Genomic DNA, 67410 nt, shown 5'->3' on the forward strand with positions numbered 1-67410 from the left:
ACAATTCGTTGTACACTCTTTTACTTTTATATCTAAAGATATGTTGTATCATATTAAAGTTCAAAATCATTTAATCATTTTGATCTGTAAATGGGGGGGGGGGGTGTAGATACAGTTCGTGAACGTGAACTGCATTGAGTATGGACCAGCAGTTTTCCTTAAGGACCAGCAGTATTTGCTACATGTCGGTCCTTATGACCAGTAGTCATTTTCCCTTAAGTTCACACACTGATTGCAGCCATTAAAATAATCAAGTCCATGTGTAATGTTTTCATTAGGAGCCTGTTTTTACTGCACTGTGAAACAATAGCAATGCTTATCAGTGTTCAATGTCGTTGGGTAAAGGATCCTGCTGTGTTTACCGTGTCTCTGTTATTGTTAGTCTAGAAAGAGTTGAAATGTGTCTATCTTTGTTTCAAAAACGTAATGTCCCATGAGTGAAACACCAAACCAACATCATTTTAGCTGTAATGTCCCATGAGTGAAAGACCATGCCAACATCATTTTAGCTATAAAAAGCTTATCAATAAATTGCAGCTTATCAATAAATTGCCCAGTTGGCATAATACCAAGTGAAGTAATGATACTGACATAAAAGTTACTAACCTGCCGTAACCAAATACTGACTGTCAATGTACCTCCTGTCTCATCCTATAAAATATAAGAATACACACACGTGCGATGTTGTGTGTCATTATTGAATCACTGTCACATGTTCATTCCCTTCACATAATATAGTCCCCGCCTCCCTCTCTCTCTCTCTCTCTCTCTCTCTCTCTCTCTCTCTCTCTCTCTCTCTCTCTCTCTCTCTCTCTCTCTCTCTCTCTCTCTCTCTCTCTCTCTCTCTCCCTCCCTCCCCCCTCTCTCTCTCCCTCTCTCCCTCTCCCCCTCTCTCTCTGAGTCTCTCTCTCTCTCTCTCTCTCTCTCTCTCTCTCTCTCTCTCTCTCTCTCTCTCTCTCTCTCTCTCTCTCTCTCTCTCTCTCTCTCTCTCTCTCTGTACTGCCCAACAACTATTTTATAACCCAAGTTTTAATCCTAATAGAAAGTGGGGAATGTAATGTAAAAAGTTATATAATACGTAATACAGTCCCTATTATAAAGGTGGTAATACCATCGACAGTTACGTTAAGATATTATTTGTCGAATATTTTTCTTCGTTCAGCCAAGGAAATTGCGAGTGACCTAAGGGGTCCTTGTCACTACGAGTCGCTAGACTCGTAGTGACAACCCTTATATTGCTCACTAGTATATGATATAATTATACCAGTGTTAGTAATATAAAAAGAAATCCGGGAAAAGTAATGACAATTTTAGGCGTATTGACTCATATTTCGAACACAGCAGAACCAGTGACGTAGACACGCGTTGTTGTGACATAGACGCATGTTGTCGTGACGTAGAACGACAAGAGTATATATTCCATATTTTTTGTTGAACATGTCTCGTGCATGGTACAATATTAATACTAATGGAATGGGTAATATAACCGTGAGTATGAGACACTGGTCACGTGTGCATAGAACTAATTAACATATTGTTGTATGTGATTGTGGTGTACAGTGTGCTTGGTTCCTGCAATTAGTTCTCCACAAGTACAATTTGACATTGGAGGTAAAATGATACATGTGTTTATGTAAACACCACTCAAAAATTATTTATGGAAGTACATCTGATATTCCTTTACCATTATTTTTCTTTTTTCAGTCGATTTGATCATAAAGAGAGAAAAATGTAAAACTTACCACTTCAATGACTTGTCTCAATGCTATGTCATATTCCACAGTTGTTGTCATAGAAACGTTCACTACAGGGCGATCGTGTTTACTGTATCCATCCATCAGTCTATCAAACAATCGCACATGCGGTGTCTGTATGACCTTTGACATTACTGCATAACAGATGAATATATGAACAGACTATGAATTTAATGATGTTATTTCAAGTCGCCATATCAATGAATAAAGAAGTGTTTATCTTGTATTTTGGATTATCAAGAATCTTACTATGTGTTTTTTTTATTGAACAAGATAGATCAAACCCGTGTTTGTAACTCAAGAAATTGCAAAAAACATAACAATTGGGTAAAATGTTCGTGGTATGTACAGGAACACAATGGGTAAACATAATTACTCTATCTCACGTTCAATCTGTATACAGTATGCATCTGTATATCTGCTTCCCCATATTATTGAAACATCACCATGCATGCATAGTTTGATCATTTGTATTTCTTATGTACATGTCCCATGAACTTACTAATATCTACCCAGTTTGTTTACAAACAACTTCCTGTACGTGTAACAACTTGAAAACCATAGTATGTTTCTTTAAAAAACAAAAAATAAATCAATTTGTCATCGAATTTCTCAAGGACAATAGCAAAATAGTAATTATTTTACTATAATCAGCTTTTAGTAAAATGTGTAGACTGTCGACAGTCGCTCGCGCCTTTTTTTCCTACGTTTTATCTAAACTCCGATCCGGCTCAACACTAGTCTAATCGCAAACTGATATCGAGGGCGGCCCTCGACCATTCGGGCCTTCGGCCCTCAATATCAGTTTGCGATTATACTAGTGTTGCGCCGGTTCGGAGTTTAGATAAAACGTAGGAAAAAAAGGCGCGAGCGACTGTCGACAGTCTATAAAATGTGCGAAGATCCCTTGCTTTTTATTAGTCATTGTATCAATCTGTATTTTTAGTTGTCTTTCCTGCGAGTAAACATTGCGGGTACTAATATTTCAAGCAGTTTAACTATTTTTGAGATGGGATTACTAATAATGATACGCGTCTCATTAGGTATACAACAAGATAATGCAACAAAATTTCACAAAATTACAACTTGACCTAAAAATTAGAGGGGGGGGGGGGGTAATAATTTTGTTACTCAGAGTGCATGGTCTTAAATATTTCTCATGGACGTCATATCGCACAATGACAATACACCTTCTATCCCCAATACAGTAGGCGTTGTTTATCTGTCTATAAATAAATGAATAGTTTATGTGATGTTTACAAATGATCGTGACAGAAAATTGATAATATCGACATTACCGTGGCTAGATAGATGGATGGTTTTGAACACAAATTGTCGTATATTATTACGGCTTGTAACATTGTAGATCACTCTTTGAAAGGTGAGCCAACAATATCTGAATTTTATAATATAGCTTACGACTCGGTTACCAGAATTAGGGAGATACTATACGTTTATGTTACTTGTACAGTACATACCAGCATCGTTGATCGATGACAGAGTTATCAACACACACCACCATGTGTGCAACATGGCCATTGTATGTTGTAGAATATTGTTGTTATCACTTCTCATCGTGACATAAATTCACTGTCTCATGCCCGAGTCGATGAAGTAGGTGCGAATATGAATATTATAAATCCTGGCATTACGTAATCTTGATGGATGGTGTTGAGAAACAGATAAACCCACATCAATATTAGGTGCTTCCTCTTTCACAAGACAAAACTATAATGAAGATAACATTCCATTATCATAAATGCTGGTTGGAACGAAACCGTTCGATCACAGAGTGTGTCACATATTACATGTAATCCTCATCCGGGGATCAACGGAGGTATGTTCTATTATAGAAAGATGCCTGAAAAATCCAGCACAAGTGACAATAACGAATACGGTAACATCTCCTTTGACAATATAATGAATGAACAACACTGGTCATAATAAAGTCAAGCTTTACCAGAAATTAATATTTATTAGTGCAGTCGTTATGACGTAATCATAGACATCTATGACGTAATATAGATTTGCATATACTACACGTCATTGTGGTTAATGGGTCGTCACATTATCGAAACATAAGATATATTTCTTCTAAAAATTCATACACAGAGTTCATCACTGTCCTCACACCCTGTTTTGATAATATCGATTTTCATTAGATGAACATTATCGCGTATTTGCAAAGGCGAATTGTCTATTCATCTTTCCTGATAATCATTTACTAACTAGTACCCGTGTATTTAGTGAAGGTTATTGTAAAAGAACTAAAAATATTCGAACAAAATGAATTACCATACACTCAGACCACTAGAATAGCGTCTGGGTCTTTATTATCAGATCGAGGATACTGCAGTGAAATACGTGGACCGTGGTCACTGTGTCAATACGGGGATTAAACTGTTAATTAACTAACCTGTAATACAACCCATAACACCAAAGTAAAGCACTTTTCTGTATGTACCACAATCATTTATAGCATCCATATCAAGTACAACCCATAACACCAAAGTAAAGTGTTTTCTGTATGTACCACAATCATTTATAGCATCCATATCAAGTACAACCCATAACACCAAAGTAAAGTGTTTTCTGTATGTACCACAATCATTTATAGCATCCCACAGGCATTTGTTTCCCGAGTTCAGTGGCTCAGAATATTTCTATCAGAATACAATAAAATGACGATAATATTGTTAATATTGACATATTAAACCAACACTATATGAAAGGGGTAAAATTACACTTGTTTCTGTGATCGCGCAGTTTCACTAAATGCGAAGGAAGACACAAGGTATGAAAGGCAGCCACCATTACCGTACGTAAACATGAACGTTCAACCGGCCGTTGTACTTGGCAAACATTTCGAAGATTTTACCTTCCGTCACTTCCTGGTTCCTAAATTTAATAATCTTCCGATAAATCGTGTCGTTGTTACAATCGGACCACACTTACCAAAGATATCAACGGATTTCTGACGCCATGTAGGGGAATTGGAGCAGATAAATTTTTTCTAACTACCTTCCGAGAACGTGATTGGATATCGATGTTTACATGTTAAATGGAGAGCCGTTATCGGCCGTAACATGTGCTGCTGTTACATAAAGGGCTAGGACAATATGCAAAATAGGTAGTTAGAAAAAATTTATCTGCTCCAATTCCCCTACATGGCGTTAGAAATCCGTTGATATCTTTGGTAAGCGTGGTCCGATTGTAACAACGACGCGATTTATCGGAAGATTATTAAATTTGGGAAGCAGGAAGTGATAGAAGGTAAAATCTTCGAAATGTTTGCCCAGTACAACGGCCGGTTGAACGTTCATGTTTACGTACGGTAATGGTGGCTGCCTTTCATACCTTGTGTCTTCCTTCGCATTTAGTGAAACAGCGCGATCACAGAAACAAGTGTAATTTTACCCCTTTCATATAGTGTTGGTTTAATATGTCAATATTAACAATATTATCGTCATTTTATTGTATTCTGATAGAAATATTCTGAGCCATAACTCGGGAAACAAATGCCTGTGTAGCATCCATATCAAGTGTCAACCTATACTGTTTCATTTGCTAATTGACCACATTAGAAAGGCCACATATCATTGAGGCCATCCATGCGAGATATATGCAAATGCAATGGCGTGAAATTATTATACTGTAAAACGTTGTTATCACTGGATATGTGTGTTACACCCAATCCGTGAAACTGCCCAATTCATGAAATGTGCATGTAACTTTGCCCAGTTATGGAATGGTCAACATTATGCAAATGAGAGTATAGATTACGATAGAGGCGGAATTAAATGTTGAGTTTTGAACTGTGGTTTTGATTATCAAAGCTACACTGAATTATAATAAAATAAGAATTGTGAAGTGACGAGTTTGTAAATACGTGATAGTATAGATGTTTGATTGATATTTATTTTGTGTGTGTATGTCCTATGAAAAATGCTCATGTATTGGGCATCACTAGTAGAAAAAATAGTACAGTTTACGACACTTTCCGTACTATAGTTCAGATTGAGTTCAATTCTGTACTTTTATGCTGATGAGGTGGACGTTTCTGTACTTTCCCATTAGCGCCTGTCTAATCGGATTATACTCGATCTGAAAAATAGTTCAGATTGCGAGTCGGAAGTGATTTGAATACATTTGCATTTAGTTCAGAATATATTCATGAGTTCACCCCCATAACCGGGCAGTAAACAAATGAATATTCAAATCTATCTCGCCTGCATGTGATTCAAGGCGTGTACACTAATTGTTTGACCCACAGAAAACTAACAGTAACACTATTTAGTTAGTTAGTTGTCTGTGTTTGACCACATGAAGGCGGAGGGGGAGGGTGCAAAAGAAAAGGGTTACACACATGTACAGTGTATGATATGATGAGAGCTACATTTAATGTACATGTACATACGAACTGACATGTATACGTACATGTACAACTACGCTAGCATGTAAACGTTAGCAAAAACTCTTACTACTACCTCAGACCACTAAAATACTAGAGTGGTCTGAGCTACTACTACTTGCAAAAAGTATTTACAAGCATTTCCATGTAGGTCAATGAAATATCACCTATGTGGGTTATACTTCAATAGTCGGTCAAACAGCGTAAAGGTCTACATTCTACAATGACAGACATGATTGTTCAACTCGGTGCGATCTAAGATGAATTCACGGTGTATATTTGGTTACGTCGCCTTTGAATTGATGATGACGACTCGTCCGACCTAGACTGTTCTGGTCCAGTTTCAAGTGAAAGTCAGAATTATCACGGTGCCATTGATTATACTAACTGTGATGAAACTCGCCCACTCTAGTCTCTATGACTTCATTAGCCCCAAAATGCAAGAACTTAATAATGGTATTGTAAATCGAAGTTCATGCATGCTCTGACTGTCGCCTGTTTTTTGTTTTCTTACATTTTATACAATTTTGAATTGTTAGCTTTGTATTTCCTGCATTAATGTTGAAAACTGGTCTTTTTACTGTGCGTCTTCAATGCGCAGGTAAAATAGTGTGTTAATCTAGCATCGTGAGTACGCGCTCGCTTATGGTTTCGCATACCTTGGACTGCCTGTCATTCAGTATTGTTTTAGCCTATTTATTTCTAAAGAAAAATGGTCTGTAAAGGGACTGCTTTAGTTGTCACAGTGCCTTTGTGGATTTATAAATCGATTTATGACAAGTGAGTCTACCTATTTTTTTTCCGACCCACTCAGTCAAGGAGTGCGATACACCAATCACCGTGTATTTAGCTTTGTATACAGTGTATGGATAATAGCAAGTTTCGGGACTGAAAAATCATAAATTGTTTGTTAGACTTATTTTTTATTCAATGTAATCTGGGTTGATTGGGAATTTTCAGATATCAGGATTTAAACCTCGGATTTCAACTCAGAAAGGCTATATTTTTTGCCTCAGTCTGAATTATATTAGTAGAACTCTCACCAACGTTCCCAATGTGAAGTGATCTGAAAGTTGGTGAGAGGTCCTCACGTTGGATTGCAGCACTGCATGTTCTTGCCGAGAAGATAAAGAGGTGTAGTAATTATGGTTTAAAACTGACTTTTACAAACGCCAGTCGTGTAGGGTCTATGATTTTTTATGTTGTGGATGAATGCGGCACTTTGATCTGAACCTCAGACCACTATAATAGGAACAGACTAGAATCGCTTTTTGTTTTAGGTGTAAATGGGGCTCTAAACCCATCTTCTCTGTCGTGCATGGTTACCCTTCAAACCTGCTTCAAGCCGAACGTTGTGCAAAACGATACTTCGTGTCTTTACGGGGTTTTTTTGCAATTGTGTTTTAGTGGCCTGAGTCTGAACAAGTGTTCATACAGTACAGCAAAGTCCCACCAACAAAATCCATAGCAATAGATGCAGGAAAACCTCAGTATGGGCGACGGTGAAATCATGGTGTTAATTCTAAAACTTTTGAAAGCAAGAACATATGTTTGTGCAACTTTTGTATTAAAAGCATACCATTCCAATTCAAGGACAACGATTTTGTTCAGAAATGGTGGTAGGACTATAATCCTTCCTACCTCCTTCCTTCCTACCTCCATAGTTCAAAACCGCTGATCGTAACTGCATGGTACAGCGCATCTACATTTATTTCTGAGTTCCGGAGGGCATTATTTGATAAGTACCCCATTCGTCCCTGTATTAGATCTTGTATAGTCATAACATTACAAAGATATGTGATTGTTGTGATCATTTCATTTGCTCATTATGTATTCAAGTGCAGTCAAATTTTCTTAGGTGTATGAGCAACTTTACTTCACCAATAAATTCTACTTTCTCACGAGTATTGTAAAATAACATGGCTATAATATGATACTACACAGCACGTTTTAGACGTATTTGCATATCAATGTCATCTTCAAATTTTCTTGAAGAATTCTTCATCCAGATACTCTAACATACCTGCACACCAAATGTCAGCCCATTCAATCGATTAGTTTTGCGGCTGTCATTCATTTTTACTTTGAATTCTTTTATTTACAAAACAAATGACAGTTTTTGACCCCAAAAATGACCAAAAACAGAAAATTGAAAATATCTTGCTGTCATAAACAAATATGAATAGACTTCTCGATAAAATTCCATTTACTCATTGGGAACATCGAACGTACAATGTCAAAAAGTCGCACTGGCGCAAAGTATCATGGGAAAACTTTCTTTGGCACACCTCACTTAGGAAATATAGCCGCAACAAAAAAGTTAATACTGGGATCATGTCTTTTTAAATTTAGCCTTTACCTTATAGAATAGAAGTATCAAAAGTGTATGCACTAACAAGTATCTGTGGTTTGTGCAAACATGCCAAATCGCTGATGATTGTTAAACAACAAAACTTTGCATACCATTGTCATTAATAATTCTACGTTTTACTTCTGAATCAGTTCTAAACACTTACGATTGAAATGATCGTCAACGATACGCTGATTTGTAGTTGAGGGTAATTAAAAATATTTTACAATGACGATTTCGACCATTAGCCGATGGAGGTGACCCCAACCAAACCTGTCACAAGATGTAAACTTGCACACTTTTTGTGTGTCAATATGTCTGTTCTGGTCAGTCTGTTTTGGGAATTTATGGTACACTCACTGTCGCAGTTTTCAGCCAGGGTCACGTTATTCGACGATTACTATTTGGATAAACACTGCAAAAAAGTAACACCCGTCATTGTTGCTTAGACATTTTCCTAGGGTCTTTTTCAACATGATTTATAGTAAGAAGTAACTTTGTTGATGGTGTAGTCACTGAATTTATAACCCTACATCGATGACTTAGTAATTGAACACGCAAATGAATTATCATGAACACTGATCTACAACCGATCCGACCCTGGGATTCGATCACAATTCATGGCGTCGCTTGCCAGTCTATGTCTATGTCTTGGTCACGCAAACGTGAACACTCTGATATCTGAAACACTTCTTTGCTCCAGATACGCACCTTTTTTTCATGGAAAATGTCATATAGTTTGAAGTAAGCTGGGAGAAAATATTAATGAGATATTTGTAGATTTAAATAAGAGTGAAATGATAGTCAAGTGATTTTGAACCATCTCCGTGTATTTTGCTTTAGCGAAAACACTGACAACTACTAGTATGTGATCGCCCGGTCGTCAAATTGCAAAGAACAATGAAGAACAGCTGAACACCTTCCTGTGGTCATCTGTTCCTTTCCGTACCGACTCTCAATTGTTTTGCTGCGTTTACTTGTATATCTTTAATAACAATAGTTTTTTAACTAACACCAATGTTCTTCCACTTTCTTTGCTTTCAAAATCAGTCACTTACTGTTGTAGCCAGTCAAAGACAGCCATCCTCAACTGGAAACACACCATGACAACAAAGATATACCAGAAAGTCATGACGTTTTGAATCATATCATTCGGCCCCCAGCCCTGTTTTTGACAATTAAAAAATGCTCTACTACCCATCACAGCCAGTATCAATCAGACTTTTTCCATATATTATATTCCACCCTAACTTAACCCATATGACCGCCCCATTTATAACTCGTATGTCCGGACATGAACATGATTGGCTTTTCGCTGACCAAGGGGTATGAGACCATATGTGGAAGTGGGGGATAAGCTTATCAAATATGACCGTAGTTCCATGTAAATTAAAACTTATAGTTATGCTTATAGTCGTTACGTTTTCAGTTTATTGTGGTACCCGCTTGATGCTTTCTCTGAAGATGCCGACGGGATCAGTCTAAAATTCAGTTCTGGTGTATAAACTACAATGTATCACACATATCATGACTCTCACTATCCAATCCATCGGCTATACACTGGAGAACACAAGGACTATACTGACTGTTTTCTATCCAGCACGAAATAAATTGAGAATACGTGGAACTTATATGTACATGAACAGTAGCTCCGACAACTCTGACAAGTCTCTATATACCCCACCAGGCCTCTTTGCTGGAGTTCGCGGAGCGTGTGTTGTCAGTGCTAATCTCGTCTAGTTCCTATCACCGTGTTCCTAAACAGTATCGTTACCATTTACACCTCCACTCACTAAACTTGGTTTAGTCATAGAAAATAGAGAGGACCCTCTCTATTGTCTATGGTTTAGTTAGATACCAATTGGCATCTGGACTAGAGCTAATCACGAGTCCATCACAACGTGCATGCATCATTTTCTGATGTCCGCATTTGATTTGGACATTGAAGTAAATGATTTTACATTTCTGAGTCTCATTCGGTATTTTTCCACTGTTCTATATGTGGTAGCTACTACTTTTGGCACAATAAAAAAAAAGATGTTACGAAGACGAAAAAAAATATAATCGAGATGCACGATAAACATTTTTGGAAAAAAAGTCACATAAATGACTGCAGTATCCATATTTTTAATTGGCATGATTGAAGACTTTAAAAAATGAATGATGATAAAAGTGAGATTTTGCCTCAGTGATGGTTTTTCTATACAAGCGATAACATCACGATACCGGGTACTTCACAAACATTATCTCACTGACTTCAAAACCATAGTGACTAAATCGTTTCGTACAATTAGACGGCATGATGTTTTTTACGTCTCGCACAAGCATATACAATGGTACACTTTACCAAATTGTAATAGACCATGTAAATATTACATTGACCGATGCAGATCTTGCTCGCGCAGGTTGGGTAGATTTATATGCTACGTTATGCCTTAGGCCTAAAAAATAACTGTTTGGTTTCTGTTACCCGACCCACCTAGTTTTTCACTGCCGACCCTTAACTTTTTTTTACGTGTTCTTGAAAAACTAACAAAATCGCAACAATTGTGAAGTCTCACGAGACATAGTGGATGCAGAAACTGACATCAACTTAAAAAGACAATATAAAACTGTTCCTCCAATCTGTAATGGTTGTACATCTAATGGAAAGAAGCCAATAACACAGAGATCATTTGGAAAAAATGGAAAACCAGAATTAGACACTCGCACATGAATAAAAATAAATCTACCTACCCCACCTATTTATTTATTTTGCCTAATCGGAACAACACAATTTTTTTAATAGGCCTATTTCCTAACTCAAGCTTAAATTATTGGACCCTTGTGAACCAAAAATGTGCGAAAATACAACGCCAAAATAGTAACGCTTTGCACGGTTTTCACACTGAGCAATACGATTAGATCATAGACAGTGAAGTTCTCCAGTGTCTCTGGTTAGACCGACAACAATGAAACCGTTAGCGGGATCTCAGAGTCATACTCATTCACATACAATTTTTTATGGCTGTTCACGTTGGTTAGCAACATCTCTGTCTTTGAGTTTGAATGAAATCGCTGCCATTCCCTACAGGAAACTGTTCTATGGAATTACATGCCAGGAGCGCTTTCAATATCATAGAATGTTTTGTTGATCTTTTTTTTTCTTTTTTTCTTTTTTTTTCTTCTTTTTTTTTTGGGGGGGGGGGTCGACAACTTTTACCAAGACAACCATTATATTAATCATTATAGTAACTACCTAGCATGGCTAATAGCCATACTGAGGTAGAACTGTAGATTGCTAAAATGTTATGGGTTGCTGGTTGTACACAACCTCAGCATATGCCACTTGACTTTCAGGCATTAATAGGTGGCAGAAATAGTCCGCACCAGGGCCGCTCTGTAGTCCGCATAAAAGGGTGACTAAGCCCAGACAATATTGTCCAGACCAGATTTGGAGGTGTGAACGCATTTAAAGCTGACTCGGTTCTAAATCTTGGTGCATATTCATGAGGTCGACACCTAGAAAATGAACCATGTGTACATTTCTTTTGTCTTTTGTTAGTTAATTTATGCGGGTAAACTGTGTCTTCACTAACATTTTCCACTAAAAGTTTCAAAATTGTCTTGTTTTTTGAAGGACTACTATAATAATATTTCACCGCCCTTGCTTTATTGTCATATCAGGAAAGTCAAGAACTTGACAAAAGCTATTCAAAACAAAGTAATCAAAGTTGTAAAACCAAAATGGTGCCGTGGAGAGTTGTGTCTGGTCATGTTCTGATCATGGAAGTATAACCCACGGTCTGATCTAGTAGCAGTATATCAACGACGAATCTACATTACAAACAAACAAACAAACAACACACACACACACACACACGGTGATATTAAAAAGCACGCAACACAAAGGTTGGTTCACATCCCTCGCATCAGTACCGGTACCCATTCTACTGAGTTATAAATATAAATCACATTCTCAGCTACAACATTGAACTTGTATGATACAAAAATCTTCAGAATGTGCGGGCCATATTTTCACTACCGGCATTGGCAGTCACCATCACTGCCTTTAAAAAAAATTAATACAGATAAATGGAAGCAAAAACAATCCTCTTGACGGTAGTTTAGTAGTCAGTTATGAATTATGTAACGTTAAATAACGATATTCAAATATTTCCCTCTATGCCTCCCATATACCGATAGTAAATCTTCAAACATCCATACAGACATGCGGACTTTGCTCCCTACTAGATACATCCATGTTTTACGTTACTTTCGTATTGCAAATTTAGCTGATGATGTCATGTCAAAGCCACGTGGTCTAAAAACCTGAATCTCCGTACATACATTTCGATATGAAATTATTTATCCGTGATGTTTAGAATTTTGGTCGGTCAATATAGTTTCAATGACCAAGTGTGACCCCCACTGATGTCTAAAGTACTAATATCAGTACCTGACCGGCCATGGCCATGGCCTTGTTTTTGTTTTTGATTTTCTTCAATATTCAAATCTACGTAATGTCTGGTTTGTTAGGCCATAAATTCCAAGCATATTTACCATGATATCACAAATATAGACCAGTTACAGAAAGTAATAAGTGTCAGCAAAATACTGTAATATCGACACTGTTTCACGGATTTTAGGGACGCTGGTGCTTGGATTATTTTACGGTTGACATTACCTAGCCAGTAATATAAGGAGTAGTACATGGGTATTTTATCCCTGGACTCTCTGTCTGTTTATATCGAAATGGAATAAGCTGAAACAGTTCTTCTTTGAGCAGGAAATATGTTGTGATTATGGATATTATATATATACATGTATATAATTGCCAACACATCGGCAACGAGAGTAATGACATTGACTATACGTAATATGTAAAGATGTAGTGTAAAATTGGAATACGGTCGTCAGGAACTAGATTAGGGTAGGGGGAGGCTCAGGAGAAAAATTGTTGTCACGGGAAAAAAACGAATTGGGACGTGCGTGAAAATTCGGATTGTCTGAAAGGGGCCCGGAGTCACGTACAAATATTTTGCTCATGAGTTGAACCAAATTTAACTCCAGGAGCAGACGTTTAACAAGCGTATTTTTAAAAGGGTGACTGGCAGAGAATGTGTGTCTCTTGAAGGGTAGACAATATACTCGCGATAGACTATGGGTTTCAGGCCACTGTGTCAGACGTGGTCTTGGAGGAGTCAGTACAATTCCTCCAAGAGTGGTAAGAGGCCAAGCCTGAAATAGACGGGTTGTGCGGCAAGTAGAAGTTTACATGCCTTGTCTGTGGTTTACATTGTGCACGCAAAACATCCCACAAAACCGGCCATAACTAAAGCGGCATATCAGTAAATATGAAAAACGTGATCTTGGTAATTTGGATACCAGTTCTGAAAATATTCTCCGGGAAAATAGGTTAAAATGAACATCAAGATAGCTGCCTATTTCCCATTGTTTATAAATCGTCAAGAGGTTAAGCTATCCACTCAGATGAACCACTCTTTGTCACTTTATAATCTGGCATTATACATGGGATAATTTCCAAAATGTACATGTTTTATCGTTTCATTTTGGACTTTATAGAAGTTGATGACTAAAATTACCTTACCCTCGATGAAAGTTATGAATGCGACTAGGTTTTACCATAGACAGGGTGGAGGGTCTATGGTTTTACCTACTAGAATTAGTTGCGACAAGATTGTAAATACACATGGGCGAGTTTTGCCAGATTGCTTTATTTCAAGTGATTTGAAAATTGTGAATGGCGGACTTGGCCGTGGTCCATCGAATTGTCGAGTACTACCGTGGTGGCACTAGTCGTTCCTCACTGGAACGGCAAGTGCCACCTTATGGCGATATTTATTGTCTTTGAACCTTTCTCAACAAATAAATCACACATAACTCCCCAAACGCTTCCATTCTAGAAATCCGGTGCCGACCCTAAACCTTTTTAATAAAGAAGAAAAATCAGTAAAATCGAGAAAATTGTGAGTGAAGTCTTGCCAGAAATGGTCATCAACTTAAAAAAGACAATAAAAAAACGCGGTTCTTCCAATCTGGAATGCAGAGCAGATGTCTTTGAAATAGAATTATTTAGTTTGGTTTAAAATTTAGTTGAAGTGGGCACAAAACTTGATTTGGTTCTGACTGTTCTGAATTTAGGGACACGAAATCGTCTCCCTGATGGCAGGAGTTCAAAGTGTTGGGACATAATGTGGCCTTTGTCATTTACCATTTTCCCAGCTTTGTTTTGTACACGAGATGTAAACATTTCATTCAAATTAGTCTACTTTTCTTTACTAAACACATTTACAATTTTGTTCAAGACACTCTTGTAGCTAGTCCCTAGACTACCAAACCAGCACAAAAAAGAAAATGTTAAACCGACTCAAAACTCCGATAGAATGTCTGTAATACCTTGGCATTTACAAAATTTTAGGCCCCTCAATTGTTGTAGACAGTAAACTCTAGATTGACATTTCTTGTTAATGAAATCTGTGTTGGCCTTAACATTTGATTTATTATCCAAGACTGTTCCTATATATATATATATATATATATATATATATATATATATATATATATATATATATATATATATATATATATATTAGTCACCTGTTCAACTTTAACATTGTCAATAAAAAGGTCGGGCACTACTTTAGGGTTCTTCCTAAAGTCGACCTTTCGTCCAAGTAGTTTTCTTTACACCAAGTAACAAACCTATCAACTTCATCGAAATAAGTACGGTCAGAATTTGACAGGTCAACTAATGCAGAGTTATCAGAATATTTGATAAGTGGATTTGTATCGGTACCTGATGAGCAGTCATTTGTGTAAAGTGTAAATAGTTTGTGTGAGAGTATCGTGCTCTGTGAGGCACCCCTAAATGTTGAATGGAAGGCTGAACTTAATTTTTGGTAGCGAACAAACTGGGAAAGGTTGACAAGAAAATCCATTATCCAGAGGATGAGTTTGGGGTTAACGTTTAAATAACTAAGTTTATGAGCCATCATGTTTGGTTGACTTCTGTTAACGACTGATGAAAAATCAATAACCAATAGTCTTACAAATGAACTTGGTTTTTCAAGATGTGTATACGCATCGTGAAGTAATGTGAGAGTTGCATTATCAGTACCTCTATTACTTTAATATGTAAATTGGTATGGGTCAAGGTGTGAATGTTTTTGTGGGTTTTGACAAAGTAAAATACGCTCGAAGCATTTCATCACAATGGAAGTCAGTGCTACAGGACGATGCCTTGGAAGTTTTTAGGGACCGGACAGATGGTAGATGTTTTCCAAATGGTTGATATCGTATGATCATTGTACGACCAATTGAACAATCTACTGGAAACACTAGCTAACTGCGATGCATAGACATTCAGTAACCTACCACATATGTTATCAGGACCCATAGCTTTCCTTATATTTAGTTTCTTAAAAATAGACAACTCGTTTATCACTGATTTCAAATTAACTCTTCTTTTCTTCTTATTTACTCTCAAGATCTAACCCGATGTTATCTATTTCCTTTCCAAAATCGTGAATATCAAAGCGACAGTACATTACAACTTCGCCTCGCCACCACCCTGTGTTGCTTGGCAAGGTGGTAAATAAAACAAGTTTGCCTTTGGGATTATATTAACTGGGATTGTCGACACTGAATAATCCGGTCAATCATGGCACTGCGCTCATTGTATGTCACGGCGTACAAGTATAAACGACGTTCATACTTCCATGACCATAGTTTCTGCGACCTGTCATTTGTTTGACCATAGACACTCCACCTTTGTGGAGGGTCCATGGTTTGATGGGATGCGTTAATTCTGGCAAACTTGTTTGGCAAATCGATCTGACGCAATATAGCTTGTGACCGTGGCATGCATAGCTTGGGTCAAAATCTATAACACCATTAAAGTATAAATAATGTTTAAACTTCCACGATAACACATACCTTTGAGAAATTATACTGACAGTATAATTACTCCAAGCACAGACTATTCTCGTGTCAAACTCCGACACGAACTTGTTTTTCCTTGAAGAGTATATCTCGTGAGACCTATGGAAATTATCAAAATCTATATTGTAGTTGAAAAGAGCAAGAATGAAAAGAGGGGAAATTTAAGGGACATCATTTCTATATACACGTGTATTGTGCAAAGAACCCGATATCTTTGACCGCGTTGCCGTCAACCGAGCAATGGTAATATATATATATATATATATATATATATATATATATATATATATATATATATATATATATATATATATATATATATATATATCAGATCAGTATATATATATATATAAGAGGTAAGTCATAAACTGAAGGAAAAGTGCTCAATACTGAGAAGTAGAGCTGTATTTACACAAAGTACACAAGTTATGGTACGGAGGCCGTTACGATCTTCAGACGACTAAATAACGGAAATTCAAGTGATAGAATTCGATGCGCGTTGTTGAGTGACATGGTGGAATGATAGAATGTATTTGTTTTCGTGGACGATTTAGTGGACGATCTAGTGGAATTAATCTCTAAAAAAAAAACATGAATCATGGTCTGAGTACTTCACAAATGTATTCAATGCTCAAGTCCAAAGTGATGAAAGTTTCTCGATTTCCATGATCTTATCAGATCCACCTTGATAGACATAAATTCAGGCATTAATGGTGAGATTAATATCCGACTGTAGTCTTTTGGACAAGGTAATTACTTTGATAGTCTAGTTCCTATACTGTATCATTACCATTTATACCTCCACTCAAAGTATAGTCAGAGTCGTTACTCTAGAAGTCTTGAAATGCATGAGATGCAATTTAAAATTCATTTACAGCCACCCACACAGTCATTAACATCATGTCTTTGTTAATAAATCACAAAACTCTAACCAATAACACAGTCCCTCATAAAGTTAGTGTTTATTGGGACAGTAATGTTCAAATGTGGTATATTTGTCAGCCCATGATGCTACTTATATACTGTTTACATCACCAAAACATTTAGGTTTCACTGATTGGGTGAACAACTTTTTGTGCTATTTGAGGGGCTTTTGGCTAGACGTGGTTTAGTTAGAAACCATATTGGCATCCAGACTATTACTTTGAAGGAGATCATTGAAGAACAATAAAAATAAAACTCAAGGTGTGGATATGGGATCAGTGTGGCATTCTACATAGACATTCTCCAACAATTCTTGTAGACATGTTATGTAACCATTTTTTCTTCACGAAAGGCATGTTCCCACAGGAATCAATGGGGTAGGGGTTTCTAACATTGTCTTTTGAAAGTAAATTACATGTATGTCAAAACTAAAATTATTGTATTTACTAAGAGATGAAATTCTTAAGAAAATTGAAAAGTGGTTATTGGTGGTCATAAACTCGACGTTGTTCGCTTTTTATGAATATCTAGGCGTGATTATGTCAAGCAGTGGTCTATGGTATTTAGCGCTTGCAGCTCAAGCGAGTAAAGCAATGATTGCGGTCATGAGTCAACTTGCAAAACTTGGGGACCTCCTAGTCAAAACTAAATTTAAAAGTTTTTGACTGTAAACTATTACCGATATTAAATTATACAGTGGAGATTTTGGGTTTTAATAGGTCTACTGAAACTGAACGTGTTCAAAGTAAATTTCAGTGTTATATTTTGAGTCGTATATAAACATATATGTAGTCTTTGAGTATGGGAGCTACAAAAATGCTTGACAAGTGTTCATTACGGGAAGTAGGCTGAAATGTTTTGAGATTGCTGAACGAGAGCTGCAAAACTTTAACCTCAGACCACTTCTCCTCAGCCCTGGTTCAAGTTCTTAGGTCATAGTGGTGTAAACTACATCTCAGACCACAATGTAGTGACCTGAGACTACATGCACATGTAGGCCCTACCTACTGGTATATTATGTAACTGCACTTGACGCCAGTGTGATTTCTAACTAAACTGTGTTATTGAAAGAACCGATGTGACGTCATCTGTTTTCTTTGTACCTGACACAATCCTAGCTGCTGTATTTTGGGCATGTTCAAGAGGGACAATGTTTTTAGCTGGCAGCCCATACAGAAGGGCCATTCAGTAGTCGGGTATCGATGATATAAGTGCATGACCAAGGTTCTGACAAACTCCGTTTGTAAGATACTGGCGTATGCGACCATAGACAGTGGAGGGGCCCCCTCCACTGTCAATGATGCGACCTATTGTTCGGGGGTGAAAAAGAACTGATCTACATGTCAACGAGATGTGCTTCTTGAGGTTATAACGGTCATCAATTGTTACACAAATGGTACATGCTGAATCCACTAACTGCACAGAAGACGATCCCATGTTGATGTGGTTCATGAGACGAGGAAGCCTGTTGAACTGAGACGTGATAAGGAGGACCTCGGTTTTGCCATCATTAAACTAGCTTATTTTGGGTCGTTTAATATCATGTGCAACAGTTTCCATCTCAGTTAGTTACTGTAGTTGACGTATGTGATTGGGGAAATATATTGGTAAATCTGGTTGTCGTCTGCATGTTGTTGCATATTGAGATTTTGATGTCGGATTAGCTTTCCAAGTGGTGATGTGTATAGACAGCATACGCGTGTAAGAGTGGACCAAGCACAGGGTTTTGTGACACTCCACACTGCAAATGTTTGGTTTCTGATATGCCTTGTACAGAAATGGACTGTTGTATATCTTTGAGGTATAAAGACTCTAGTCGAATGCCTGTAATACCGAGCTCGGAATAAACTTGAAATTATGCTGGAGTCAGAATTTACGGGGGGGGGCATGAACAAAATTGAGGTTCAAAGGGAGGGGGGCATGACAATTGTGATGGTCTGAAAGGGCCCCCGAATATTCTGCTCATGATTTGAACCAAAATTAAACCTCAGGAGCAGTTGTTTACCAAGTAAATTTACATTTGTATAAGTGTATGCCTCTCTCTCTCTCTCTCTCTCTCTCTCTCTCTCTCTCTCTCTCTCTCTCTCTCTCTCTCTCTCTCTCTCTCTCTCTCTCTCTCTCTCTCTCTCTCTCTCTCTCTCTCTCTCTCTCTCTCTCTCGTCGCCGTATGTCTCCTTCTCTCTTGCTCTATCTCTCTGTGTGGAGACTTTGTTGAACATTCAAACCACAGGAGCAATCGTTTACCTTGTACTTTGCAAAATTGTTCACTTCATTTACCTACCACACATTTAATTATTAGGCAGCCAATGGCCAAACGAATGTGTGTGTCTGCCAAAATATCTATGTATTAGTTAAAGCGTAGGTAATACAGTTGTAAAATAATTTAATGAGAGTACAATTTGGGTATTGAAGACAATTTTCAAGTACTTTATGGCTTCCAATAATGTGTATGGTTTGAAATATTATGCCGCTAAATGGCCTCCTACATGTCCTTATTTTTCAAACAATTGCCTACTGTGGGAGGGGGACACACCCTCCCCACTAGTTATCGAAGGGGGGTGCCGTTTCTGTCAAGACATAGGATTCAAAAAGAAAACTCTGCTGGTTAAGTTTTTCCAAGTACAGGTTACAGCCCAATGAGCCCACATCCATTTGTAAAGAAATCTCTATGTCTGATATGTATGGACACTGAAGTTGATTTCCACTGTTAGCTTACAGTGTGTCATATAGTGTACCATACTGTACTTCTCTGACGTGTATGGGGAGGGGGTAATGTATAATTGCATATTAAAATATGTGCAGCCGGGGGGGGGGGTATGGACGTCGCCATCTTTCAAGCGCTAAATTACCTGTTAATCGAGATTTGTTTCAAAACATTAGCATGGTTGATAATATATGTGAAAGGGGTAAACTAAGAATGGTTTCTGGGATCGCCTAAGTCAACACGACATATATTGTGGATGGTCTGAGATATTCGATTACGATTCACATCGTCCGATTTCCAATCGTCCCAATATCCATATTAACATTCTTTATCGTTTCAAAATCACAAAAATGCATATGTCGTGGTGGGGTGAGTACCGACTCTAGTTTGGTCTCCGCTCTCTCTCTCTCTCTCTCTCTCTCTCTCTCTCTCTCTCTCTCTCTCTCTCTCTCTCTCTCTCTCTCTCTCTCTCTCTCTCTCTCTCTCTCTCTCTCTCTCTCTCTCTCCCGTCTCCCCCTCTCTCTCGTCTCCGTATCGAAACTTATTCAGTCATAAAATCATCAGGTTTCTGACAATTTCCAATACCTGTTACAAGAAAGACTGCAGTACAAGAATATTTGGTTAGCTACATGTATTACATCTGATGCCTTATACGTGACACGCACGATAATTGTCCAGTTTGCATCAGAGGGTGTGCCTCGCCTTCTGTACATGTGCCGTACGTCTGGCTTGTCTGTCAGTGTCACATTTTGCTTCCCCTCTTCAGTTTTCTCAGATGTTTTAAGAATTTAAACATAGTCAGTGTCTGATCGACAAAAATTCTTTCCACTGAAGTTTAGAAAACATTTAGTGCAACTCTACGTAAACGTCATGTTGATGCATCATACATCATCATGAGACGTCACATTGACCTCACACTTCGCTTCGCGCTTCCTTCAACGTCCGGTCGTTATGAAACTAGTTCGAAGGCTTTCGCTAGCGATAGCGTGGCCAGTCTTGTTTTACTGCGTAATCGTCTAATGTTTTCCAAATAATTATGAATTAATTTATCTTTTTGTTTACACTTTGGGTATTTTACTTGCTATTAGAACTCCCGGGCAACTCATATTTAATTTTCCAACCTTAGAATTTGTTCAATGATCGTCAGGTTTGAGTACTTTCCTAAGCCGGTCCCACAACTGTTATACTTATAAGTTATAGCTGGGCGTTGTGACCGGTAACCGGCTATTATCTACATCACTGCCTACTAGGTACGTCAAAAACACACCGTTCGCACATGTGAGCCTGATTTTAGGCAAAATATCGGGCTATTAGAGTGCATACAGGCCCTTTTGTTCGCTTGTATTGTTTGCATTTGGTATTTGGCATTTCGCACGTTGTTTATTTGCACCATTCACAGTGTCTTATCATGCTTTGTGTAACTTGTAAGCCTAATCGACAACTGGGCCAACGGTTTTTACTAGACAAATTTGAAACAAATTTTGCGTCAGTTTGATGGTAAACCTGCTATATTGACTACCAAACTTAGTTAACCCCAGTTATTTTTACTCATGTTGCATCACCATATATTTAGAAAGAGTATATATGAAATATGAGAGCCATGTGAAACTTCTTCAGTGCAAAATGGGATGAAGATATGAGGGCAAAGTCAGTGCTCCTTATAGTCTCGCTGCCAGACTCGAGACTATCGTCCCTAATCTGTTTACCGAGCGGCGCAGCCGCGAGAAGAGCGGGACCAGTCCCCCTCTATTCTCGCGGCTGCGCCGCTCGGTAAACAGATTAGGGACGATAGTCTCGAGTCTGGCAGCGAGACTATGCTCCTTACAGCAGTTTGTTTTTCCCGCATATGCATACATTACCCATAATCCTTTTAAGTATTCTGCAGATATCTGTGCAATGTGCACTCATGACTCATGAAAATCTGGAATGCACTGATCGAAGCCAATTGTACAGTTATACTATAAAAACAGGAGTTATGAGTATAATTGAAATAAAACAAGAGAATAAGAGATGAGGGCCCTCAGAATCGTCACGTAGAGTGATATAACAGTTACATGGATGCCGGGCATGTACCCATAGGTACGGGCCCGGGGGGGGGGGTTTCTGCATGCCGAACGTCATTAAGTATTTCCTTTACTTTGGTGCTCATGATCGTAATTTGGATGATGCCCAAGATATTTGAGGCGTGAATACCTGTTGTTCTTCTAAAGGCTTGTTTATTACTGTGAAGATCACACCCTAACACTTAATTGTTCTATAAACGACACATGGACAAGAATACTATTCCCATAGAGGTTAGTCTAGTTAATTCCTGATGGACCGTATTTCGTTCAGCGTTACGTTGTACATAACACGGTCAGTCAGAAACTATAGACGACATGGACGACATGGATGCCATATAATATTCCCAATAGTCACTCAATTTTACTTAGCTAGAAATAATGTCCACAGACTCAAATCTGTCAGCACGTCTCTACTGTGAGTTTGTTGACGCTATTGGCCGGTCAGGTTTGTTAAGAAGCTCCATACACTAGCAATATTTGTGGCCCAATTTTAAACTATTATTGGAAACGATTGTCATGTCATCTAAATCTGTATTACTATGCATCAAACGCGTAGAAATGTGAAACACGTTTAGTGGTGGCGGTATGTAGTGCATAATGAAAAGGCGTACTACGAACATTTATTTCAAAATGAGCCCTGTGATATTACAATCTACGTACGTCCTAACCATGTAGTTCATATCATAAGCCTGCTTATATACATACATATGTATCGAATACACTAGCTACACGTATAGCGTTTATGTACGTATTGATTGCAAGCACGGTAGATTTGAATATTCATTTGTTTACTGCCCGGTTATGGGGGTGAACTCATGAATATATTCTGAACTAAATGCAAATGTATTCAAATCACTTCCGACTCGCAATCTGAACTATTTTTCAGATCGAGTATAATCCGATTAGACAGGCGCTAATGGGAAAGTACAGAAACGTCCACCTCATCAGCATAAAAGTACAGAATTGAACTCAATCTGAACTATAGTACGGAAAGTGTCGTAAACTGTACTATTTTTTCTACTAGTGCATATCTTACCATACCCACTTCATAACCTGGGCAACACGCGTACGATTGCCTATCATGAACAGGGTATCTACCCATTTCATGAATTGGGCAATTTAACAGATTGGGTGTAACACACACACATATATGTGTGTGTGTGTGTGTGTGTGTGTCAAGTTTTCTTTTCTGTGCCCTACCCCGCCGTAAACACATATTTACATAAACAACGTACATAGCCCACGTGATTATCTGTATCATACAACTATTCACTAGTCGTGCAGCATGACCTTGGGCTGCGCTTCGGAAGGAGGTTGCCGAACGAAGCCGAAAGATGGCAGTGTCAATGTCCTAGCACCCTCGGAGTGCCTGCTTGTATAAACGCGAGTTATTTTTAAGAACCTTTCAGACAATTAATTCATAGATAATATTACAAAAGCGATTAGTGTTGTAGTTAAACTGTATTCGATTCTCTATGAAAGGACAACTACTTCAACAACATGACATGTCTTGCCAGTGGCCACCTTAGTAACCTTTCCTTAACTGCTGTAACTATAGTAACCATTTACATGTACTATACCGATGTAGTCAACAATCACCATGATGGATATCATCACTCACTGCTATGAAGGGACCATTGATCATTGAGAAAGGCAGTAATTTATCAGTTGCTGTAAGGAATTTGTTGTACAAGTAAAAACATTTGGCAATAAACTAGATATGTAATTTTAAATTACTGGCATGGAAGCAAGCATAGTTTATTTTAATGTATGTATGTATGTATGTATGTATGTATGTATGTATGTATGTATGTATGCATGTATGCATGTATGCATGTATGTATGTATGTATGTATGTATGTATGTATGTATGTATGTATGTATGTTTGTGTGTGTGTGTGTGTGTGTGTGTCACATTCTCTGGCAAGTCACCCACTTCATGATAATTCAAGTTTAATAGTGCGTCGAAGCCGCATCATCCACCCCCACCTCAGATCATCAGAAATTTCAAGCCCGCCCTCACACTCTGAATTTTAGTATAGTATAGTATAGTATAGTATAGTATAGTATAGTATAGTATAGTATAGTATAGTATAGTATAGTATAGTATAGTATAGTATAGTATAGTATAGTATAGTATAGTACAGTACAGTACAGTATAGTATAGTATAGTATAATATATTTTATTTTATTTGACATGAATATAAGAAATACATCCATAGTCAAAAACATACAAAAACAAATAAAAATATAAATAAATATAAATAAAACACTAAACTACAGCATTGAATACAAAGATAATAATGAATTAGAGAATTTTCCAAAACTATTTTATATTATGTCTCACCCCCCCCCCCCCTCCCAACATTTTCTCTACAATACCCCCCCCCCCCCCAAGTAAATTATGTTTGGTCATTATTTTGTATTATCATCATCCTAGAATAGAATATTGATATTCTGAAATATAATATTTAGCTCACAAGTGACTGTGGGTATGCATGATACCACAGTGATGATACGATGCAAACCGGAGGACGCCATATTTTAATGTGTCTATTGTGACTGGAAATCTCTGTCAAACGGGAGTTCGAGTGTACATGGGTAGATGTTTTCAATTTGGACCGCACACCCTCATACGAAAATATTGGGAGTACCCCTACCACCGTCACCCCACCCCCGAGTAAACGCACACTTACAAGTGACAAGAAACGATAAACGTAATTTCGTTTTACGGACTGTCCGGCCTACGTTTTATTTGTCTCTTTACAAATTACATTCAGTCAGTGCATAAACCTCACTCAGTCGAGTGATGGCGGTAGACTACAAAACCATGCAACCATGCGACTTGTATGATGCTTGTCGCTGATTGGCAGATGGTGTTTTTGACCTCTGTGACCCCGACCATGATTGGTCTATTCAAAACTGGCGGATTTTACGAACGATTGGAACGCCAGGAGTTTTAAACGAAGAGTGAAGCAAGGTCAGTATTATGTCCGTCTTGTTCATGCATTATATCAACTATTTTAAAATATTTTTAGCATCATTTAAGGTCCAGTCATGAAATTAACCACTTTTCTTCTCTACTGGTTGATGATGTCAGTGTTTTGACCAGTCTTTTCGTTCGCCAAATGCATGCTATAACTTGACCTTTAGTTCTCTACGGCATTGAGTCCTGTTCTCGTTGAGACAGTTTTATTTATATTGCTGTCGAATGAGACATCAAAAAGTACACGGCCCCACATCGTATTCCGAGAACTTTATTGCTAGCGAAAAGGCGATTTTAAATGGAACTGTATTGGAAACTTGTTGAATGTGGTCAGCAAGATTGTCTTGGTGTATGCAAGCGATCGGTTGTGAGTGTCCACACGTAAACAAAGACATTCAAAATACCACACTGGTCAGTTTAGTTTTGTTTATTATCGACAAGGTGATGATACTGTAGAAAAACGCAGGATACATATTATTTTTAGGCAAAACACAACAATACTCAAAAATAATTAAACCATCGTTGTAGTAGATCTTTTCTCAATTTTTTGACACAAAAGTGACACGAGATTCAAATTTATACAATGATACACTAGGCCACACTGTACTGACAAAGCCTTCTCGCTAGCTGAAAATCGTATTTACTAAACTATGTAGTTACTACTGTTGCTAGTAGTAAATGCAACATCCGACCGATGTGTCTACATGAAATGGTGTGCCTCCAGTATTAAATCAACGTTTTGTCGTTTCTTCTGACTGTTACAAAATGGCTTGATAAGAGGTCTTGATATTCAGCCAAAAAAACAAACTGCAAATATTAATGACTTAGTTAATTTGTGACGTCACTAATTATTTTCAGTTACTATGGAGTCTGAGACCATGGTTTACATTTACTAAAAACTAATATACATTTGTAATTTTGTTTGTATCTTTTAATTTTCATAGGTTGAAGTAAGAGGAGAATATCATCATGGAAGATTACGTGAAAATCGAGAAAATTGGAGAAGGTATGGTACAAAGTACAATTCACCTATTGCACACGGTGGGGTGGGTGTTTATATGTGGATCATATAACTGAAAAATCAACTGCTGTTGATTCCGAAGTCAAGAATCCATACCACTCTTTTTAGGGATCACGGTTATTGCAAATTGGTAGCCAACAAAATATGGCATGCCAACAAATCCTACCAGTAGTTTTCACAATTTGACCGAGCTTTTTAGCATTGCAGGTTTAGCTACATTTTTTGTAACATATAAATTTAATATGCACATGATTATTATTAGAGCATCAATAAATAAATGTAAATTTTATTCAGTACAATGCTGATATTGCATTGTTTTTTACCATGGTTGGGTAACAGTGGTGTGAAAGGCTGGATTGAATAAGGACGTTGGGGGCGCCATGTCGGTTCTTTCCGAGAAAGCGACTTCTAAATTTTACACCTATGTGTGGACCCCCAACTGTCATATCACTGCGAAATTAATTGCTGTTAATTCAGAATCCATACCACTGTCTTGTTAGGGATCATGGTAGTACAAGAAGCCAACAAAACACTGCGTGGCAACTAGTTTGAGAGGCAATTTGAGCTTTTCTGCGTTGCAGGTTTATGCACAATGTTCAACAGATTTAAATTTTATTTTGTACGATGCTAATTGGTTAACCTTGGAGTTAATTATACTGTCAGTATAATTACTCCAAGGATTAACATTGGTGAAAAAGTAGGAAATCTGATAAAACTAGTATACATTGATTTCCATATCTTTGATAATTGTTGTACCAGTCACTGGTATGGTGCATCATAAACAGCAGCAAGAAACAATGTGTGGTAATTTCTGTGAAGAACCCCAGTGAAATACCCAGGAACTCTGGTTGATTTTATCTCCTTACCACAGTAACAAAGTATTGATCTCATTCACACAGGTACATATGGAGTAGTATACAAGGGTAGAAACAAGAAAAGTGGAAAGCTTGTAGCACTCAAGAAAATTCGTCTAGAGAGTGAAGAAGAGGGTGTACCTAGTACAGCCATCAGAGAAATCTCTTTACTGAAGGAACTACAACATCCCAACATTGTCTGGTAAGTTTGTCAGTGATAAATTTGGTATATACATCCATGCAAACACTGAACACCCAGAAATACACGACATGGTTTTTCTGTGTTGTGCTAACAGCAGGATTATCACATTTCACTTTCTAAGACTAATTCAAACTAACCACAGTCTGTCTAAGTAATTAATAAACTGTGGAGTAACCATGCTAAGGGTTTGAGAGTCAAAAAAATGTATATGGATATGCTTTGACGAATGTGGACCAATATATTCTATGAATATGATCGTATATACATTGTATGTACAAGTTAAAACATCATCCATCCCCTTTATAATGGATTCGAAGATGCTTAGATGACAGAATGGGTCTTTGAAAAATTGTACAATTCTATGATGGGTTGATAACAAATAAATAGCAAACAATTTCCACATCACACACCATAATTGTGTTGTCTATTTGTAATTAACAAATTCATTTCCTAAATTTATGTTTCCCCCAAATATGTTTATGTTGTATTTTAAAAAGACTGCTAGTCAATAGTTTACAGTTTTGAATGTCACAGATAGACTACAGTGATCCACGTGTAAACCTTCACCTGAGGTGAGGCTGTGATTGACGTGTAGAGGTTTGTAGGAGGCTATGTACTACCAAACCAGAGTGACTATAGGATTTCATGTAGACACTACAATGTGTTTTTGTTAAGAATTACACAAACAATATACAGACTAATTATAGCATGTATGCACATGAAATGTTAAAGTTTATCTCAATGTGAAGTTGAACTCACAAAGTTTTGCTTGAATCTTGTTTCATCCAATGATTATGATGATAATTTGTGTTCACAGTGAGATAAAATGTATCATTTTATATGTTTGGGTATCAGTGTCTCAATAGTTTGTTTTACAAAAACCATGTGTCGCCTAATTGGAACTCTATAGTCACTCTTTTTTGGTAGTAACAATATAGAGGAAAGTTGTCAGATTTTAGCTTGATCTCATTCTTTGCCATTAATGGTCTACATTTTTCTTTTTTTAAACCAGTCTTCAAGATGTATTGATGCAAGAATCCAAACTCTACCTGGTCTTTGAATTTCTTACTATGGATCTGAAAAAATACTTTGATAGCATTCCCTCAGGCAAATACATGGATCGTGGACTTGTTAAGGTAGGCTTCTCCACTAGACCGTGGGTACCAGGGGGTGTCACAGTTCAGAATGTGATCAATGTTTATAGTCAAGTAATAAGTTTAGATAATTCATCCTGAGTGCTTCAATAATAGTCTTGTGTGAAAAATCAAATTAGTACATTTAGCCTCAATCTGACATAAAGACTAGCCGCTTTCACAACATCGGATTTTAATCAGATTGATGTAGCCTGTACACAATACATTATGATATGTCAAGCATTTTGTAATGGCCATTGTAATTGGTTTTCTGTAACTTGTTTGATGCATGACTTCAGGTGCTTGACACAGATTTTGTAAAGTGGTACATCTCATCTAATATATACTCAAGTAAGTGCACAAGTGTAATTCCATGTACACGAAATAATGGGAATGCAGTTATAACTTATATATGTCTTTACAAGATTTGCTGGGGGGGGGGGGGGGAGATCCCTGGAGAAACATATCATGTAACAGTGTTTTTTTAAAGGAAGTAGGTAAAATCTACTGTGTTCCCACCAAAATTATGATAGATTCTATGGGAAACACTGCCAGTTTTACCTCTTTCTCCCTGTCTGTTACCAGGGTTACCTTAGCAAAAACCACCCTTGCATGTTCAGTACAGCTACAGGGAGCACTGTCACAAGCACAGGTGCAAATACGGCAAGTACCGTACACCACACTGGCATTCGCATGCCATTGAATCCTGTTGTCATGGCACTTCAAGCCAGCAGTTTACTCACTTTTCACCAATTCATTATGTTGTATTGTCTGTTTATTTCAGAGCTATCTCTATCAAATTTGTCAAGGTATCGTATTTTGCCATTCAAGACGTGTTGTCCATAGAGATCTGAAACCACAGAATCTATTGATAGACAGTAAAGGTCTCATAAAGTTAGCAGACTTTGGTCTTGCTAGAGCCTTTGGTATCCCAGTCAGAGTTTATACACATGAGGTGGTTACCCTTTGGTACCGTGCTCCAGAAGTTCTTCTTGGTTCACCTCGTTACTCTACTCCTGTTGATGTCTGGAGTATTGGCTGTATCTATGCTGAAATGGCAACCAAAAGACCCCTCTTTCACGGAGACTCAGAAATTGACCAACTCTTCCGTATTTTCAGGTATGTTACATTACTGATTTGTCTGCCTTAAAGTGGCCATATGGATGAGGATTGGGTATTTAATTTTGGATTTTTAATTTATAAAACAATTTTATCATGGTTTCGTACTTGAAAAATCAACATGAAACAACATTATGCTAAGCCTTTTTGTGTACATGTAACTCAATAAATTGAAAAAGCATAATAAATGTGTAAAATGTTTGTTATTGTACATACAGCAACAAACTTTTTACACATTATTTAGCTTTTTGCAATGTATCGAGTTACAAACACAGACTTGGTTAATGTTGTTTCACATTAATTTTTCAACTAGGAAGCCATGGTGAAATTGTTTTATAAATGAAAAATCCAAAATAAATACCCAATCCTCATCCATATGGCCACTTTAAAGGCATGACTGCCTGTGCCTGACTGTATGTTTGGAGGTGGAGAACTTGTGATGACTCACTGGCAAGTAATCACCAAAATATAAACATTCCCTATTTGGTTTGTTCACATACGTAAATATCGCATATTTGAATAATCCTGAGTGACACACAATCTAAACAGCTGTTTGCTGGGGAATTTGTCTCATTTTGAAAGGTTTTTACATTCTATGAAACAAACAGATTAATTTTCAACTAATTTATGTATCAAGTTACCATCCTACGACATTCTAAAACAATGTGTACATGATTCATGACCTGTGTGTTTCTTGGAGTACAGAAAAAATGCTGAAAATAAGACCCAATAGCTAGTGCTCAGTACAGCATTTTGAATTTCCTGCATTTGCATAGATTAGCCATAATCCTCTTTATATACGACAATTTTGTGTTTAAAGGGAACTTCACTCCAGGAAATAGAAACATTTTCATAAACTATGGGTTCTTGAGAATCATTTCATGATTTTACATCACCTACAATTACTTGTGATTTCTATTTCTAACAGGACACTTGGAACACCAAATGAAACATCATGGCCCGGTGTGAGTTCACTACCTGACTATAAACCTACCTTCCCTTGCTGGAAAGTCAACCAACTACACACAGCAGTCAAGAACCTTGATGAAGATGGCATGGATCTCCTACAGGTCAGTCACAATCTTAATTTTTTAATTTTATCTCACTGTGAACACAGATTAACAGTTACATTTGAATCTTCCTTGTTTCATCTGACAGTGATGTTGATTTGTGTTCACACTGACATAAAATGTATTATTTTATATGCTTGCATGCCATCAGTGTCTGTTTTATGTCATCTATATAACAAAAACTTATCACATATCAGTATATCGGTAATACCCCTCCCTGTATTTGGCAGCTCTCTAAGCCTCCATAGTATACTCGCATATCAATATAGTACCCCTCCCAGTATTGAACTGCTCTCTAAGCCTCCGTAGTATACTTGCATATAAATATAGTACCCCTCCCAGTATTGGGCAGCTCTCTAAGACTCCGTAGTATACTTGCATATAAATATAGTACCCCTCCCAGTATTGGGCAGCTCTCTAAGCCTCCATAGTATACTTGCATATAAATATAGTACCCCTCCCAGTATTGGGCAACTCTCTAAACTATCAAACTACTGTTCATTGTCATTGTTCTGTACAGTGTAAGGTATAAAAACCCACATCTCGAGTATTACACAATTTTCCAGGAAAACTACTCACTACCCAACCCTTTTCGGCATCAAATTTGAACAAGTTGTAACATTCATGATATATTTATTCACCATTCAATTCATATACCAAAATAATTATCAACTCAAGAATGCAAGATCTAACAAAAGCCTGTTGAGGTGTGTACAATTGAAGAATCAAGCTGATTTTATACTCATTTACTGAGAAATTGACGAAACACTTCTTAAAAAGTCTGTTGAAGTGCACTCATTTACTGCCAAGATCTGTAACAAATCGTCTTGTATTTCTCTTTCAGAAAATGCTTATATATGACCCAGCACGTCGTTTATCAGCCAAGGCAGCACTCAAACATCCATACTTTGAAGATCTTGACAAAAGTGTCTTACCTGGTACGATTATAGAATAACATTTGACATGGTAATGTTTATATACAAATCACCGTACTCCAGTGTAACTGACGTCGACACAGCAATGTTTATATACAAATCACTGTCGTTTCTTTCATTTGGACTGGGATTCATCTAGTGCACAACGGAAGGCTAATTAGTATTCATAAATGCAAATTACTGTTCAGGTATCCAAATTTTGTAATATTGAATGAAGAATACTCATTAGCTTTGCATTGTGCACTGTATATTTGACACATGACAATAGGAGCAAAAACTCCCCAACATGTACAGGTTGATGTACAAATCGATTGGGTTGGATAACCATGTTGTAGTATAGTACAACTGTAGACATCAGACTGTGGACGAATGGAACCTGTTACAAACAGGGAAAGTAAACAAATAATTTGGATTAATAACACTTGGCACAGCATGTTGGAAGTACAGAGACTTGTATTACAGTCCATCATTTGATAAGAACAGTTTTATATGTACATGAAATGCCAGGGGGACTGGAAATTTGTCTGTGAATGTGACCTAATATGTAAAGAGGCCATAAAAATGTTCCTATCAAGTGATGGAATGTAATACAAGTCTCTGTACCTCCAACATGCTGTACCAAGTGTTATTAATCCAATTCAGTTGTTTACTTTCCTTGTTTGTAACAGGTTCTGTTTGTCTGATCTCTAAAGTTGTAATAACACGATAGTGAAGAAAAGTTTGTAATTTCAAATTTTTCAACATATTTATTTGGATAATTCATACTTCTATAACAATGTTTGAACCATGTATAAACACAATTAAAAGCTAGTAGTTATCGCAGGTAAATTAACCTGTCAATAATGTACCATCATCGTAAACCACAGTCTCTTGTACGACACCGTCCAAGATTCTGTCGTGAAAGAAATATCAGCTCTAGTTTGCGAGAATGTAATTTACAAGTTGATGAAAATTATGGTCAGACAAATGTCCAGGACTGTATGAAAGTTATTGATGACCACCACCACACCTTGGTTACATATATCATAACAAAATGATTGGTTGAGTTTGAAGCCAAAATGGTTTTTAAGACAACCAAACTGAGAAACTATAATCTGGTTTTGTACTGGTATAAATGACTCACTATAGAAATCGTTTATCTGTACCACTATAATGTATATAGTTTGAAGTCACTTAGATATTTCATTTGTACTTTTGTACTATGTCAACTTTTCATTTCTCTGATCTACACTTCTGTCCTCTTCCATTTGTTTGTTTTTTCTTCAAATAAATGATTATATGATTTATTTCTTTTGTGTTTGAAAGTCTGTTTGAATGTGAGTGAGGCTGTATGGTACAACATGATGGGGACTTCCATGTTGTTGTCTTTCTTCAATCAAATAATTGATTATATAGATTATGTCTTTTGTGTTTGATTGTATTTGAATGTGAGTGAGCCTGTATGGTATATGACATGATGGGACACCCTCACATAACAGTCAACCCCTTTTAGAACATGCCAGTGAGGGTGGTATGACACTAATTGGCAACCTAAGGTAATAGACTGCAAGGGTTGTCATTGTATTGTTCATGAGGGTAATCCCTATCCAGTCGCCACAAAACAATCAAAAAGGAGCATACACAGCATAGGTTAGACTAAGATATGTCGTGTTGCTTCAGCCTCCTTTCTTGACTGATGTGTGAGGGCACCCCGTCACAGCATACCTTACAGACTATAATAGGTAACAACCTAGCGAATGATAACCATGGGCCGGGGAGAGAGTACTTGCAAATCATTGATAAATATTTTGCTATGATGTGATAGTTTTTCAGATATCCCTTGTGTGTGGGTAGGAGCCTTTCTTTGTTATCATTTTACATGTGCAAAACGCTTGTACCATATGGTGAAGGCTGCAAGATCAACCTTTGTAATGTAGTCTTGGTTGCCCAGATTCCACTGTCGGCTCTGGCTTTACAGCCACCCAGAGACAGCAAGCAGTAGGAGTTTGCAGTGGAGTCCAAGTATCTGAGACAATTTTTATTAGCACTTTCTTAATTATTCGCAAGACATTTTTGTAATGAACTTTAAAAATAATGGGAATACATTGTAACAACAATGGCAAACCCTTCAGTATCACCATGGTGGACCAAGATGGGCAGCTAAAGAACAATATTAAGGTCTTAACCCTTACAACACCATGTCTGCATATATGCAGACAGTCCCTTCCGGGTTCCCAGACCTCATCTGTATATAAGCATACAAGTTAACTTGTTTGCTTATTAAGCCCAATTTTCACCTCTTCATTTCATATCAGGGTAAATTAATATTCATTTCACAATATATACGTAATGGGTGGATAAGGAAAAAATAGGATTGATTGTATGTTTTATTATTCTGTTCAAGTTAAAGTTGATAATTGTAGAGTAGGTAAGATCCTACTGTGTTGTGGGGAAAAAGTCCTTGGCCTAAGGAGTCTTTTGCATGAAAAGTCATTGGCCTAGGGAGTCTTTTACATGAAAGTCTACGGCATCTTAAAGGTTAATCGCAACTCCCTCAGCTTGACCATACATGAGTTATTATTTTATGTTTATGATCAGACTGCAGTTTTAGTTTTTGTCATTATTTTCATGGCAAGTGAGAGCTAAAATGAAATCTTAATTATCATATTCAACTAACCATTGCCTTTGAGCGAAGTCATCTCTTAGTGTCATTCAAGCAAACACACCAGTGTTTTTTCTCAAGTTGTATATTTCTCATCTATCAGGGCTTTGTCATTTTATTTTACCCAAAAATACCTTTTTAGTTCATATCAAAATATTTCTGGAGACCAATTGTAACAAACCAAGAAATCTGCTTTATTTCATAAATGTATTAAACTTTCAATACGAAAACTGAATTTCATATGGTGTCTTGCATATTGATGTAACATGCTTCGGGCCTTTTTTTACTTCACTTTTTGTTCAACTTTTGTGTTATTCTATTTTGAGTGAAGTGGTTGAATTGAAGGATATGATGCTCATAAACTAGCAAATACCATATAAAGAATATTTATTTTGTTGTGAGTATATGTGTGTACCTATAATACTGGGCTGGTTTCCGGTCCCATACCAGCTTTGGTAATAGGGACCGATATTAGCAAATTTATCCATGGTTGTGATTGGTTATAATTCTTTGCATTCTGATTGGTCTGTCAGTAAATAATTTCAAATGGTAGAGCACTGATCTCGGTCTCGTGGAGACAAATTTGATACATTGTGTCACGACATCAAAGTGGTTGGCTGATGCCTGAGGGCGCCCCGTCACAGAGAACCTTACAGACGAAGCCTTACACTATATCATCTTTGGGGAAAGAGTTATGGAACACATAATCAGAATATAAGTTGGGTAGCGTGAGGAGCCGCTTGCTAATAATAATATTCAAATCTCCACTTAAGTAGTGGAGTAGCAAGCATTGACGAGGGACAAACGTTGTTGGGGGTTGGTTTTTTTGTTTGTTTGTTTTGGTTTTTTTTTTGGGGGGGGGGGCAAATTTCAAAGATTATCACATTACACACGTACTTTCATGGTCAAGTAATGACACTAAATATGTTTTATCAAAGTTCAAGGCAGTTTTATTTCTTCTTATATATGACAAAGTGAACTCCAACTCTAAACAAATGGCATTATTAAACACCATGTACACACAGTATTTCATGATGGCAACCCATGATGTTTATAAGTGCCAGTGTGGCATACTCAGGAGTAATTTGCACGTGTTTGCAGCTAGCTGTGCACTTGTGAAAATACAACAGAACATGTTACAAGCAATCTGAGTACCTATACTCATGCACCATGTTATTACTGCATGTGTTAAAGTGGCCATATGGATGAGAATTTGGTATTTATTTTGGATTTTTATTTGATAAAACAGCTTCACTATGTTTTTCTACTTGAAAAAATAATGCAAAATAACATATACCAAGTCCATGTTCATAACTCAATACATTGCAAAAAGATGCAAAAAGTGTAAAAAGTTTGTTATTGTACGTACAATAACAAACATTTTACACATTGTTTAATGTTTTGCTGTTTATTGAGATGTGAACATGGACTTGGTATGTTATTTCACATTATTTTTTCAAGTAGGAAGCCATGATAAAATTGTTTTATGAATAAAAATCCAAAATAAATACCAAATTCTCATCCATATGGCCACTTTAACCAGTAATGTTGCGTACATGGAAGGCTTGTATGCTATCTTGCATACAGGTATGCAATATTTTCGTTACATACACTGCAATTCAAAATACCAACAGTATACATGTATGTTTTTACCAATGTAAGGAATCGCTGACGTTTTATGCAATAATACCAATCACACAATAGGAAAGTAAACAAAAAGGATGAACAATTTAAGTTTATATAAGATATTCGTAACATCAATGGCAGTTATCACATATTACATCTTAAAACGAAGTATAATATGCTTGATAATAAATCATAAAAGCCACACAGTCTGGTCACTCTGCAGGTAATCTCATAGTCAGTATGATGGAAACATTTTCACTAAAACTTTAAATTCACTAAGATGAGGGAAGAGTCTGCATGAAAGCTGAGCTGTCCAACATAATTTGAAAACCAGAGTTAAAGTTGAAAGGTCATTGTCATAATTAGTTCGGCTGAAAAATACAGTTTTTATGAAAGCAACAAAATCTTTACCTGTACTAAAATACTGGTTAATTTCTGTGTTGCTGACATCTGAATTTTGGCAGTTTGAAAGTACAAAACACAATGTAGTCTCGCACAAATCTTGTATCCTGGATGTCATACAGGTTTAATACTGGGTTCAGTTACTGTGTTTTCTTGTTTTTCTGTTTCACTGGTCAATCAACCAATGACAAATAAAGTGGTTGATCCATTCTGACCATTGGCACAAATGTCCTTTTCCGCTAACATGATTTCTGTAAACACAGATTGGTCCTATGTCAATGAGTCAGGTACAGGTTGATAATGTCAAAGTTCAAAATGATTGATCTTCTGTGGCTGCTACAACGATCACACCACTGAGGTCAAAGTTCAAAATAAGTGATCCTATGTCACTGACACAAAGGTCATGCCACTGAGGTCAAAGTTCAAAATCAGTCATCATCATCAAATCTGATATGACTTCCTGATCCCACACTGGCTGTTGACAGTCTTGATGCTTTGCTGAGAACCTGTCAAGAAAAATTCGATACAGTAAAAATCATTTACTATCATCACTATCTGGCATACTACTCAACAAATCCATATGATAAAACAGTTTAATTCATAATATTGTTAGTTTTTATAGCCCTTTCCCACTATATGCTCAAAGCATTTTACAATTATTACCCCTGGCTCGGATCTATAGCGGCACAACGAACCTTTATACTTCCTCAACCCCCTGGGGAGCATACGATCCATTGCAGCCTTTATAAGTGCATAGGATTAAAGAATTCACATAGCAAACTGTGTCCTCCTAGGTCCCCAATTATACAGCTGGGCTCACTGGGACACAAACAAGGACCAACTCTTACACATGTCTTAGTTATTCAGAAACGAACGGCAGTGGCAAGGCTCAAACCTGCAACCTGCAGATTCCAAGATTCCACTCTAACCATTCGACCATCATGACTCACAATTCATAAACCAATTCTCCTAGACAAACATTCCAATACTGCTGCAGCTTTTGGTGTGGCCATATGGATGAGGATTGGGTATTTATTTTGGAATTTTTTAAATTTATAAAACAATTTTATCATGTTGTCCTACTAAAAGAATAAGTGTGTGAAATACATAAACCAATGCTGTGTTTGGAACTCAATAAATTGCAAAATGCTAAAAAGAATGTCAAGACATCTACAAACATTTTACACATTTATCAATCTTTTGCAATTTATTGAGTTACAAACAAGGACTTGGCATTTGTTGGTTCACATTGATTTTACAAAGTATGAAGCCATGATAAAATTGTGTTATAAATTAAAATCCAAAATAAATACCCAATCCTCATCCATATGGCCACTTTAATTCTGTTATGCATCATTCTTGGTTTAGATCCACTTACTCCACAGGACAACCGTTATCATTTCAACATTCAATACAGACTTTCTTAGAAAATGAAGAACCACGACAATCGTCTTTCTCCTTGCAGCCTTCACACTCACCTTTTCAAGACCTTTCTTTTTAGCTCTTTTGTTATTTTTCCCAGAATTGAGTTTAGTATTTCTATCAGAGTTCATCTTCTGCCAGTACTGTTTTTCTTCTTCTCCTGCAAGCATAAAAGCTCTGTATAAACACTATACAACTACTCTAAATTATCTGTACTTTGCACAACTAACGTAGTAAAGTGATTGGCAAACAATACACATCTGTTAAAGGGGCACACACTGAGTTTATAAACCTTTTACTCATGTGAAAATACTTACATAAACCCTTGATTAAACTATTATAGTATAGTATTTATATCAATGCATGCCTTCTATGACAGTACAATTGCCTTCAAATTTTGCTAGACCAGTTGATTGCATGCCTAGTATGGATTCCTTGACATTTTTTGGTACATACCAAAATTGTATGTTATACATATATCTTAATACCATGTTTGAGTTCATTCAATTGCAAGTGATAGTTACGTTTGCTTCAGTAAGTAGAATACTAGGAGTGACTTGAATATGCAGCATAAATCTCACCCCAAAAATGTATAAACTCAGCTTGTGCCCCTTTAATGTAAATTGCAATGGACTGATGCATTGACCCATCCTTTACATCTTCAGTCTAGTTTAATTCTTACTTACTGCAAGATGTTACCTTAGTTAAAGGAGTGATCTCTTTATAAATTGTTTCATTGAGTGAGCCTTGAAAGTGAGCATTGCTTAGTACAAGTTTCAAGTCACATTCAAGTGGGTCAGTTGAGGTTACCATGGCAATGTCCATTACAGCCACTAGTGAAAGCAACCTGTCACCAAATCCTGAATTTGTTTATTCAACATTCAATATGGAATCAAGACTCAGTGTTGGCACAAATAATGAAGAACAACAAATAGTTGGTGTACCATTATGTAAGGGACGACCGCACAATGTCACACAAGCCCAATAAGCGAACTTCATGTGAGGGGATCTGGCATCAATGTGATTGCTGGAATTTCATTTTCACACTTCCAACCAAATTTTGACAGAAAATTTTTATTCCTTCAATGATAACATTTTTGTATTTACTACTGAGATGTTAAGTTGATAAAAATTTACTTAAACTGTGAGATACAGTCCTGGGTTTCCAGTAGTATTTTAATGTGTTTACCATCATGTTTTTATATTTAATACATCAATCATAGTGGTATAACCATTGCAGATTTCATCATAGTTTACTTCATATAAAACATGTGATTTCGCACTAAGGAACATTCGTTTATTATAATATCTATATTTCCTGGATTCTATTCCCATTAAAATTCAACTAAGGACAGTTACCTGTTAACAATGATGTGAAGAGTTTACTTTCTTGACCAGCTTCACAGAACTGTTGAACAACTTGCTCAGCGCCCTCTGGTGTTTGGAACCTGACATGTCCCTCTGCATCGCCATCCTTCATGTCAATGTATGCAATTGGTGCAATACTAGCCAACAGTTCCTGCAATGATGAAATGTATTTCACATACAAATGAAACATGTGATCTCACAGAGATGATAGTTGATAAAACTTCCCATACTGTAATAAAATTGGGCCAAATTAATTGAACTTCCGGGTTGGTACTGACGTTGGATTATATTGTATGTGTTTGAATCTTCAGTGGGTAGCGTGCGTTCTGAATCGTGTGTATAGAACACAGAATGTGCATTGTACATGCTGATTATTATATCACAAGTTATGGGTTATATATGTGTACATAATTAGTAATAAACAAGTAAATATTTTAGAAGGTTTTTTAGGAATACGACAAAATATGATCAGCATCTGAATACAGACTGAGTGCGCCTGGTTAGTAAGTTGGTAACTGTGTACCTACCCTAAGGATTCGTTTGGTGGCAAAGGCTTTGTTGCTGTTAAATTTGATGACAACCCCCTCTGTAAATGGTATTTCTGTGGGTCTGGCTTTGCTGTCTTTCATCTCTCCTCCCTCATCTTTGCTACCGTTGCTTGTAATGGCAGCCATATCTTTCTTTAGCTGAGCCATGTTTGCTTTCTGGAGTTGTAGGTACTCCTTCCTCAGTTCAAGCCATTCTCTCCTGCAAAGTAACAGAAATACAGAGATCAGTTCTTGTGTTTGACAAATAGTAACACACTTGTTACCATGACGACGGTGAATGCATAGGAACAACGTGTTTATACTCAGGAACACACTGTCACATGCATGATGATGATGTAAGACTTGTAACTAATTGCCTGATTATTCTCCAGGCTTAGTATTTTCTATGAATGTTTGGTTTATATTCGACTGACAAAAATAACGCATTACATTTGCACATTGCAGCTACAAGGTAACATGTACAGGTACATGTGATCTCTAGAATCACTTCCTGATTAGACTAGTTTGTATCAGGCTAGCTCAGGGTCAGCATGGTGTCTACCCTTCACCAGCATGACTAGTGTTAGGAACTAGAAGGGTTAATGTCTGCATCACTGTTACAATTCTATTTCAATAGCCAATTTGAAGTTATTTGTGTACAAGCAATACCCCCTGGTACAGTGGTAGAAAGAAGATTAATACCCAGCTAGCCCAATGCTAACACTTGGATGGCACTACCACTATACCAGCATGTGTTAGCAACTGGAATTCACATAGTTAATGTCTATATCAGTCATACATTAAAATCCTGTTTTTTCCCCAAGTTGTAGTATTTTGTGTACAACAGTACCCCCTGATAGAAAGGGAATTAATACTAGGGTAGCTTATAGCTAATTCTCGGCTGGCGCTAACACATAGCCAGCATATGTTAGCAACTGGAAGGGCCTATACAGATACAGGCTAGTTCTGTGCTAATTCTGGGCTGGCACTAATATCTACCCTAAACAGCATTGCTTAAAAGCAAATGGAAGGATTAATACGAATCAGTGTTGGCATATTGGCATCACACTTGCCCAGTGATAACCATACCACACTATATAGTGATAACATTAGGCTTACAAAGAAAGGAATAGCAAATAAGCAAGGAATTATTGCATTGACTAAAACCAAGTACTCAGAACTTTGACTAAAAACACAGACCCATTTCAAGGTCTAAAATTATTTACATTTATGAGTCACAGACAACATGCTAAATATTTAATTTATTGTCCACTTACTTTGGTAGGACTCTCAGTTTTGGCATTTCCATTTTATCTTTCAATTTCATTTTCTGTTTGTGTCTCTTCCTTTTTCTTTTAGATGACATATCTCTCTCCCCTTCATCTTTAAACTCTCTGTGTGTCCTCTTCAATTCATCTCTGTTGAGGTCGTCAGTATGTTTCCTTTTCCTTCCATGTTTTACATGATCATGGTCATCACCATGTTCATCATGTTTCCGTGTTCGTTTCTTTTCAGACGCTTCATCATGATCACTATCACCATGGTGATGATGTCTTTTATGTTTTTGATGTTTTTCAGCATGTGTTTCATGATGTCTCTCTTTCTCATGTCTACGTTCTTTATCATGTGACTGTTTACTCTCGTGTTTATCTCCTTTGCTTTCATGTTCAACATGAGATGTTCTATGTTCACTATGTTTAACATCTTTTTTATCAACTCCCTTCGGTTTGTCTGTTTCTTGACTCTCATGATGTTTATGACGTTCCTCTTTTTTTGCCTTCTTCTTTTCAAGACAAGAGTCACTGTCATATTCTCTTTTCTTTGTAGATTTCACGATGTCTTCTTGAGCTTCTCCTTCACTTTGTTGCCGTTTCCTTTTCTTTCCCTGTTTTTCCTCTTTCCTTGCATTAACTCCATCGTCATCACCATCTTCACCTCCTGTTCTTTTCTTATGATGTTCATCCTTTTCTTCGACACGTTTCTTGTGTTGTTTATCATCTTCGTCTTTACTTCTGAAGCTGTCCTGTCTGTCCCTATCTCTAATTTGTATATTCTGTACAATTTCACTTGTCGCATGGTGAGAACTGCTGATAATTTTCCCAGCCCTTGTTTTGGGAAATTTTCCTGGTCTACCCACGATGTCTTGAGGAGGATTATTCAACATCTATGTAGGAGAAAGGCGAAGTCAAATTTACGATATTTAAAAATATCTGTATGAAGACAAAAGGATTCAGAGTTTGTAGAGCTTACAAGACAATGAGCTGTCTTGAATAAAACTCGGCTATTTTCAGATACTGCTTGGTAACTCAACTTTCCCGATTACAACTTATTATCTGGATAGATAAAACTAACTCACCTGACATGCCCTGTCTGCTTCTCCTGGCGTCTCAAACTCAACAAAAGCAAACCCTTTGATATCGTTAGTGCTTTTATACTTGGGTATACTGACATAAGTTACTTTACCACAGCAACTAAACACAGACTTCAACCATTCATGAGTAGCATTTGGTGGAATACATTCCTGTGTAGAGAAAGAAATATCAGGACTTGAAATTAACAGTAGTCCCATGTCCACAGACTACCAATTCTTGTCATGGGGCTACCGTAATTTGCAGCTGGTAGCCCACTTAAGCTACTACTGATTATGTGATGATTTAAAGGATGAGAGATTTATGGACATGAAAGTACTCTACTAACAAACATATTTCCAATAGAGGAATTGTTTTCAGTTCAGGAATATAGGACTACAGGTCACAATCCATGGGCTACCAATTTCTGAAATTAGTAGCCCACTGGGACTACCAAAGAAAAAAGTTAATTTCAAGCCCTGTATATCTAACATTGTATGTACATGGAATGGAATGGAATTGAACATCGTTATAATATGAATCATCTTCCAACTACAAAGTGATGGACTTCAATATACATCTTTCTCCTACCATAGATGAAACAACTGGATTTCATCAAAGGAACAGGTAGGAATAGAAATGAATTACGACTCTGGTAAGCCAGTCTTCGGTTTACTAAGATAGATACAAACTAAATATATCGTTCTTCATTGTGGTGGATTGCACAAGTGGGTGATAGCAGTTCCTCTGTCGTATGATTTTAATCACCCAGTGATCAACATAGTGTAAACATTGGAAGTCTTAACACAACATTGCAAGTTCATGGAACTCTGTCAATAAATTTCTGTGATGCCTTAGACCTACTGAGACTATAATTAAACCAATGTCAATTCAATAGCTTATCACTGTTGTATCAACATGTTGTGACAATAGTTTTAGTTTGTGTCTATCTTAGAAAATCAAAGGCTCAACTACATGTACCAGGGTAATGTTTCTCAATGGATCATTATGGTCATGCATAAACTTGGCTGATAATAAGCAAAGGGAGGAAACAAGTACTAGTGTGGATTTAGAGCCGAGACTGTCTATCATGGCTTTACTCTAAGCCCAACATGGTGATTCTAGTGAATGACTTACCACATAAACAATGACATCGTCTATGGTGATTCTAGTAAATAACTTACCACATAAACTGTGACATCATCTATGGGGATTCTAGTGAATAACTTACCACATAAACTGTGACATCATCAATATCATACTTTGGAGGGGTCAAAGGTTGAATTCTTCCTATCTGTTTCTCATCACTGCTAACCTGGATGTATAAGTACATTTTGTAAGTACATTATCACTACATGAGACATACCCTATATTTCAATCTGCCCTTAGTGAGTTCTACTTAAAAACATGAGAGAATCAGTGTGCCATCTAATGATAGCCACATTTTTTCGTTGCAAGTCAAAATGATACAAACTGGCATTTCTTGTGAGTCACCACATGAATACAGTGTATTCAATAAAAGGAACAGCAACTGCCATAAATAGTAGATTGAGAATTAAAAAAAAAACAAAAAAAACTTGTAGGACCATTTTAGACAAACTGTCCTGACCAGAAACAATTCTTTTTGAGGGGCCTAATAATGGTGAAATTTGTTACGTCAATACTTGTGAACAAAAAATAATAACTATTAGGACTAGAGTAATTACCTTAAGTTTATTTGATGCTTTGGCAGCTCTGATGATAACTTTTTCATCGTCTGTCATCGACTTCAGTTTGTTAAAACTCAGAAGTATTGATATATCTACCAATCCATCTTTATTCTTTTCAATATACTGCTTCAAAAATCTATCTTTACGTAGATTGGCGTCACCAAAATAAAACTCTAACTGATCTCTGATTTGGGAGGTCAAAAACTTGATACGTTTCCTCTTGTTTCTTGCTTCTGTTTTAGATTCAGATACCACTTCAGAGTGTTCTTTCACCCTCCCAGATGATTTATCCTTGAACTTCAGCTCTTTCTCATTTCCCATGGTTAATGGCAGTGCTGAAAACAAATTGTAAAACAAGTCAACCACAGATTTAGTTTTGGTTGTGATGTGTGTAGTCAAAATTCAGAGAATGTGTTACTGTACAGTACTTTGTACATGTAGTGGCTGTGATGGTCTTAAAGATGAGTTCTACTTTCATTATTTTTTCAAAAGTGTAGTTATTTCCTGAGGCCAAGATACATACTGTATCGCCTGGACCCCACACTTGGTTGATTTCAACGATCTATCGAACTGCATTAGCACCCTCACTCATGGATGTCTTTTCAACACGGCTTGTTGAGAAGACATCCTGAGTGAAGCAAAGGTCCCGAATATTAGCCGAGACTAAACAAATTCCTTAAATTTAAATTCTGCAGAAAAGATAAACATAACAGGAAAACTTGATTTTTAAGGTATATGTTTCAAATATGAAAACAACAGATTTTTTGTATTAGTTTAAAGATAATTCATTTTTATAATACTTTTCTGTGTTATTTATACTAAATTTTGTAGGGTAAAAGTTTGTTAACCTTGTCATATCTCAGTAATGTAACCTTGTGCATGTGTATATAGCTTTGCTTTATCAAACTGTCTTCTCATTGGTCAATAGATCTAGGGCAATATACAAAATATTGACTGACAGCAGTGGTGCATCACTTTCAAAAATTGAATGCATAATTGCTGTTGTGTATTATACTTGGCAAGCCTGTCTCATATTATTATTGCAAACCCTTGGTAAATGGTAATGATACTGTATAGGAACTAGACTATGTGAGTGGAGGTGTAAATGGTAATGATACTGTATAGGAACTAGACTATGTGAGTGGAGGTGTAAATGGTAACGATACTGTATAGGAACTAGACTATGTGAGTGGAGGTGTAAATGGTAATCAGCGTGCGAAATTAACGCCGGTCCTTCGGCCCGAGACCAACAGATTTCCGTTCGGACCGACAGTTTTTCAGAATTACAACAACGTATCGGTCCTTATGACCGACTGAAATTTGGAGTAAATAATAACATTTATTCAAAGATATATCCAATTTCACCTACATGAATCTGATCTTGTGTTACCTATTTTACTCTCGACATCTCGTTCACTGAAGTCAAGCGACACAGAGCTAGCTCGCTACCTGTTGTTGTCAATGTTGATATCATGTCTACATATGACGTAGCGTACAGCATTTACTTTATGAAATTATGTTAGCAAACACATGATTGGCTGAATTTCTCTAATTATTTTTTGTCTTGTCTAATCAGAACGTCTTAGACATTCCGACTCATTTTACGCATTCAGCGCATGCGTCTTTTTCTGCCATGTTTCGTAATCATTTAATCATTGTTGTAAAGTTTACTGTTCGAAGTGTATGAAACTTTTAACGTGTTTGAGACAGTTCCACTCTGTATTTATAAAGTATGTTGCGATATTTAATGAGCTTCCGAAGAAGAAGACGAAACAGACACTGGGTTTTTTTGAAAGGCTGGTATTAAAGCCGGTAAATGTTAGCGGGTTTCCCGATCAATTTACCAGAGTTCCCCATGTGTGTGGCCATGATCAAAACAAACTGACGGAAAACATATAAACTACAAATGTACTCTGAAAATGGCGTTTTAACTAATAAAGAAGGCAGGTACACTTTGTAAAATATCTTCAGTACGATAGTTTTTTTTTTGTAAAACAGTAAAAAAAATGCGTAGTCTGATTGCCTTCAATTTGATGCATATGATAATGTACGTACTGTCATGTTGTAATCAACGTATAAACTTAGAAATGTTGCATTTTTGTTGCCGTTGTTGTATCTGGAAAATTACTGCATCATGCCAAACACGGGTACATAGTGGATGACACATTACAGTACAGTTACCATATCACGTTCCCACGTCAAAAAAACACTCGCACTGTAAGACATGTTTAGCCATAGTTCTCTTCATCATGGTCAAATTTCTTACACAAACAGTCAGAGACAATACTCAATACACCACGGTAGGGTATACGGGTAGGGCTTTATGGGGGGGAGGGCCTTCTGTACATATTTGTAAAGACTGAAGGAAGACGAAACCGCTCTGTGTCACTAGGTGGATGGAAATTGAAATAAAGCAAATACACAGTTTTCAAGAGGGATAGTTATGCGACAAAACCTGCTATGATGAATTTGTGGGTCTACGTTCGCTAAGAGTTGGAAAGCTACATCAGCTGTTGCCACATACGATGAATCTGACTTTGGATTATGTGATTCAGAATTTAGTTAATCGTACAGAGAGGAAGGAGAGGACTGTGATCTCTTAGAGATTGCAGATAATGTAGATTTATTGATTCATTCACCCATATTATCTACAATCTATGGATATGTATTTCTATGGTGGAATGAATACATTCAGTCTCAGACCACTATAGTCTATAGGAACAGATTATGCGAGAATGAATATTCATAGTCTCTGGGTTCATAGTTACAAATGAAAACCTCTACTCATAGAGTCAAAAAGTACTTGCTTGTGAATCCAAAATTTACTTCCAAGTTATTTTTTGATTCTGTGAGTGGAAATTTTATGAAATAATAGTGGATAGTGAACAATTCGTTGTACTCTCTTTTACTTTTATATCTAAAGATATGTTGTATAATATTAAAGTTCAAAATCATTTAATCTGTAAAGGGGGGGGGGGGTGTAGATACAGGTCGTGAACGTGAACTACAGTGAGTATGGACCAGCAGTTTTCCTTAAGGACCAGCAGTATTTGCTACATGTCGGTCCTTATGACCAGTAGTCATTTTCCCTTAAGTTCACACACTGATGGTAATGATACTGTATAGGAACTAGACTATGTGAGTGGAGGTGTAAATGGTAACGATACTGTATAGGAACTAGACTATGTGAATGGAGGTGTAAATGGTAACGATACTGTATAGGAACTAGACTATGTGAGTGGAGGTGTAAATGGTAACGATACTGTATAGGAACAAGACTATGTGAGTGGAGGTGTAAATGGTAATGATACTGTATAGGAACTAGACTATGTGAGTGGAGGTGTAAATGGTAATGATACTGTATAGGAACTAGACTATGTGAGTGGAGGTGTAAATGGTAATGATACTGTATAGGAACTAGACTATGTGAGTGGAGGTGTAAATGGTAACGATACTGTATAGGAACTAGACTATGTGAGTGGAGGTGTAAATGGTAACAATACTGTATAGGAACTAGACTATGTGAGTGGAGGAGTAAATGGTAATGATACTGTATAGGAACTAGACTATGTGAGTGGAGGTGTAAATGGTAATGATACAGTATAGGAACTAGACTATGTGAGTGGAGGTGTAAATGGTAATGATACTGTATAGGAACTAGACTATGTGAGTGGAGGTGTAAATGGTAGCGATACTGTATAGGAACTAGACTATGTGAGTGGAGGTGTAAATGGTAACGATACTGTATAGGAACTTAACTACAATGGAGGTGTAAATGGTAATGATACTGTATAGGAACTAGACTAGTGAGGTGATGGGTATGCCACAATTATGAGTTTTGGTACAAATTACTAGTTACTTGCAGGCAGAGTACACAAGCTTGCCAAGTTTAGGACTCAAATCTGTCCCATGCACAAACAGAGCACAGTCATCCGAAGAATAAGATTCAAATTGAAGGATGGTCCAAGTCCTGCTAGCTGCTTGCTGATGGAGTAAGTTAGGACTCGATTCTGACAATGTCAGGGTATACAACTTTTAACAAGACAACTTGGTCAGTTGTGAACTCAGCCAATATACATGCACTGTACATATGTACACATTGTTACTAGTATATATATATATATACACACAGTATATACACTAATATACACACAATACAAGTTTAAAGAGACTATACATGTACTATACAACAGGCCATAATAGAACCCAATTGCAAAGAACAATCAAAATTTACAAAATGATCTTGAAATGAATATTTCAAAAGAATGAGTGCGAATGGTGATCTTATTAGATTTTGGAAAATTTGCTAATTCATAACGATTATTATTTTTGTATATAATATAAATGATATGTACTGGAGGGTAAAATGGCAAAGTAACTGAGGTACATTGTATTATATTAAAGACCATATTAGTTTTATTACGTGTTATAATTTGATATTTTATGTCTAAATGGCCTCGTACATTCACGAGTCCCCTATCAATTTATTTTCAAAAAAGTTCTTGGCATGGGACCCCCTCCCCCCCCCCCGCACATAACATAACGGTCCCCTTCGAATTCGGCATGGCCAGTGACAGTACTTTCTGAACATTCCAAATTTCGTTAAAAAAACGAAAAACGCGAATGTTTATAATAAGACCATTTCCCATGCTCGAATCTTATTTCACGTCACATAGTTTTCCCGTCTGATTTCTGAGTAACACAATAACAACTAAGCTAAGGGAAGGTGGTACGATTACAGCTAGTAGATTAGAGCCCACAATATGATCCCGAAATATAAAACAAACTGAACGGCGTCAGTTCCATGCCAAAACTTACATGCATAAGAAGGTGAGTGTACGGTCGAAACGAAAACAGCTCACAGTCACTCACGCACGATAGTCACCGTCTTTAACAGCGCAGGCGAACAGTGCTGCGCAGAAATGTCATTCTTACAATTGTGAACGCCCCTTGTTCAAGAAGCTCTGTGAATGATTATCAATAGCCGCGCCTTCAGCGCTGAGCCAATAGTAGCTGCTTTTACAGTTACATATTTAGATCAGAGGTCGTTACGCAGGGTCAAAGAACTGAAACTTCAGCGTTGAAGTTTTGAACCTTGTCACGTGTGTATATCTGGTGCACGTCCAACTCGGCCCACTCTCTGCCAACTCGGCCCACCAACTCGGCCCATCCTCTGCCAACTCGGCCCACTCTGTTCAATTCGTCCCAGTTGAACTAGTCCAAGTTTCAACTCGCCTCAAGTTCAATACGATTGCGATTCCCGTCACAGCTTGCTATTACAAATGTAATAAACATATTTTTAAATAAATTGTGTTGTCTTTGATTACCTGATGTGTCGTCCACTTCAACATGACATGCAATCTAAAAACGTCTAGATCTTTTTTATTCATAATTGAGAATGAAACTCCTGCAATGTATGACATCAATTGAAATCATACATAGACTTGATACACTACAATTGCATTGTCTGAGGTATGTCGTAAGTAAAGTACGTACATGCATGTGTCAGCTGTCAGATTACAATACGCACATCATGCTGGAACGACGTTGGTATCACTTAATGGGCCGAGTTGGCAATCACGTGGGTCGAGTTGGTAATGGGCCGAGTTGACAATGGGCCGAGTTGGACCTACCCCGATCGTCGTTAAATGAAACCAAAATACGTTTGGTTGCAATGAAAAATGATCTAAAATTACCTCAGAACTATGAGTCTAATCGGTCGTGAAAATCCATCCACGTTGGTTGCCATTTTGTACACACACGGATGTAAATATAAATAACCTGTGTGTGACCTGAAGCAGCCTGCTTTCGATGTTTAGTAAGATGGAATATGATTGGTCTGTATTTTACAATTGGCCAATTGGCGGGAGTGTAATATACCGTCTCGTCTGTTTGTCGCGTACGCAGTCTGCTCACATAAATAGAACGTATCCTAGTAAACTCGCACTATTGGGCGTTTGCGGATGCTTGCTGATGCAAACCTCTTGCTTCCTTGCGTATAAATTTGTGTAAATAATCGTGTGGTATTGATCTAAAGTAAAGACACTACGACAGGACCCCATTTTGAAGGTATGTAAACATACTTGGTGTTTTGTACTCCGCATAAACGCACGTGTGTGAGTGGAAAGGTGATTTTAGTAAGTTGTATTTTAGTTACTCGCTGCTATTTTTGTAACCCAGGCTCCAGGAACTTTGGGGGTCGTTAGCAACGCAGTTGTTTCCGTGATCACGAAATTCAGAACAACAAAACAAGACAGGAAGGGCTTGACAATAGTGGTATAACATTACATAAGCAGATAGTCTGCACTGTTAATGTGTTATGTGAGGAGTGAGATGCAGGTAACTGATGTGATGCCGGTGATAAAAACATTTGTTTACGGACCGGACAACGATGGGATTCGAACGTCGTCTGCGTGTTGAAAAATTGAAGTCACATATTAAAATAAAAAAGCTGTATCCTTCGATGTGGTCGTGGCGTAAATGCACTGATAGTTCACACATAGTCACAGTTAGTAACATTTCAATATTATTTAATTTTTCAAAGATATAAAAGAAACAAATGGTTTAAAACCAATAATATTTAATAATGATAGCGGTGACAGCGCCATGGAAAATTACGTTCTCCCGACTGTCGAACACCATCATTTTTATCTCGGAATTATGATATCGACATTTTCTTGATTTTTACAAAGGTTAAACAAAGTTACAAATCTCAAAGTTTTTCAAAAACTATTTTTTTTTTATTAAAACTATTTCTTGTTTTGAAATTTCACTCGTGTCAAGTTTCACCTAGAGTTAGAGCTAAACTAAAGGAATATGTAAATCTTCAGTTCGAATGCTTTAATTCTTTTAAAATATTTGTAAGAAATTTCAGTGAGCAGTTAGTTTAGCAAAAGTCATGGAGATCATCATCATGTATATTAAAATAAAAATAAATAGTTTTATCATTTTCAAATTTCATACATCTTTCGTGTAGTTATTAATATTTGCTAACAATGTTTTTTTAAATTTCAACAGAAATTCAAAATGGTGTCCACAAAAGCCAGAGTGGCACTGGCACTTACGTTTAGCAGCATTGCCATATTTTTCTTTGCTGCTAACTACTTCAGTAGAAAATGGAATAGTGCCAAACGACCTGTCTCTAAACGTTTGAAGGAAGTCTTCCCACAGAGAGCTCTGCCATCCCTACCTGATGATAGTAATCTAAGATCCTATACCAAGGGACCTCCATCAAGTATGTAGCTTTATTATCTTCACACATCAACATTATTGTGACAATAAGTTTATAACATGTGCACACCCTCTTTACTCTAAGTTCTGATATTCATAGACAATTTTGATAATGAAGGAATATGCAACCAAGACTCATTGAAATGGGTGAAAACAGTACCCTGTAACCAGTGTGCCCACAATGGTAGCCAAATTTTGTTGTTGTGAGTCAAAATGATAAAAACTGACATTTCTTGTGAGTCACCATGTATCAAAAGATAGAGAACACCAAATTTGGAAGCACAAAATAGTGTGTCAGTAGCACGTCAAATTGGCTTAGAGGCTTGCTATTAAATGACATACAAATTATGCAGTTAGTCAATTCATACTTCAAATATGTATTTTGCAAGTATATTCTGTATGAATTAGGCTACAGTATATACTAAATTCTTTGTCAATACTAGATCATATTTTATACAACATATCTCTTCTCTTCTGCTTTGTTCACTCTGAATTTTAACTTTTTTACCAGCACCATTATTCTGTCCTCTTTTTTCTCCTAACTGTTCTCTGACTCTGTCATTCACATCTTCATGTTTTGTTTTATTTTACTCTTGTCTATGAATGAAAAGTTTTGATATCTATGTAACCACTAACCAGTCATTTCTTATTTATTCTGTTTTGTTTTCCATGTTCACATACATTATTATTGTATTATTATTATTTTCATCATTCAAGCTTTTAAATTTTGTGTTTATTTTATATCAAACTTTTCATGTAATTTTCATTTTATTTTATAGAGCTCCTGTCAGCTGACAATCCACTTTCATTACTTTAATTTTCTCATATTAAATAGTTTATTTGATTTTTAACTTTATTACTAGGAGTCTATTGTTTATTCATAACTGTTTACATAAAACATTTCTTACTCTGCAGGTTATGTCCTCATGATATCTCTATATAGTTGTACACAAACAATATTGTGTACATATAGATAGACTATATTGTGTACATATAGATAGACTATATTATGTACATATAGACTATATTATATACATATAGATAGACTATATTATGTACATATAGATAGACTATATTATGTACATATAGACAGACTATTGTGTACATATAGATAGACTATATCATGTACATATAGATAGACTATATTGTGTACATATAGATAGACTATATTATGTACATATAGATAGACTATTATGTACATATAGATAGACTATATTGTGTACATATAGATAGACTCTTGATAGACTATATTATGTACATATAGATAGACTATTTTGTACATATAGATAGACTATATTGTGTACATATAGATAGACTATATTATATACATATACATGTATATTATGTACATATAGATAGACTTTATTGTGTACATATAGATAGACTATATTACATGTATATAATGTGAAATATATTTAGAAGTGTGTGTAGAGTTAACAAGTGAATACTTGGCTACTGAACACTTTCCATATCAAACTTTGGCTGTATAATGAAAAGTTGAATTCTATAATGAAGTGGGATTTTATGAAATGTATATTTATTTGTTTATTTTCTTGTTATGCAATGTGCAGACATCATTAATATGATATATACTTTTAATTTTAAGCCCTGTGCTTAGTTCACATTGAAATGTACATTTTTTTCTCTTATATATTTTCCATCAATTGCAATTTTTGAAGGGGCATAACTTGAGTTTATACGTTTTGTGCTGCATGTTTAAAAAAATACTTGCAGTATTCTACTTTTCAATCATACTTACCATTACTTGAAATTGACTGAACTCAAACCTGGTACATGTATTGTGGTGTTACTTATAAACGATCCAATGACGTACATTTACATTTGTAATTGTACATCTAAAAAAAAATGTTAATTAATAATTCCTTAAAGTGTCCGTATGGATGATGATTGATTATTTATTTTGGATTTTTAATAATATTATGTAAAACGATTTTATGATGGCTTCCTACTTGAAAAATCATGTAATACCGGTACATTGCACAAAGTCAAAACATGTGTAAAGATGGTGGTTTTTGTACATACAATAACAAAAATATTACACATTTATAATGCTTTTGTAATTCATTGAACTACACACAAGGACTTGGCATATATGTTGTGTCACATTGATTTCTCGAGTAGGACACCATGATAAAATTGTTTTCTAAATTAAAAATCCAAAATAAATACCCAATCCTCATCCATATGCATGCAATCAACTATTCTAGCAATGCCTGAAGACAATTGTAAATTCATAGAAGGCATGTATCAAGTTGAACATAAACATTAAATACAATACAATGTGGTTTATTCAAGATTTATGGATAAGTATTTTCATTTGAGTAAAAAAGCTTATAAACTCAGCTTGTGCCACTTTACATTGATAGATGCTTGGCAGGGTCTTTTTGTGTCATATTTGTTCAAGCATTCATATATTTTATGTGTCATGTCATTTTGAAGTACATCCTTTGTAATGTACATCACCACTATAGTATCGTTTAGTTAGTAAAGTTACTAAAATATTGTTAGTTTTATTTACTATTTGAATGACACTTGTAGCAGATGTCAACAATATTTATATTATGTGTAGATAATATTGTACAGATAAATATTTAGGTAGTGTGCAACAGTTATGTGTTTTTTTGAATAGGATAAGCTGGAATCCATCACTGTAACAGTTGGTCACTATATGCGATGTTTCATTGTTAATTTAGAGCGTTTCTCTTTAGGCTTAGGAAGAACTGCTGGAATACACAACATGTTGATATAATATTTGATACCTATAATTCATAGTGAATGTAAAGTTTAAATAGTAATGGCACTTTTAGTTATGATTTTCTTTTCTTTTTTTAATTTTTCAAAACTAGTTTATGAATTGGCCCCAGTGAGGTATGCTACCGCACAGTATCGATTAGACAGGATAAGTAGGGCTATGTTTGAAGGCAAGCCTATGACTAGTGCTATCAAGTACATCTGGGACATTGATGATGAGTACCTCCTGGATAGATTAAATAGTAATTGGTTTCCAGACATGCCAGCTGTATGTCTCTGGAATTGGGGATCAGTTGTCCAGTTCTACCCCGGTGGCCAGAACAGTGACATTATCTTCCTAACAGACTCTTATTATGATTGGGAATTGAATCTGTTGTCATCAACATGCAGTGAGATTGAGATAACTGATGGTGAGGAACACCAGGAGGAAGAGAAAATCACAGTTGGAACACATTCCCTGTGGAAGGCATGCATGTTTGGATTCATGGCACTTGATTGCAACGTATCAACTGAAATCTTCTGGGAGAATAAACTGAGCTTGTATCATTTTATACAGAAGAATTTACAGCAGCACATGTCTCCTGTACAGAATATTGAATATGGACAATTTGATGAATTTGATGGCAGACCCCTGTATGTTGTAGCTGAGACCTTGAAGGTACCTCGTAAACCTGAGGAAAAACCACGAAAGAGGCACAAGTCTCTAGACCAACTATACATGAAGCGCTCAATGCAAAACCCAGGAAGAGGGTCTTCAGTCCATCGCTTACCAAGAGAATGGTTATGGGTCATTGACCCAGTACAAAAACTTGTCCTATTGAAGGATGACAATGACAATGACAGTATTGACAATGGCACTTGTGATAGCAACATGTCTTGCAAAGATGCCGAGAACAAGGAACCCATGTATATTGTGGCTGAGATACTACATGTACCGGACAGATCTGTCAAGGTATGTGTTGAAGAGGAAGAGAAATCTGAGAAGCCAGCACAGAAGCCAAGAAAGAGGCACAACTCAGTTGATGCAGTGTGTACTAAAACATCTGTACAGATCCCCAGAAAAGTAAGCTCACTGTATAATTTCTTTGCCAAAGGATGTGAGTTGATCGGAAGAATGGCCCAGTGGACTGATGTTGATTCCCAAAACAGTGACATTAAGTTTACTGAGATGGCCATTATGGATGAAGATGATAGCCAGTCTGAGACCAGCATGAATGACAATGCATCTGTAGGTCCAGTTGAAGAACCTCTGGATCAGAATCTGGCAATAAAGAATGACAATAGTGTACAGACAGTGTCTAGTGGCAAGGACAACCAAAAGGCTGACATTCTGAAAGAAAAAGCCAAATCAGAGCCTACTGTCATCATCAACAAAGCAGATGAGAAGATATTCAAGAAAACATACAACAGAGTGACAAGAAAGAAAGTGACCAAACTGACAAGATCAGTCACTGATGACCATGCAGACTCTGTACTGAAGAATAAAGATGTGGTCTTAGAAACAGCAAAGAAAGGAGCAGATAACAAAGAACAGTGCACAATGCCAAAGATGGGAATTGAGGATCATTATCCTATGTTTTATTCTAAATGGGAAGTAGATGAGGCTGTCAACCAACAAAGCCCAGGTCACCATATCACTATTCCTCCCATCAAATGTTTTCTTGAGGAAGATGAGTTCTTTGATGCTGTAGAATATCTAGAGCCAATGGATGATGATGAGAAGGAAGTGAGCTCCGTTGCTAATGAGTACCAAAGACAAGGACTTGTTGGTTTCCTAGACAGAATGGTCAAGAAAGTAGCCAGGGGATTCTTCAGCTGTAAGAAGCTGTTCAAGTAAATTGTTAATAACTGATGTTTACATGCTGAAACATCAATGGATGTCATCTCCATAAATGTGAATAACATCTTTCACTTTACTAAGGGGAATCTATGAAAGCTGCTGGACCATATCCATGAACAAACAAAGAAAAATTACCAAAAAGACAAAAAAAACCCTAAAAATGAAAAACACCAAAAAAATCTTTTTAGAAAAAATTCAAAAAGCATATATAATATGAACACCAAAAAAAAAGGGAAGAGGCCAGTGAAAATATTCACTGATACAGAGAACGGATCAGTGATTGGAAGTTTATGGGGGGAGGGGAAAAGGATAAAGTTGGTGAAAAATCATGTTCACTGATGCTGATAACGGATCGGTGATTGGAAGTTTATGGGGGAGGGGCAAATGAAAAAGTTGGTGAAAAATTCACTGATGCTAAGAATTGATCGGTGATTGTAAGTTTGTGGAAGCGGGGGTAAGGATAAAGTTGGTGAAAAATTCACTGATGCTAAGAAGTGATCGGTGATCGTAAATTAAGAGAATTGGTAGAAGATTGGCAAAATCCAGATCATGTCAATAATACTCATAGACAAACTCAGTTCATATAATGAAGTACTTCAGATAATCAAATTTATCATTATTAATTATCATTTGTTTAAAAGCCATAAAAAATAATATGTGGAATAATGACAACATTTTGATAACTGAGTCCTGTGAAAGGAATAGTCTTTACTAAGTAATTCAAAGAATACAAAACAGACAGTGATTAGACTTTATACATCTGAAATTAAAACCAGGTTACCAGAACTCAGAACAGTCTTATAGACACATACAACATTATGTATGTGGACAGTTTACCTAAAAAAAATGCAAAACAGGCAATCCAGTAATATCTGCAGAACACTTACATATTCATCAATTTATTATCAACTTCAGTGTATGCAGAATTATATATCTATTTATCCACTTAGCAGTCAGCCAATCTCAGGAGTATTGGCACACAGTGTGTGTAGATCGGTGAGTATTTAAAAGAAATGGGAAAAATATTTTTAAAAAATAAAAAAATAAAGAAATAAAAAAATTAAAAAATAAAGTAAAAAAGAACAAATTTAAACAAATATGTAAAACTGTCACTGTCAGACAATAGTGAATGATATCTGTTGATGTCAGCTGAATATGTTGTTCATTTTACTTGAAGTTGTCTACTCAGTCCTTCACAGTGGGACCAGTCAGTCTTGGATTGAAAGTCTTGAGATAACCAGGTAGTGTGATAAAAAATACTACCAAAATTGTAATGTGTATTTATTTATACTCATGAAATATACTGTCACAGTGGTATTGTCAGTATTGTGAGTACACCTTACAATGTGATGATGGTAATGTAAATAATGTATATATCACATTCTGTGGTGAAATAAAAGTATTGTATATAGCAAACTATGTCTCTTGTGATAAATAGTATGATTTGTATGCTAGTGTCCTGATACGATTATTCAGTTTCTGGTTATTACATTACAAAGTACTGATCTTTTGATGCATGTGTTAGGACTTTCTGTGGTGTCCATTTGCTAAATTGGAACTTGTCAAAATGTACACAAAGCAATGTTTAGAGGACCTTAGAAATCACTGATATCATGAAATGTACACAAAGCTATGTCCACAGGACCCCAGTAATCACAGTGTCTAAATACACATTTTACCATGAAATGGGACACCAGCATACCAGCTGTAGTAAAAATGGATGGATATACAATTGTTGTGTAATTTTTATTGTAATGTCAATTTTAGTTTTTTACAACTAAACACTTAATTCTGTTACCCTGAACCTCAGATCTAATGGTCTGAGCCTGAACTGAAAATTAAAACCTGGCTATCTGAACCAAATATTGATCAGATTTGGGGTGCTTTTCAAGTCCTTTGTTTCTTAGGTTTATTGGATCTATTTTATGCAAAGGATTAGTTTAGGAATATTTGTTAATATGTATTTTATACATTTCTTTGGATAGAAAGTATAACTTTTTATGTGTTTTTAACACAGATGAACAATTGCACATTTAAGTATGCCAATTTGAAAGTGGTAGTGTCATCATACAATCATGGTATTTAATAATACTCCCAGAGAAATGAATTTCACTCTGTGCTTTGGTTCAGAATTTAAAGTGGCCATATGTATGAGGATTGGGTAGTTATTTTGGATTTTTATTTTATAAAATAATTTTATCACGGCTTCCTACATGAAAAATCAATGTGACTCAACATAGACTAAGTCTATTTTTGTCACTCATTACATCGTAAAAAGCTAAAAAATGTATAAAAAGTTTGTTATTGTATGTACAATATCAAACATTTTACACATATACATATCTGAGAACCCCTGTGTGATATTGTGTCAGATATACGTATCACTGACTATCAGGTTCTCACAAAAAAAATAAAGAACAAATGACAATATAAGTAGGAGGTAAATAAAGAAATCACGGCAAGTTCACTACATCAGAATTTAATCAGATTGATCTTCACCTTTAAACTTATCCAAGAAGATCTCTGTTATTGACCTCTAACTTATGAAAACAAAGATGACTAGTACTTCTATACAATTCTTTCTGTTCTGCTTGCTAAATCCCTATTTTACCTTCCCAAATAGAACTCTGTATACAGCTTAAGGTTCAAGGTTAAGGGATGACTTATTAAACAACAAGTTACCTCACTGCCTTACAGACTATCACATGCCACTAGTTCATGATTATAGTACTAGGTTCAAGGTTAAGGGATGACTTATTAAACAACAAGTTACCTCATTGCCTTACAGACTATCACATGCCACTAGTTCATGATTATAGTACTAGGTTCAAGGTTAAGGGATGACTTATTAAACAACAAGTTACCTCACTGCCTTACAGACTATCACATGCCACTAGTTCATGATTATAGTACTAGGTTCAAGGTTAAGGGATGACTTATTAAACAACAAGTTACCTCACTGCCTTACAGACTATCACATGCCACTAGTTCATGATTATAGTACTAGGGGTTCAAGGTTAAGGGATGACTTATTAAACAACAAGTTACCTCACTGCCTTACAGACTATCACATGCCACCATGTTCATGATTATAGTACTAGGTTCAAGGTTAAGGGATGACTTATTAAACAACAAGTTACCTCACTGCCTTACAGACTATCACATGCCACCATGCATGTTCATGATTATAGTACTAGGTTCAAGGTTAAGGGATGACTTATTAAGCAACAAGTTACCTCACTGCCTTACAGACTATCACATGCCACTAGTTCATAATTATAGTACTAGGTTCAAGGTTAAGGGATGACTTATTAAACAACAAGTTACCTCACTGCCTTACAGACTATCACATGCCACCATGTTCATGATTATAGTACTAGGTTCAAGGTTAAGGGATGACTTATTAAACAACAAGTTACCTCACTGCCTTACAGACTATCACATGCCACCATGTTCATGATTATAGTACTAGGTTCAAGGTTAAGGGATGACTTATTAAACAACAAGTTACCTCACTGCCTTACCCCATGCCATGTTAAGTAGTTGTCGTTATTTATGACCTGGAGGCTGGAGGAATAGGGGGGGGGGGGGGGGGGTTTCGGGGTCACTTAAAAACTGGGGAGTGAAAAGGGGGGGCTACTTAAATTTCTTGCTAACAATGAAGTATAGAACACACCTAAATATACACGATTATGCAAATTCAAATTATTTATTAACACAGTGTTTTTTCTGTTAGAATTTTTCAGTGTATATTGCATATACATAGCCCCTATGAAAATGCGCAACATTCGACATATACAATAATTTCTGAAGCCAGTACAGTAGACCATAACAATCTGTAACACAAATTGATGAAACCGATACTAGTACATTGAGTTCTATTACAAATCATTATTTGATAAAGTAGTAAGGAATAACCTGGAAAGGAATATAATAAACAGCTGGAGCCACACAGAAGGGGAGGGGAGGGGCAAAGTCTGACCAAATAGGATAAACTCATCTAGAATATCACGGTGTAGATTATATGTCAGTCAGTGCAAGCATATCAGATACTGGAATGATATGGTGACTTGAATTGGTGAACTTAAAATCCCCGACAGGTTTCATTGCAGATATTTGTAACTGGTAAATACTGATTATAAATATCAAATACATGTTGAAAACAAAGAATATGATAATATATAGCTAACTTTGCATTGCACAGATACTAGTACATTGCGTTCTGTTACATGAAATGAATATATAAATATACTGTAATTTTTCATAATTTTAAATGGTATGACATAAAACTATACTTTGAGAAATTTTCTCAGTGTTAGTAGTCTGAATTAAAATTCAATTGTGATGAGGAGAGGGTATCGTTATCACCTTGACATATTACAATAATACAGGATAAACACTTTTTTTAGTTTTAATCCTTGAATTTTAAAAATTTCCAGGGTCTCAAGGGAGACTCCCTCCTGTACCTACCCTCACACTGTTCCCTTTTATTTTGATTTCAATTTTACCCCGTAGTATAACTACCACGACATGTTAAAATAGCACCAGAAAGTATTCTTTTAGTCCTTGAATTTCAAAAATCTCCAGGGACTCTCCCTCTCCCAGTCCCTTGTTTTTTTTTAAAGTCCTATATTCTTCAAATACGTTTTGAGTCTGTTATTCATTTTTAGTGTACATTCATTTATAAACGAAATTGTTGTCACTTTTTTTCTCTGTTACAAGTCAGCTCCAAGGAACTCAAGGTCTTATGAGTTCACCTGCTGTTTCGCAATAACTCACCACAGACAAATAAGTCTGTGCACTCACACAGGTCATTATTTCACATGAAAAATACTATAGAGAGAGAGATACTTTATTTAAATAAAGAATGAAATAGAAACTTTGAGACTTTAGTAATTAATTGATTTAAAAAAAAAACTAACCCACGTACGAAAATTCAATCTCAGAAATTAAATTTTGTCAAGATATCTACCAAAATCAACGAAATACGGGTCAGCGCTCCGTTTATGTCATCCGACACACTCATATATAATACTGTATAGAGCAACCAACGATCGTACATGTATGGCGCAGTCTATCGTATATTTGGGAAATACCGACAACGGCGCCTGTATGGTACAGTCTACTCTTTAGTCTACTACAGTACCTGTCATTTGTGTTGAGCGCCACCAACAGTTGGTCGGCCGATTGGTTGGTTGGTTGGTTGGTTGGTTGGTTGGTTGGTTGGTTGGTTGGTTGGTTGGTTGGTTGGTTGGTTGCTTGATTGATTGATTGATTGATTGATTGATTGATTGATTGATTGATTGATTGATTGATTGATTGATTGATTGATTGATTGATTGATTGATTGATTGATTGATTGATTGATTGATTGATTGATTGATTGATTGATTGATTGATTGATTGATTGATTGATTGATTGATTCGAGGTGCCTACATTTTTGGCCATAATATTAAATATAGCAATGTTAGTCAGATTTGTTTTGTCACTCGGCTTTCGTGATCCCCTACATACCCAGGATATGTGAGATGGGATATGTTTACCCGTTTCCACGCGATAATTAGCTGATATGTCCTTGTAAAATTATTTTCACTAGAGACGGCCTGTCTAATTAGCCGATAGTTTATAAAGTTTAGAACGATATTTAGACGCGATAATTAGCGCGGATATATCCTTGTAAAATTATTTTCACTAGGGACGACCTGTCTAATTAGTGGATACTTTATAAAGTTTATAAAGTTTAGAACGATATTTAGACGCGATAATTAGCGGATATATCCTTGTAAAATTATTTTTCACTAGGGACGGCCTGTCTAATTAGCGGATAGTTTATAAAGTTTATAAAGTTTAGAACGATATTTAGACGCGATAATTAGAGGATATATCCTTGTAAAACTGTGTTAACCAAGGACGGCCTGTCTAATTAGCGGATAGTTTATAAAGTTTATAAAGTTTAGAACGATATTTAGACGCGATAATTAGCGGATATATCCTAAGAAGGCTTGTAAAATTATTTTCACTAGGGACAGCCTGTCTAATTAGCGGACAGTTTATAAAGTTTAGAACGATATTTAGACGCGATAATTAGCGGATATATCCTTGTAAAACTTTTTTAACCAAGGACGGCCTGTCTAATTAGCGGATAGTTTATAAAGTTTATAAAGTTTAGAACGATATTTAGACGCGATAATTAGCGGATATATCCTTGTAAAATTATTTTCACTAGGGACAGCCTGTCTAATTAGCGGATAGTTTATAATCAATGTTAGAAATGATATTATATCCCATTGTCTGTTTGCAAGTAAGCGTCTATGAAAATGTCTGCCAACGTGTACCAGACATTTTCAGAGATTCTATAGATGTTAACATGTTGTGCATTTCATAAAGTAACCATATTCAGCATTTAAAAAGAAAAAACACATTCAAGAGTGGGAGGAAAAACGGTCTTTAATTTATTTGCTCTTGAGCTTGGACTGATTTGTAACAAAGTCATAACGCAAACTTTGCATATATTTCCACATATGTTAACATTCTGCATTTTCTTCACAAGGGTAAATGCCATTTTAGATTGATAATTTACTACAACTGTTTGATAGCTTGTTACTAAGTAAGTTTTAGGAATTCAACCTCTGCTGTGTGAAAGCTTGTTACTAAGTAAGATTTAGGAATTCAAACTCTACTGTGATAGCTTGTTACTAAGTAAGTTGTAAGAATTCAAACTCTGCTGTGTGAAAACTTGTTACTGAATAAGTTTTAGGAATTCAAACTCTTGTGTGAAAGCTTGTTACTAAGTAAGTTTTAGGAATTCAGACTCTGCTGTGTGAAAGCTTGTTACTAAGTAAGTTTTAGGAATCCAAACTCTGCTGTGTGAAAACTTGTTACTGAATAAGTTTTAGGAATTCAAACTCTGCTGTGTGAAAGCTTGTTACTAAGTAAGTTTTAGGAAATCAAACTCTACTGTGTGAAAGCTTGTTACTAAGTAAGTTTTAGGAATTCAAACTCTGCTGTGTGAAAGCTTGTTACTAAGTAAGTTTTAGGAATTCAACCTCTACTGTGTGAAAGCTTGTTACTAAGTAAGTTTTAGGGATTCAAACTCTACTGTGTGAAAACTTGTTACTAAGTAAGTTTTAGGAATTCAAACTCTGCTGTGTGAAAGCTTGTTACTAAGTAAGTTTTAGGAATTCAAACTCTACTGTGTGAAAACTTGTTACTAAGTAAGTTTTAGGAATTCAAACTCTGCTGTGTGAAAGCTTGTTACTAAGTAAATTTTAGGGATTCAAACTCTACTGTGTGAAAACTTGTTACTAAGTAAGTTTTAAGAATTCAAACTCTGCTGTGTGATAGCTTGTTACTAAGTAAGTTTTAAGAATTCAGCCTCTGCTGTGTGAAAGCTTGTTACTAAGTAATTTTTAGGAATTCAAACTCTACTGTGTGAAAGCTTGTTACTAAATAAGTTTTAGGAATTCAAACTCCGCTGTGATATCTTGTTACTAAGTAAGTTTTAGGAATTCAAACTCTGCTGTGTGAAAGCTTGTTACTAAGTAAGTTTTAGGGATCCAAACTCTGCTGTGTGAAAGCTTGTTACTAAGTAAGTTTTAGGAATTCAAACTCTGCTGTGTGAAAGCTTGTTACTAAGTAAGTTTTAAGAATTCAAACTCTGCTGTGTGATAGCTTGCTACTAATGTCCGTGTTTATTATCAGGAAGCTGCTGAATGCAATATAATATAATCGCTTACACATTTGTCTGTTCAAATCACTTCAGTTTATTAAAGTGAAAATATTAGGAATTAAGCTTATATCCCAGATAATCTCCACATAGAGGAGATCAATGCGTGGCACCATCTGGCCAATCAAATAATTTCAAATTTGACAATTAGTCTAATTTCAGTTTACTCAAATGCAACTTGAAATTTATTATTTGACTGGCAAGAATGTGTCATGGATTGAAATCTATCTGGTGATGGGGAAGGCACAAGGTGCAAGTGTTTTGAATAACCATATATCTCAGTATTATGTTTATATAAAGTCAAATGGTAGAAAAGTTATAAATACACTGAGACTTTGTTGTTAGTTTTGCATCTGTTCTCAACTCATCCCTTCCCCATCACTAGTGCTAGTAATGCATGGACTATAGAGAATGCTATGATTCGACATTTGAGAGACTGGGTTTCACTAATTCCATTATTATAATTAGCATGATACCGAGTACATTATATGGAGTAATACATGGTAGTATTTAACAATACACTTGACAATGACAACGGCATACTAGGAGAAACATCCCCAAAAAATAATCAAATTCGCAATCGATGTATAACTTGTTTATAGTACGTAACGTTGTCAGAAATGTGCCTCTTTGTATTTGTAATACTTAAACATGGTGCCGTACGGTTCAGACACATGCATGCCATTGAAGTAATGAATAGTTCAATCAGTCACCCCCCCCCCCCCCCATTCAACATTGTCACATTCTGGCAAGCCAGGGCGTATTTTTCTGCTGACACAATGAAAAATGATTTTCAAAAAAGAGGGTGACCCCCTCCTACTCAACTACCCCTCTCTCCTCTCAGGTTGGAAAAGCTAATCTACTAATCCATTCCTAGTATCATGACAGTAAGCTCTCTCTAGTTGTATGTTAACAATGAGTATCTTCATATGCCGAGATTAACGACTGTACAATGTAAATAATTGTCGCCACACTGAATGAAACTACAAACAACAGGAAAAGTATTCGATCAATTACTGATGCCAAAAAGCGCCATTCTTCGACTTTTCCAGTTCGTTCGTCTTCCATTTCATAGCGAGACACAATATCCGTACAAAATTTCCCAAAGTCACAACTATTCCCATTGACTCTTTTTTGGAAATCCCCGAACTCATCGCTGTCTTTTGTACCGACGCATGGGTGTTTGTGTTCCTTATCACAACTTAAATGGACATCAGTGCACATTCTTTTGGAAAGATTGTGTTGATAGTTTTTAGATTCATTCTTTCTGAGTTCTTGTTTAGTTACTGTGTCTCTCTGACCCTCGTGTCTTTCATCTTTGGCAGTTGCTTTTTGCCTCTTAATACATAGACATTTAGTTAGCTTCACGTATCTAGATGCCAATTTCTTCATCCACAAGGGGGCGTTTTTGTTTGACCCACGATGATAGACGTGTAGCATCCCAATAGTAACGATACAGTTCAACACCATAAGTGATATATCAATTGAAATATAGAGACCTGAATATCAGACAAACAGAGGTGGAATTAAAATACAAAACATTCTGCACATATTGAAGAACTTATAGATACAACTGCAGACATGAGACTATGGACGAATGGAACCTGTTACAAACTGGGAAAGTAAATAAATAAATTGGATTAATTGGATTATAACACTTGGCACAGCATGTTGGAATAACAGAGACTTGTATAACACATCATGGTTTGATAAGAACAGTTTTATGGCCTCTTTATGTGTACATGAAATGCCAGGGGAACTGGTAATTTGTTTGTGAATGCGAACTATTATGTAAAGTAGCCATAAAACTGTTCCTATCAATCAGTATGTAGCAGTATGTAGTGCTATGAGTACAAAGCCAGTATGTAGTAGTATGTAGTGCTATGAATACAAAGCCAGTATGTAGCAGTATGTAGTGCTATGAGTACAAAGCCAGTATGTAGTAGTATGTAGTGCTATGAATACAAAGCCAGTATGTAGTAGTATGTAGTGCTATGAATACAAAGCCAGTATGTAGTAGTATGTAATGCTATGAATACAAAGCCAGTATGTAGTAGTATGTAGTGCTAGGAATACAAAGCCAGTATGTAGTAGTATGTAGTGCTATGAATACAAAGCCAGTATGTAGTAGTATGTAATGCTATGAATACAAAGCCAGTATGTAGTAGTATGTAGTGCTATGAATACAAAGCCAGTATGTAGCAGTATGTAGTGCTATGAATACAAAGCCAGTATGTAGTAGTATGTAGTGCTATGAATACAAAGCCAGTATGTAGTAGTATGTAGTGCTATGAATACAAAGCCAGTATGTAGCAGTATGTAGTGCTATGAATACAAAGCCAGTATGTAGTAGTATGTAGTGCTATGAATACAAAGCCAGTATGTAGCAGTATGTAGTGCTATGAATACAAAGCCAGTATGTAGCAGTATGTAGTGCTATGAATACAAAGCCAGTATGTAGCAGTATGTAGTGCTATGAATACAAAGCCAGTATGTAGCAGTATGTAGTGCTATGAATACAAAGCCAGTATGTAGCAGTATGTAGTGCTATGAATACAAAGCCAGTATGTAGTAATTTATGTAGTGCTATGGATACAAAGCCAGTATGTAGTAGTATGTAGTGCTATGAATACAAAGCCAGTATGTAGTAGTATGTAGTGCTATGAATACAAAGCCAGTATGTAGTAATTTATGTAGTGCTATGGATACAAAGCCAGTATGTTGTAATAGATAGTGCTATGAATACAAAGCCAGGATGTAGTGAGAAAAAATAGCTATTTTCAAAGTATCTCTCTGATAAAGTAAAAAGTAGAACAATTTTAAAAAAAATGTAACTACTCAACTAAAAATAGTAACAGTTAGTATGGTCAGTCATTTGGTAAGGTATGAGTATTGGTTGATGGGTGCTGTGTGTATGCCTGTGGGAGATGGGTGAGGATGTGTGTGTGTGTGCTTCCACATGCATGTGTAGTGTGTGTTTGTCTCTCTGTGTGTGTAGATGCATGCGTGTGTGTATGTGCATAACTGCATGTCCATGGTATAATTAAATGTGATTGCATACTTATGCTTGGTATCTGAGAGGTTGGTGGGATCTCATCGGCGATTAGCTGATAAAAGACGAACATGGTCAGAAGGCTGGTCATACATAATCCGATTCTCTCCCCTGACTCTGGTGGCAGAAAGAAACTAGACACGGACAGGATGCACAGACACATGGTAGGTACGGTCAAACGTAAGATATAGGATTGAAAACGGCGACGCAAATGTATCACGTATGTCACTGATGGATATGGCACACCTGGGCAGCAGTAGTAATATTCAACTGAATGGTTCACTTTTACATCAATAATGTCCCAAACACCATTGCTTTCAAAATTATCCGTTGAGGCCCCTTCTTCGTTTTCGTAAGCGATGTCAACGTCTCTTCCATCCCACACCCAAGGTCCAATCTTCATTGGGCAGCACTGGTCATCAAATGGAAAGTTATGGACATCCATTTTGCATGATATCGTTGTAATTGTCGGATAGTGCCATCTGACCTTCCCTTCAGAGGTTATTCTTACATGAGTTTTATCTAAGTCAGTCTCTCTTTCATCGCCAACACTACAGGTGACCAAAAACAAAAACTACATTTACAAGAACAATCAGAGAAACTCAATAAGTAAAACCTTTCATACGTTAAAGAAATCAATATACTATCACACACACACACACACGCGCGCGCACACACGCGCACGCACGCACACACACACACACACACACACACACACACACACACACACACACACACACACCACCACCACCACAACCACCACCACTCATACCATCCATCTCTTATATCGTGGGTTATGCATCAGAAGTTGAATCAACTGCCAACATCAGACCATGAACGAACGGCACCTGTTACAAACAGGGAAAGTAAACAAATGAATTGAATTAACAACACTTGGCTCAAGCATGTTGGAACAGCAGAGACTTGTATTACACACTATGGTTTGATAAGAACAGTTTTATGGCCTCTTTATGTGTACATGAAATACTAGTGGAACTGAAAATTGGTCTGTGAAGTGGCCATAAAACTTTTCTTATCAAATGATGGAATGTAATACAAGTCTCTGTCCATTCAACATGCTGCGTCAAGTGTTAGTAATCCAATGGAGTTGTTTACTTTCCGTTTTTGTAACAGGTTCCGTTCGACTACAGACTAAGACAGTTGTATATGTTTCCCAAGATGCAATCCTACATGCTATACATTGACCCCTAGATACGCTATCATTCAAGCAACCGAGTTTGCCTACCTATTGTAATTTCGCATTTCTGGTCGCCAG

The 67410-nt window shown here is 36.5% G+C and overlaps 3 protein-coding genes across 3 annotated transcripts in view; 1 reads left to right on the forward strand and 2 right to left on the reverse strand.

Annotated features, from left to right (window-relative positions):
* The first annotated feature begins 25103 nt into the window (after positions 1-25103).
* Positions 25104-31833, forward strand: LOC144452040 (cyclin-dependent kinase 1-like). Its single transcript, XM_078143042.1, has 7 exons — positions 25104-25130; positions 26081-26142; positions 27057-27213; positions 28226-28349; positions 29131-29465; positions 30394-30535; positions 31380-31833. The coding sequence occupies exons 2-7, from the start codon at positions 26106-26108 to the stop codon at positions 31488-31490; spliced, it is 906 nt and encodes a 301-aa protein (XP_077999168.1). The 5' UTR covers positions 25104-25130; positions 26081-26105; the 3' UTR covers positions 31491-31833.
* A 3686-nt stretch (positions 31834-35519) lies between these two features.
* On the reverse strand, positions 35520-48379 carry LOC144452223 (la-related protein 7-like). The gene is made up of 9 exons (XM_078143274.1): positions 48332-48379; positions 43511-43848; positions 43036-43119; positions 41813-41977; positions 40734-41620; positions 39457-39676; positions 38921-39080; positions 37618-37721; positions 35520-36645 (listed from the first exon to the last, which is right to left on the reverse strand). Exons 2-9 carry the CDS (start codon positions 43832-43834, stop codon positions 36568-36570), a joined length of 2022 nt encoding a protein of 673 aa, XP_077999400.1. The 5' UTR covers positions 43835-43848; positions 48332-48379; the 3' UTR covers positions 35520-36567.
* A 15485-nt stretch (positions 48380-63864) lies between these two features.
* The window catches only part of LOC144452079 (neuronal acetylcholine receptor subunit alpha-10-like), an 11628-nt gene continuing 8082 nt past the window's right edge, over positions 63865-67410 (reverse strand). Inside the window, exons 4-6 of the mRNA XM_078143091.1 lie at positions 67381-67410; positions 66144-66685; positions 63865-64581 (exon numbers count right to left, since the gene is read on the reverse strand). The exon at positions 67381-67410 is cut by the window's right edge and continues 80 nt beyond it. Coding sequence (XP_077999217.1) covers positions 63992-64581; positions 66144-66685; positions 67381-67410 — 1162 coding nt within the window. The 3' untranslated portion in view covers positions 63865-63991. The remainder of the gene's footprint in view (positions 64582-66143; positions 66686-67380) is intronic.

The sequence above is a fragment of the Glandiceps talaboti genome, chromosome 22, assembly GCF_964340395.1.
Source record: "Glandiceps talaboti chromosome 22, keGlaTala1.1, whole genome shotgun sequence".
Taxonomy (NCBI): domain Eukaryota; kingdom Metazoa; phylum Hemichordata; class Enteropneusta; family Spengelidae; genus Glandiceps; species Glandiceps talaboti.

Coding starts and splice junctions, on each gene's coding strand:
- LOC144452040 (XM_078143042.1), top strand. CDS start 26,106: ATGGAAGATTACGTGAAAATCGAGAAAATTGGAGAAG. Junction 26,143..27,056: donor AATCGAGAAAATTGGAGAAG/GTATGGTACAAA, acceptor TCATTCACACAG/GTACATATGGAGTAGTATAC. Junction 29,466..30,393: donor CAACTCTTCCGTATTTTCAG/GTATGTTACATT, acceptor TATTTCTAACAG/GACACTTGGAACACCAAATG.
- LOC144452223 (XM_078143274.1), bottom strand. CDS start 43,834: ATGGGAAATGAGAAAGAGCTGAAGTTCAAGGATAAATCATCTGGGAGG. Junction 43,120..43,510: donor AAGCATCAAATAAACTTAAG/GTAATTACTCTA, acceptor TTATACATCCAG/GTTAGCAGTGATGAGAAACA. Junction 41,978..43,035: donor ATGATGTCACAGTTTATGTG/GTAAGTTATTCA, acceptor TTCTCTACACAG/GAATGTATTCCACCAAATGC.